Consider the following 72,089-nt stretch of genomic DNA (forward strand, 5'->3'; position numbering starts at 1 on the left):
TGAGCATATTAATGATATATTTGCCAGGGAAAACCCACATGACTTGCTAACCACCAGAATATGACAAATATGAGAGAAGGAAGTCCTAAAGTTCATCCTAAGTTTTTTTTGTAAAACAACTGCAAATATAGTAGTTCTTTGATTGAGAACAGGCAAGGATGAAATCTGGTGAAGGAACCAAGCTGTATGCTGTCTCTATTAACAAATAATGGCTATGAATTAATCTTGGCTGCTTTGAAGATTGGAAGAGGAATTGTGAGGGTGGAGAAGAGTCTTCATGTGGCAAAGGAAGAATATTACAGACTAAAGGAAGGCTAGAGGGAGATTTCTGAAAACAATGTATTCTAAATTCTAGGAGAATATTTCAGGGCACCATTTGGCATTCTTCATAGAATGAAAGAAGATTGCACTTTACAAATGATAAGAGGAGAAAGAGTAAGATGATATGTTGGAGAAACAACATGGTGAGATGAAAGAGAATAATGAGATAAATCACAAGATGACTAAGAAAACAAGAGAATAAAGATTCATAAGAAGTAGGTATGATGCTGCAATAATTTCATCTGTGATATAGATAAAAAATTTGAGATCTCATAGGCAGAACAATAGGATAAATAAATAAAAATAAGAAGAAAACCATGATAAATATGGTGGACAGAGAATAACAGTGCAAGATAAGACTAACCAATAACCAAAACTATAACAGGGGAAAAAATCAGTCATACATTTTATTTTTCACCTGAAGAAAGACCTCCATGTGAGATGGAAGCATCTCACAATATTGCAGGCATGATCAGTTAAAGAAAATTACCTAGTCACATCATAACAAAAATTTGAATTGCAACAAATATAAATACACACTGTAATTCATAAACACTCAGCAAGGAGAAAAAAACAAAAATAGAAATATGGTATTTTAAAGAGAAACCAATTTCAGGGTAGCCTCAATTTTTTGCTCTGCAATGCCAACTGTCAGATCATAATAAGTGAAAATCTATAGAACTTTGAAGGAACATTTTTGTGATTTGAGAATATTTTACCTAGTTTTCTTTGTTGTTGTTGTTTTAATGTAGGAAAACATTTTCAGCTATGCAAAGTCTCAGTGCATCCAACTACACTCAACACTCTCTCAGATATAATATTCTGATAAGGAGATAAAGGAAGAAGAAAAAAAAGAGGCAAAAGGTCAAGATGTAGATGTTATGACATAAAGTGGTAGAAGACAGCCCATTAAAAAAATAAGAGTAAATATTTTTCAACTCTAATTCTAAAACTAAATGTATTCATTATAGAGAGGAGAGAGAGAAGGGGGGAGGAGCAGAAATCATCAACTCCCATATGTGCCTTGACCAGGCAAGCCCAGGGTTTCGAACCGGCGACCTCAGCGTTTCCAGGTCAACGATTTATCCCACTGCACCACCATGGGTCAGGCCAAAACTAAATGTAAATTTAAAAATATTGTCAAATTAATGACATAATGACTACAGTGGCTATAAATTCCCAGATGATTGACAAAGGGGACAGGAATATAAGAAAGAACAAAACTCTCTATAGTAGAAGTCTAGGAGACTAAAAACATTCCATTTCATCTTAACTACAATATCAAAAAGCATGATTAAAGCTAGGGGACTTAATTCTCTGTTCCCCTCTCCCTTTCTAGAATATGACTAACACTGTCCTCCTTATTCATTATATTCTTCTATTTATATCGTAAATTAAATTAGATTTTTAGAAAATTCTTGACTCATATAGGGCTGTGCGCTTTTCTAAAAATGAAAGGGAAAAGATATGTGAATGGAACTAAAATACTGAGGCCAAACACAAGCATAAGACTTTTATAGTATTAAGAAAAGGAGTGTCGCCTGACCTGTGGTGGCGCAGTGGATAACGCATCGACCTGGAAATGCTGAGGTCGCTGGTTCAAAACCCTGGGCTTGCCTGGTCAAGGCACATATGGGAGTTGATGCTTCCAGCTCCTCCCGCCTTCTCTCTCTCTCTCTCTCTCTCTCCCTCTCTCTCTCCTCTTTAAAAATGAATAAAGAAAAAAGGGAAAAAAAAAAAAAAAAAAAAAAAAAAAAAGAAAAGGAGTGTTTTCACATCAATAACACTGAATTGAGGTCCCACAACTCCTATGCTCTTTCTAATGTTGTTTTGTGCCTAAAATATAAAAATTCACATTTTTGCTATTTTAATTTATTCCTTTTTTAGTTTTAGTTCAGCATTCCTTCCTATCAAGTTTCTCTCATCAGACATAGATAGGCTCCATTCCTCTTAACTTTTTTTTTTTTTTAAACAGGGACAGAGAGAGAGAGTCAGAGAGAGGGATAGATAGAGACAGACAGACAGGAACGGAGAGAGATGAGAAGCATCAATCATCAGTTTTTTGTTGTGACACCTTTGTTGTTCATCGATTGCTTTCTCATGTGTGCCTTGACCGCAGACCCTCAGCGGACCGAGTAATCCCTTGCTCAAGCCAGCGACTTTGGGTCCAAGCTGGTGAGCTTTTTGCTCAAGCCAGATGAGCCCATGCTCAAGCTGGTGACTTTGGGGTCTTGAACCTGGGTCCTTCGCATCCCAGTCCGACACTCTATCCACTGCGCCACCAGCTGGTCAGGCTCCTCTTAACTTTTAACCATCTGGAAATTGGGACAACCATCACCTAGGTCTTCATCTAAGCTATTGTAAACTTGAATCATTTGAGGACCAACATCACATTTTTTTTTTTTTACAGATACAGAGAGAGAGAGAGTCAGAGAGAGGGATAGATAGGGACAGAGAGACAGGAACAGAGAGAGAGATGAGAAACATCAATCATAATTTTTTTGTTGTGGCACTTTAGTTGTTCACTGAAGTGCCTTGACTGTGGGGCTACAGCAGACTGAGTAACCCCTTGCTCAAGCCAGCAACCTTGGGTCCAAGCTGGTGAGCTTTGCTCAAACCAGATGAGCCCACGCTCAAGCTAGCGACCTCAGGGTCTCGAACCTGGGTCCTCCACATCCCAGTTTGATGCTCTATCCACTGCACCACTACCTGGTCAGGCCCAACATCACAATTTTGATGTCAATGTGTATGTTATAAATGCAATGATTTTCTTCATCAACTTAATTTTTTACTCATATTAGTTTATATTAAAACAATTTTATAGCATGGATTTTGTGGACAGGGTATCTATATAGATAAAACAGTATTGACCTGTGTACCAAATAAAACTCTTGTGTGAGCCAACCACCAATGAGACAAGACTACCCTTCAGAAATACACTTACTTTTGTCATATATAGAATGGTTGGTAGGTTCATGATCAAATGTTTGTCTCATCTGTGATGTCAATTTCTATACTGGAGCCAAAGACCAAAGCTCTAGGGGATATAGAAAGCCCTAATATGAGCACACTGACTGATACAGTGAAGGCTGTATAATTTTCTTTTTTAACTTGGAGGCATTGTTTAGTCTTGCCTTATTTGCCAGGCTTGAAAAAGTTGGGATTATTTTAAGTAGTTTATTTGGCTCTTTGATTAGTATCTGACAGTAAAAGTATTCCAACCCAACTGTTGTTTTTTTTTTGTTTTTTTTTTGTGATAGGTGGGGAGGCAGGGAGAAAAAGAGACAGACTCTCACAAGCGCCCTCACCTGTATCCACTCAACAAGCCTCCTACATGGGGATGCTCTACCCATCTAGGGCCACTGCTTGTTGCTTGGCAACTGAGCTATTTCAGCACCTGAGGTGAGGCCATGGAGCCATTCTCAGTGCCCAGGGTAAACTTGCTTGAACCTTCGAGCCATGGCTGCAGGAGGAGGAGGAGAGGGAGAGAGAAAAAGAGAGAGAGAGAGAAGAGGAAAGGGAGATGGAGAAGCAGAGGGAGAGAAGGGGGAAGGGAGATGGTTGCTTCTTTTGTGTGCCCTGACTGGGAATTGAACCCAGGACTTTCACATGCCAGGCTGATGCTCTACCAGTAAGCCAAATGGCTAGGGCCTTCAACCCAACTCATATTTTTTAATTTCCATATCAACAGTTTTCATAGTTTATAAATATTCCGATTCAGGTACAAACATGTTTGGAGTACGTTATCAGAATTCATTTGCATTTACAGCTAAAAAATTCCAGATTGAGTAATTTGTCAAATTTCAACAGTAGTTTTGACCAGTACATACAGCACTTTATTTTGCATAAAAATAAAATATAATTTAATCTTTTATGCAGTTAGGGACTCGGAAAGAAGAGATTTTGTTTAGTTGTTTTAAATTATACTTCTTTTACTCCAAAATGTCTCATCTACATTTGGCTGCAGGTTTGTTTTGATGTAAATGTCTTTAATATAATTTCTTTAAAACGAATTTAACTCTTTCATAAGGAGAGTGATGATAATTTCCAATGCAAAGATCAAAATGACAGCGCTATTCATCTTCATTCTCCAGGGCACCATCTGATCACCATCTGGGGTCAAGAAGAAATTTTTTTCTGGCTAGAGGAAAAGTGTCATATAATTCACTCCAATTGGTGCCTAATGGCCACACTCTCCTCTCTCATACCCAGCAGGTGTGGGATATTCTGGATGATGCATCATCCTGCCTTCCTGGAGCGATTTTTCTCCATTACATCATTGCTCTCCCTTTTACCTACCTCCTTAGTGTCTTTTTTTTTTATCCTCCTTTTCTTCTTTGTGTTCTGCCCTTTTCCTCGTCCCCTTGCTTAACAAATTGTGCATGCATCGGGGCTTGGGAGCTCTCGGAAGCTATGTCTGTCCCCTCACCCTGCTTGGTGTGATGGCCACCCGCACTGTCCTGTTATTTCTTCTGCTCAGTCATTAATTAGGGCATTCACTGAAACTCTGGTGTGAATTGGAGAAGCCAGCTTCTGTTTTGACAGTGCTGCCAATAAAGGTGTAAAATGGAAAATAACAACTTCTATGCTACCTTAGGAGAGGCGTTAGCTTAAACAGGTGTTCAGGGGCTTGGCTGAGAGGTCATTTTCAGAAGAAACATTTTCTGATAAGATTGATGTTTCTAGGGAACATAAAAATAGCTAAATTTCTATTATACACCTTACAGAAATTTGATAAGGCAAATGAGCTCTGTTTCATCACATGCTATACATGGTACAGAGCTGTTTAGAATGTTCTATTTCATTTCAAATATTATTGATGGAGAACAGGGCTTAAAATAGTAATAGCACTACTACTAGTGGTAAAAATAGCAACACAGTACCTCTGTTTTTGCATAGCTTCTTCAACATTTAATCTGTTCCATCAATGTGCTGCTGACCCAGCAGCCTATAGATGATAAACATGAGCTGCTTTTGTTAGTTTCTGGCCAGGATTTTTATTTTATTTTTTCTCTCTCCTTGAAAACATGAGGTCTGAGCCTCATGGAAATGACAAGAGCCATGTTCGCTTATTTTCGGAGTTTCTGTGAGATAGAGGGGCCATCTTGAGAATGGGTGCTCACTTCCCTTATGCCAAGCAGGCAGCAGCAGACAAGCCACAGGTCTGCTTGTGTCACCTTGATCTCCAGTGGGGATAGTCCTCCGTCAGTGGATGAAGGCAGCTCCTGGTGAGGGAGTCCGTTTAGATGGGCAAAGATCTGTGATGGTCCCGGTTGTCCTTCCTGGGGGCAAGCTGAGTGTTCTTTGGCTGGTGAAATCTTTTGAACTCACAAACCATCAGTGCAAGAACACTTAGGAAACCTTTGCCAGAGTATTCACATAGCTACAACTGAAGCTCAGCTATATTCAGATTGAACCAGGACTGGAATTTACCAAGTGTCTGGACACCATGGTCTTGGGGTTGGAGTTCTAAAGTACAGAAAATGCAAGTCCACTATTCTAAGCCTTCACTTCTAAAGGAAGGGGACTTACTGAAATAACTTGTACTGTTTGATGTAATTTCCTGGGCTAATGACGACTATTATCCCCTGTGCCCCAACTCTTACACCTGGGTGGGTCAGGCACTCCAAACCAGCCTGACCTTCTGCTGATGTAGTTTAGTCTCGGTATCCTCGCAGCTGAACACGTAGGACTGTTCATGATTTTTGTAGCATCCTATGTTTTCCAGACAAATAATAAATATAATTCTTCAACTATTTTGAAAATCCCATGTATTCTTTTTATTCTTTCTGTTTATTTATTTATTTTACCTTGGGAAACAAGAAATCTATTTGCTTTTGCATGGTGGATGGCAGTCAGAAGTACCCCATTCATTCACTTTTTATTCATTTGATGCATGAAAAAAGGGCGTTAAATGTATTTCAGCGTGTCACCTCAAATTCTGTGCAGCCAACGGTGATGAATATGCTCAGCTCCTCAGCTGGGGTACTGTTTCATTTTTTTCGTGACAATATCATTTGACAAGCTGATTCTGCATTGGCAATATTGTATCATATTTTTGTCTGCATGTAAATTATGTTGACAGTCTCATAAACATAAATTGGCAGGCATACTGTCCCAAAGCAATGTTTGTTAAAATACACTAATGGAATAGAATAAATAAATTTTTCCAAAGCATTAATAATGCAGTGGTGTGTCACTGCACCGTGTGAGAAGGTCTACAGAATATGTTACTGTCTGTGCTAAATTAACACAGTATATATTGCTTAATATATATTTTATTCCATCTCATGCTTATGTTTATTGATGAGTCATCCCATTTCACAGAGCTTTGTGTACTAGCGGTCACCCAAAGGTCATATTTTGAAGAAATCGACATTGTCAGGGACTGATACCGATACTGGAACATGCACAGGGTGTAATGGGGTCCCTCATTGCCATCATATTGCTTTACTCCTGACTGAGCTTCCCTTTACTCACATGCCAACCTCAGGAGATACTCTTATCTGGCTTTTGCCGAGGTGAGCCAGCAGATGTTAGAGTGGCTAGACCTAGAGCAACTGTCTAGATCATCAAGAAGACTGGGACTAGGTTTTATGTATTTGTTTTTCACCCCAACAATGAGAAATCTTTTCTCCAGGTGTTTGTGAACAGACCACAGAGGACATTGGGATTATTCCATATTTTGAATTCTTCTACTTGCTAGCAATGTGCCTTTGACAAGAAATAAAAAATCTCTAAGTCTCAATTACTGTACAATTAAGGATAATCATAAATAAGGTCAGGTACTTCCAACGCTCAAAAACTGATATGTAAAGATACATGCACCCCCATGTTCATTGCAACATTGTTTACAGTGGCCAAGACACGGGAACAACCAAAGTGCCCCTTGATAGAGGATTGGATAAAGAAGATGTGGTACATATATACAATGGGATACTACTCAGCCATAAGAAGTGATTACATAATATCATTTACAGCAACATGGATGGACCTTGAGAACATTATACTGAGTGAAATAAGAAAATCAGGAAAAGCTAAAAACTATATGATTTTACATATAAGTGGAATATAAAACTGAGACTCCCGGACATAGATAAGAGAGCAGTGGTTAGCAGAAGGAAGTGAATGTAGGGGAGGGGTTGGGAAAAGGATGTGAAGAAGGACAAATATAAGGTGGCGGAGGATGATTTGACTTTGGGTGATGGGTATACAACATAATCGACTGTTCAAATGGTGTGGAGATGTTTACCTAAAATCTATGTCCTCTTGTTGATCAATGACACCCTATTAAATTTAATTTTCTAAATAATAATAATAAAAATAACAGGTATTATGAGGATTAGCTACACTGAGATGTTGAATGCAATGCAGTTGGCACCTTGTCTGGCTGATACCAGGCACTCAGGAAATGGTGCCTAACCATTAGGACGAAGAAAATGGAGGGAGGACGATTCAAGAAGAGAATATCCAAGGTAGAAACAGAAAGCAAATGCATTTGACCTTATTCCTTGATAAAACAGAGGATAGAAAAATCATATGCTATCTATCCAAAAATATAAGAACTTGGAGTGGGGAGAAAGGGACACAATTTGGAATTTCCACAAATAGATGGAGTTGGGTATTCATTGATTTTAAGTGTACTATGAGTTGTGTGCTTCTGTGCAAAGTAGGACATACACCTTTACTTCTACGTTTTCTCTTTCCTAATGCTAATTTCTTCACTTCTAATTTTTGGAGAGAAAACATAAACAGAAGCAGAAGCTGAAATTCCATTGCTGAAGATGAGATATAATTTTATTGAGAAAATAATTTTATAAAAAGCAGTAGGGCTGGTTCCCTAAAGGCAATAACTCTTGATAAGAGTTGGGCTAAAATCCTTGTGTGGCTCTTGCCTCAAATGCTTTCTGCTGAAGCTTTGCCTAGTCTCTCTCAGCATTTACAGTACTTTGAGACTTTACATGAAGCATCACATAAAATATTTGTCTAAAAGTCCACACATTTGGATTTGAGTGATAAGCAAAGGTTAGCCAGACATAGTTTCTGCTATCAGATGCATAAATCTGTGCCCAGTAAACATGCAGGTTATACATGAGAAGAAAATGTATATTAACACATGACTTTATTCAAAGGCTGTGCTTGATGTTCAACACTGATACTGATTAAACTTAAGGACACAATCTACCGTTTTCCTGCTAAACTGGAGAGATCTATTGAAGAGGTAACATGGAAGAATTGCCTATAAATTTTAAGCCAACTTTCAGGCAATCAATAATGATGCTTAGGTTAAGGTAGTGGCTATAAGTGATAAAGCAAACATATAGAGAGGCAATGTTTGTAAAAGTAAGAGGTAAGATTTTGTAAACTTAAACAGCAGGTATTATTGAGCAGTTACTACTTATAAAACATTACGCTAAATGTATGGGTAAAATAACTAAGTTTCATGTGCCTTTCCTGATCTCTAGGATTTTACTATCTATTATATTTGGAGATATAAGACTTACATATAAGTAGGTTCTTGATATAAACACAAAAATGGAGCCCAGCTCAGTAATACAGGTTAACTTAGGAGGATAGTGATGTGGTAGCATGCTTCCTGATTCTGCTTCTTTGTGACCAAGGTACTCATTGCTCAGTAGTATTACTCTTTGATTGCTCACACATGACTATTCCCCCAGAAACTTCCTTTGGCCTGAGACAGCTGCTCTACCCATGGTTACTCCCTCTCCCCAGGGATAATGCATGTCCAATGACTGGTCAATAGGGAAGTGCAAAGGCCTAGACTCCTCAATCAGGTTAAAGTCATATCTTAAGAGCCATTCTCACTACAGAGCCTTCTCTGTAGTGAGAGCCCACCTTGAGACTGGCTAGAGTCTGTGTTGCTATGCACCCTTCTTCAACACTTCTCTGTGTCCAGGTTTGCTTCCCTCACTTGGTTACATTTATTTTTCCTAAGAGCTCTCTGCAAGAAGCTACAGGAAGTCCAATCTTCATCTTGGAGGTAGTTTCCTTGGAAACCTAATCTACCTACCACAACTTGTGTGTTTTAAGGTTCAAAGAGTGGTGCAGATAATAAACACTATAGGATTATTGAAGAGAGAGAACTCTCTACATTTTCTATAATTGAGTATCTCTTTATTTCTCAAAGCTTGCAAAGTGCTTGTTGTATGGTCAGCCCAATAGATTTTTGCTAGACAAATGGCCTGTGTGCTCAGAAAAATGGTAGGATGTTGACAGGCAAGAGGAAGAATAACTATAATGTGATTGACTTCAGTAACAAAAAAAAATATTGTACCATTCTCAAAGATAAAGAATTGAACCAAGGGAGGAAATTGGAACTCATTAGTCTTTTCTGTGTCCAGTTTCAGGATGTTTAATAGACCAGAATAGATGGAATTGAATTAAGTGTGAGTTCAAAGGTCATTATATCTGTGTGATATCTGCCCCTTATAGTATCTTAAGAATTATAGAACAAGTCACTTCTGGGTTCTTCCCCTTGTACTCAGTGGTTTTATGTAAACTTTTCTCCTACAGGGTCCTTGGGAAGAAGTTTCAAAGACCATCAATCAAATTTATAGCTATAGCTATAGATGGAAATATAGATATATAGATACATATAGGTAAATATAGATATGAAAGCAAAGAAATAAACTTTCTCAAACCATGTACTGAGTGAGGGCTATGTTAGTAGAAACTTCCTAGGTTAAATTTTTAGTGAAAATGCAATACACTTTTGATACAATTCTATATCTAGGGATTTATTCTAATAATGTAATTAAAAAACAAATTACTTAATCTCAGAATTGATTATTACAGCAGCATTTATGATAGCAAACTATTTCTAACAATATCAATGCCATAAAGTAGGAAATAAGTTAAATATATTTAAAAAATTAAAAACCTTGGTGTGGACATGCGTGGATGTGGAAAGCAGTGTTGAGGGGAAATCATGTTCTGCTCTACCACCATGTGGGTCTCACCCTGAGCCACAACTACTGGGTCTCAAGATAGAGTGGCCTCAGGCGTCATATCCTCAAGACAGCACTCACCAGTAGAGAAGAGCCGGTTTCTTTCCCTGGTGTCCACTCTGCAGAAATATGCACTTGATGGGACTCGTATTGCGAATCTAACCATAAAAGACGAGGCTGTCGAGGGACTGAAAAGATGGCAGTGGAGTAGGCAGACACACAGATGCCCAGCTCTCACCACCAAACTGGAATACAAATCAATTTAGAAAAAATCAGCATGAAAAACCAACTCTGAACTACAAGAACAGCTATCAAAAACCAAGGAGCAAAGAAGAAGCCACAACAAACCTGGTAGGGAGCACCTGAATCTCCCCTGCTTACAGAAACGGGGGGGGGGATGAGGCTGAGAGCACAGAGGGGATCTCACACAAGGGAAAAGGGCAGAAACTACTGCTCACAGCCACTTGCCTGGCGAACAGAGAGCGAGGTGTGTTGAAAAGACCAGCTTATCTCCCAAGCGGAAAGGAAAGAGAGAGGAACAGACTGTGAGGGGCTAAGGAATGAAGGAGATTACCTAAAAAAGCTGACTCATTTGTGCTGGAGCTGGCCATAGCTGGGAGAGGGACTGAACCTTTCACAAAACAGAGCTGAATTGCTTCCAGATCAGAGATCTCCGGACATCTATCCAGCTCCAATCAGCGCAACAAGACACAGCTGAAAACAAGAAGTGGGGAGGAAGGGCAGTAACTCAGGTCTCCATGGAGATCTGAGATACACCTCCCCCTACTGAAGCTGAGAAAACACCCTGCCCCCAGAGAGATTAATTGGCTAAAGAGGCCTTCAGAGTGTCAGGTTATACCCACTGAATTCTTGAATACAGTTTCAAGGAAGCCCCCTGCTGAGATCAGTAAAAAGACTATCACCTGTTAAGAAAACAAACAAATCAAGACTTCAAAGCTGCCCAAATCCGAAAGTGGATTACAGATAACAGCTGATACCAACCCAAGAAGACCTAGAAATAACTGAAAACTGAAGGCAGACAACACCAAGCCTAGACTCAACCAACTCTACAAGTAAAAAACCCAAAAACAGACAATGAGAAGACAAAGAAGTGCAATCCAAATGAAACCACAAGAAACACCTTCAGGAGATAAACTGAGTGATATGGAAATAATCAAACTTCCAGATGCAGAGTTCAAAATAATGATTATAAGGATGCTTAGGGATCTTAGAACAACAATGGATGGTCATTATGAGCACCTAAATAAAGAAATAGCAAGTATAAAAAAGAATCAGTTGGAGATGACAAATACAATATCAGAAATAAAGACCACAATGGAAGGAATTAAAATCAGGATAGATAGAGCTGAGGATTGAATCAGCGAGTTGGAGGACAACTAGAATGAAGGCATGAAGGCAGAGAAGAAAAGAGAAAAGAGACTCAAAAAGTCAGGGGAAACCCTTAGAGAGCTCTGTGACAACATGAAGAGAAATAACATCTGCATCATAGGGGTTCCTAAAGAAGAAAAAGAACAAGGGATAGAGACTTTGTTCAATCATATCATAGCTGAAAACTTCCCTAAATTAATGCAAAAGAAACTCTCACAAGTCCAAGAAGCACAGAGGACTCCATTAAAGAGAAACCCAAAGAAACCTACACCAAGACACATCATAATTAAAATACCAAAGCTAAGTGATAAAGAGAAAATATTAAAAGCTGCAAGAGAAAAAAAAGTTATCACCTACAAAGGAGCCCCCATAAGGATGACTTCTGAATTCTCAACAGAAACACTTGACGCCAGAAGGGAATGGCAAGAAATATTCAAAGTAATGCAGAACAAGAACCTACAACCAAGACTACTTTATCCAGCAAGGCTATTGTTTAAAATCGAAGGAGAAATAAAAAGCTTCCCAGACAAAAATGAACTCAAGGAATTCATTACAACCAAACCAATGCTGCAGGAAATGTTAAGGGGCCTGTTGTAAACAGATCAAAGTGGGAAAAGAATATAGCAAAAAAGGAATACACCTTTAAAGAAGAAAATGGCAATAAACAACTACATATCAATAATAACCTTAAACGTAAATGAATTAAATGATCCAATCAAAAGACATAGGGTAGCTGCGTGGATAAGAAAACAGGACCCATACATATGCTGTCTACAAGAGATACACCTTAGAATAAATTGAAGGTAAAAGGATGGATAAAAATATTTCATGCAAATGGAAATGAAAAAAAAGCTGGGGTAGCAATACTTATATCAGACAAATTGGACTTTAAAACAAAGGATATAGTAAGAGATAAAGAAGGCCACTACATAATGATAAAGGGAGTAATCCAACAGGAAGATATAACTATTATAAATATCTATGCACCTAATATAGGAGCACCCAAATATATAAAGCAGACTTTGATGGATTAAAAGGGCGAGATCAACAGCAATACTATAATAGTAGGGGATTTCAATACCCCACTAACATCACTAGATAGATCCTCAAGAAAGAAATTAACAAAGAAACAGCAGACTTATTGGAAACACTGAAACACTAGATCAACTCAATTTAATAGATATCTTCAGAACCTTTCACCTTAAAGCAGCAGAATATACATTCTTTTCATGTGCTCATGGTACATTCTCTAAGATAGACCACATGTTAGGGCACAAAAGTGCTCTCAACAAATTTAAGAAGACTGAAATCATATCAAGCAATTTCTCCGATCACAATGGCATGAAAATAGAAATGAACCACAACAGAAAAGCTCAAAAATTCTCAAATACATGGAAACTAAATAGCAGGTTGTTAAATAATGAATGGATTAAGAATGAGATCAAAGAAGAAATAAAAAAATTCCTAGAAACGAATGACAATGAACATACAACAACTCAAAATTTATGGGACACAGCAAAAGCAGTACTGAGAGGGAAGTTCATAGCACTACAGGCACACTTTCAGAAGCTGGAAAAAAGCTCAAATAAACAACTTAACCCTGCATCTAAAAGAATTAGAAAAAGAACAGCAAGTAAAGCCCAAATGTGGTAGAAGGAAGAAAATAATAAAGGTCAAAGCAGAAATAAATGACATAGAGGCTAAAGAAACAATACAGAGGATCAATGAAACTAGGAGCTGGTTCTGTGAAAAGGTAAACAAGATTGATGAACCTTTAACTAGATTCACCAAGAAAAAGAGAGAGAAGACTCAAATAAATAAAATTAGAAATGAGAGAGGAGAAATAACAACTGACACAACAGAAATACAAAATATTGTAAGAAAATAGTATGAAGAACTGTATGCCAAAAAACTAGACAACCTAGATGAAATGGATAAATTCCTTGAAACATACAACCTTCCAAAAATCAATCTGGAAGAATTAAAAAACCTAAACAGACCAATTACACCAAATGAGATCGAAACAGTTATCAAAAAACTCTCAACAAAGAAAAGTCCGAGGCCCGATGGTTTCACAACGGAATTCTACCAAATATTCAAAGAAGAACTAACTCCTATCCTTCTCAAACTATTTCAAAAAATTCAAGAGGAAGGAAGACTTCCAAACTCCTTTTATGAGGCGAGCATAATTCTGATTCCAAAACCAGGCAAAGACAACACAAAGAAAGAAAATTATAGGCCAATATCTCTGATGAATATAGATGCTAAAATCCTCAACAAAATATTAGCAAACCGGATCCAACAATATATGGAAAAAATCATACACCATGATCAAGTGGGATTTATTCTGGAAGGCAAGGATGGTACAATATTCGCAAATCAATCAATGTGATTCATCACATAAACAAAAAGGAGGATAAAAACCATATGATAATTTCAATAGATGCAGAAAAAGCATTTGATAAAATCCAGCACCCATTCATGATCAAAACTCTCAGCAAAGTGGGAATACAGGGAACATACCTAAACATGATAAAGGCCATCTATGACAAACCCAGATCCAACATCATACTCAATGGGCAAAAATTAAAAGCAATACCCTTAAGAACAGGAACAAGGCAGGGGTGCACCCTTTCACCACTCTTTTTTAACATAGTCCTGGAAGTCCTAGCCACAGCAATCAGATAAGAAGAAGAAATAAAAGGCATTCAAGTTGGAAAAGAAGAAGTAAAACTATCATTATTTGCAGATGATATGATATTGTATATAGAAAACCCTAAAGTCTCAGTCAAAAAGCTACTGGAACTGATAAATGAATTCAGCAAAGTGGCAGGATATAAAATCAATACTCAGAAATCAGAGGCATTTTTATACACCAACAATGAACAGTCAGAAAGAGAAATTAAGGAAACAATCCCCTTCACAATTACAACGAAAAAAATAAAGTACCTAGGAGTAAACTTAACCAAGGAGACTAAAAACTTGTACTTGGAAAATTACAAAGCATTGATAAAAGAAATCAAGGAAGATACAAACAAGTGGAAGCATATACTGTGCTCATGGTTAGGAAGAATAAACATCATTAAAGTGCCCATTTTACTCAAAGCAATCTATAAATTCAATGCAATACCAATTAAAATACTAATGACATACTTCAAAGATATAGAACACATATTCCAAAAATTTATATGGAACCAAAAGAGAACACAAATAGCCTCAGCAATCTTAAAAAAGAAGAATAAAGTGGGAGGTATCACACTTCCTGATATCAAGTTATACTACAAGGCCATTGTACTCAAAACAGCCTGGTACTGGCATAAGAACAGGTATATAGATCAATGGAACAGAACAGAGAACCCAGAAATAAACCCACACCTTTATGGACAACTGATATTTGACAAAGGAGGTAAGGAAATACAATGGAGTAAAGACAGCCTCTTTAACAAATGGAGTTGGGAAAATTGGACAGTTACCTGCAAAAAAATGAAACTAGATCACCAGCTTACATCACTCACAAAAATAAACTCAAAATGGATAAAAGACTTAAATGTAGGCCGTGAAACCATAAGCATCTTAGAAGAAAACATAGGCAGTAAGCTTTCCGACATCTCAGAGCAATATATTTGCTGATTTATCTCCACAGGGAAGTGAAATAAAAGACAGGATAAACAAATGGGACTATATCAAACTAAAAAGCTTTTGCACAGCTAAAGACAACAAGAACAGAATAAAAAGACAAACTACACAATGGGAGAACATATTTGACAATACGTCTGATAAGGGGTTAATAACCAAAATTTATAAAGAATTTGTAAATCTCAACACCAAGAAGACAAACAATCCAATCCAAAAATGGGCAAAAGAGATGAATAGACACTTCTCCAAAGAGGACATACAGATGGCCAATAGGCATATGAAAAAATGCTCAACATCACTAATCATTAGAGAAATGCAAATTAAAACCACAATGAGTTATCACCTCACACCAGCCAGAATGGCGATCATCAACAAAACAACACAGAATAAGTGCTGGCAAGGATGTGGAGAAAAGGGAACCCTCCTGCACTGCTGGTGGGAATGCAGACTGGTGCAGCCACTGTGGAAAACAGTATGGAGATTCCTCAAAAAACTGAAGATCGAACTGCCTTTTGACCCAGCTATTCCACTTTTAGGAATATACCCCAAGGACACCATAGAATGGCTCCAAAAGGAGAAATGCACCCCCATGTTTGTGGCAGCACTGTTCACAATAGCAAAGATCTGGAAACAGCCCAAGTGTCCGTCAGAGGACAAGTGGATTAAAAAGCTTTGATACATATATACTATGGAATACTACTCAGCCATAAGAAATGATGACATCGGATCATATACAATAACATGGATAGACCTTGATAACATTATATGGAGTGAAATATGTAAATCAGAAAAAAACTAAGAACTATATTAATCCATACATAGAAGGGACATAAAAATGAGACTCAGAGACATGAACCAGACAAGGGTGGGAGGTGGGGGGAGGGCGGATGGGGCGAAGAAGGAGAGAGGCGTTGGGGGAGGGGTGGGGCACAAGAAAACCAGATAGAAGGTGACAGAAGACAATTTAACTTTGGGGGAGGGATACACAGCACAATCAAATGTCAAAATAATCTAGAGATGTTTTCTTTCAACATATGTACCCTGATTTATCAATGTCACTGCATTAAATTTAATAAATAAATTTAAAAAACCTTCTAAGTTGATGAACTCCATGAAAACCAAGTTTACATAGAATTTTCAATCAAATATCTGGAATTCTTAGTGGATTAAGCTATTCCACAGGAGCTCAGCAAGGTGAGAAGCATCAATGATTATTCACTCAAGTTAGACAGGTTCAAAAAATGAGGAAGCAATGTGTGCTATTAAAGATATGATCTTTATTTAAGATATTTTTATATTGCTTCTTCTTTTTTTAGTTTTTATTTACTTGTTTTTGGAGAGAGGCATGGGAGAGAGAGAGAGGGAGAGTGAAAAAGAAGGGGGAGAAGCAGGAAGCATCTACTCACAGTAGTTGTCTCCTGTATGTGCCTTGATGGGCAAAACCAGGGATTTGAACCCTAAACCTCAGCATTCCAGGTCAACGCTTTACCCACTGTGCCACTACAGGTCAGGCTGAGATATGATCTTTAATCATTGTTATTCAAATGTCAGAAAGAACTAAAGACAACATATATTTGAACTTGGAACTGGTAGCAGGATATGAAACAATAAACGTTTTTTTCCAATCTTGGAACTCTTTGTTTCTTCTTAGAAGTATTAAACATATACTTATTATAAAAACAAACAAATGGAAAAGCCCATGTGGCCATTATCTAATACAGCATTTTTCAGGGTGATGGTCACAGCCTCCTGCTGTGTCTTAAAGCCTCAAATTTCAAATGTTACTTTGATCTCCCAGAATATATTCCAAGTCTTTTTTCCCTCAAGATTTCATACCTAATGAATCAAGCATTAGGAAGTTAGGGTAGCCCAATAAATAACACTCCTCTTTCCCACCAATCATTTAAAAAAATTAAGCAGTGAAAAAAATAATAAGAAACTCATAACACATTTACTAAAACTTAAATCTTCTCTGGTAGCAATCCAGAATGCATGTCACTATCTTCAAGTAGTCAGGGAGATCCCAAGAAGAAAAGAAGAAAGAGGCCAAGACTGTCTTTCATATCAACCTTCCAGGTAATTAAAGGGAGGAGGAGAGATGGGGAAGAAAGGGATAGAAACATTCCTCTATCCAGAGATTTTCAACCAGCGTGCCACAAGAATTTTTTCAAACATGAAATCCTTGACATTTAGTCAGGGCACTAACCTATTTTCCCTTAGACTGTCAAATAAAAAAGTCACAATGACCAACACAACAACAGCCATCTGGTGTGAATGAATCAAAATTACACCTATTCTTTTTTTTTATCAGAAATATAACATTTTTTGGTGTGCTGCAGAATTTTAGTAATTGGTTTATGTGCACCACAAGATGGAAAAGGTTGAAAATGGCTGCGCTATTAGACTTTGCTCTTCCTGAAAGGATACATGGCAGTGGGGAAGGTGTGGCCCTTCTCACAGAATTCTGATGTGCCCAGCACCCAGGGCTTAATGTATTTTGTTACATTTAACCCCCACAACAACTCTGTGCTGTTTCATTTTGCACATGAGATAACTGAAATTCTGAGTAAGTTATTTGCAAGACATCACACATACCTGGCTTCCCTACCACCAAACTGGACTGTTTCCCCATTAAGTGTTCTTAAGCAGTTTACTCTATGGAGATATGATTAAAAACAAACAAACAAACAAAAAAGCTAAACAGAACCTGGAAAATAAAAAAAAGGCGGAATTAAAATTCTCGCAGAAGACAATAAATCATAGAACTTCCACCACATAAAATTAAATCAGTGTTGTATAATGAAAACCAGCATGGGAAGTAAAAGGTTACAGGAAGGAAAATGGAAAGAGTCAAGAAAATAGCTAGGAGAGCAGAGAGCATATAGCTAGTTGATGAATAACAGGGTTTCCTAGAGAGGAAACCAGAACAAATGAGGCTGAAACAAACAAACCAAACAAACAAGACTAAGAGCAAAGCATTTTTCTTAACTGTTAAAAAAATGGAGTTTTTAGATAAAAAATAGTCTTTCCATGTTCTGAAGCAAATAAGAGTTCCATTCGTAACCTGTATTGAGCACTTAATGTTTGGAGGCTATATTGCTTCGTCCTTTGATTAAAGGGGATAGCAAAATATAGTCCCTTTCCCTCATGGGGCTAGACATCTATTGGAAAAAGCACACAAAAACAGATAATTATTTAAAATACAGCAAATTCAATGACAAACACAACAATGATGCAAATTCTTTTTGTGGCATCAAAACAAGGCAAATGGTTGATTAGTCGTGTCTCTGGCTGGTCCTTTGCAGCAGATTTCTAAAGAAAATGGAAAGTATTAATTATATCTAAGCACTAAACACAAGGAGATGGAAAGGTATTTGTTAAAGGCTGCATGACAATATAAACAAATAATAATATAAAAAATAACATTTTTAAATTTAAATTTAATTTAATTTTTTGAGAAAGTGAGAGAGAGAGAGACAAGAAGGGAGAGAGAGGGTGAGAAGTATCAACTTGTAGTTGCTTTCGCTTTAGTTGTACATTGAGCTTCTCATACATACCTTGACCAGGGCTGTGCCAGTGTTCCCTTGCTCAAGTCAGTGACCTTGGGTTTTTCATGCCAGTGACCATTGGGCTCAAACTGGTGAGCGTTAGGATTCTGTGGACAATCTCCACCCAAGCCAGCAACTCCACACTGACAAACCCATGCTCAGAGTCAGCAACCTCGGGGTTTCCAACCAGTGACCTTAGCACTCAGGGTCAATGCTTTATCCACTGTGTCACTACCAGTCAGGCTATAAAAGTAACATTTTAATGAAAAAATATACAGTTTCTTGTTACTGGGTCAAAGAAGTCAAAAGTAGGGGCTGAAAAAGTTCAAGGACAGAAAAGTAAGCAAGTGAGAGTTAAGAGGACTTTGTGTGCCATGTTACAAGGTGGGAACTTTATCCAGAGATGAAAAGGACATAGTGCAATGTTTTATTTAGAGTAAAAACATTGTCACAACATGAACACTCTGGCTGCTGTCAGAGCATCCATTGGGGGTAAGGTGAGTAGGTAAGAAGCTGTTGCAAAAGTGCAGGTGAGAAATAACAAAGACCTGAAACAATGAGACAGGAGCCATTATAGGAGGAAACAGGGTGGGGGCAAGGGATATTTAAGAGGGAAAATAGGTAAGATCTGGTAATTTTTGAAGACACTGATGAAGAAGAGAAGGGAAGGGAGGGCTCAGTGATGTATTTTCAGCTTGAGTGACTAGATTGAAAGGACGCAACATGAGTGGAGACATAAAATGTCACACACACATCCCCAGTTCTACCTAGGATGAGATATGAAGTTGTTATTTCATTCTTGTTGTTAACAATTATGTAAATGTAGGTCCCACCAGGTTTTTTGAAATCTGAAATTAGTCACTAGGAAATTACAAAGTTTGTCTGCATCCCAAATTCCCATTAAAGGTTTTAAAAAATAATAAATAAAAATTGCCCCTGTGATGAAAGGCACACCCAAAGGAAAGAGGAAAGTAGCAAAAATCAAAAGAGAATGAACCCACCTAGAAAGGCATAAAGCAGAATAATTGAAATAAACATAGGTGTGGTTTTGGAAATAAAACTCAAAACACTTTTAGTAAAAAAGAAAGCTCTTAAATTAGGTCAACAACCTATGACTTTCTAAATATGACAGCAACAACCAGGTCATGCTCAACCTACCTTTCATTCAATTTCAGTTGAAGACTCTGAAGTATCCAACTCCAGATAAAAGCTCACAACAACACAGCTGATTGAAAAGGAGGCCCATATTTGAATTCCAACACTAAACCTGCTGGCAAGATATTTGAGGCGATCCCAGAAACACAAGCCTACACTGAGCATACCCTTCTCTCTGGAACAGAAATTGTTTGCCAAAGCCAACCTTCCATCTAACCTTTCCTAAGTGTAACTTATCAGGAACCTTTACTATGTATGTGTTTCCGATATCTTCATTCTGGACACACTTCAATGTTCTCTGTTTCAGTCAGTGGCACAATGATCTATCCAGTTTTTATAACCAATTATTGACACCTCCCCTTCCTTCATACTTACTATCCAATCTCTCACCATATCTCATCATTTAAACCTCTGAAATAATTCTTATATTTGACTGCTTCTTTCTGTCTCTATCACAGTTACCATAACCCAACCTCACCCATGACCTTCTGAAACAAAGCCCTAGTATCTGCTCTTTCTTTTTTAACATTTCCATGAATATATATTTGAGTGTCAGGATGATACTATCGATACATGTGCCTTTCACTCTTTTGGATGCAAGAGATAGAGAAGTGCACAAGACGAAATTCCTGTTGTGATGGAACCTGTCTTTTAGTCAGGGAAACTGGCAAACACCACATGCTTGTATGAGTTACATCAGGTAGTGATGTTCTGTGAGGAAACCAGGAAGGCTAAGGCTCTCAGGCCAGGCACTATCGTGGGTGTCATTATAGTCAAGATGCTCAAGGTAAGTCCTGAGAAAGTGAGGCTTGAATAGAATGACCCAATGATCCTATTGAGATGTGGGAACAGATCTTCTCAGGTAGAAGAACCAAGACTCTATGAGGGATTAGGCCTGCTGTGGGAAGGAACAGCAAGGTGACCTGTTTGCACAAAACTGGGTAAGAAAAGTAACACGAGGCAAGGACTGAATCACACCAGTCATGGTAAGGAACATGAAGTTTTATTTACTGTGCCTATGTGTTTTTGACTATGGAGTAAATGACCTGATTGACATTTTAAAAATGTATATTTTAAAAGATAACTCTGGATCGTTTGAGAAGAAAAAACTTTGGTGGGAGAGTGGGAGCAAGGAGACCATGCTGAGGTCTTCTAGGAGATGTGAGTGACCTGGGTCAGGAGGGTAGCTGGTGAGAAATGAATCAACTCAAGACATATTTTCAAAGGAGAGCCGGGGAAGTTGAGATGAATATGGAATGTGAAGGAAGGAGATTCATTACTGAATGAAATAGAATCAATACTGAATTGGTCGAGTCATTTATTAAGTGTAAGACTTAAGAAAAAAGTTTTATGCAGAAGTGAAAAGAATTGAATGGTATTTTTTGAAGGTTTGGTGTTTTTTGTGAATAGGAGGATACTAACTTTATAATTTATATGTATCAACTTTCATAGAGAAAGTCTTTTCAAATATCTTAATTCACTTCTGTACTTTACTAAGTAGAGTGTAATAAAGAATTTGGGTATTTCTTTTCTGCCTGATGCTCCCGTTGGCTATTTTTGTCATTATTTTGAATATCAGTTGTCACTCTTTAGGGCTGACATGAGGCATGAAAGATAAAAGTGACTCTGTACAAACAGAACAGACCACAGAGCTTGGCTTAGATATTTTCAAGTAGGAAAATCTGTATGATGTACATTGTGTTTGCTATGGATGAATTTTGTACAATTTTGAGCAACTTTGTTTTACTTTTATATTGTATTTTATAAAAATTCTAAATAAGGTAACAATTTTATTGTTTTTTACTCAGAAATAATACGTGGGTACATTTGTACTGTTTAGAATCCAAGCACTACTTAAATATTCAGAATTAGAGATAAATGTGACCTTTAATTCCATTTAAGGTAACCATGCCAGGAAGAATAGAAATGAACGTTTCAATTTACATTGCTCTTGTTTTATCTATACCTTTAATGATGTCTACGATATCATTACCTCAAGTTTCTTTTCATATCTACATATCACTTTCTACACACTTACACACCTATATAATTATAGGTCTTTTCAAAATAATGCACATTTTATGCATTATTATATAATTTGCATGCAATCTGGTTTGGATATCCTTTCATGTTGGAACATATAATTAGAGTTTAATACTAAATAAATAAAAATTAAAATAAACAAAATTGAGCAAAATCTGCCTCATATCTCATAGAATTGGTAAAATACCACTTATGTGATTATTTATCTATTGATTTATAGTTCTTTTGTTTCTTATAATTTACTAGTACAAATAGTGCTACAAAGAATACTCTTAACTATATAATATTTTTACGTGTGTAAGTATTGCTTTAGGTTAGTTTTCTAGAAGTAGTGTTGTTAGATCAAAAAGTATTCACATTTTAAATCATTACTGTTACTGAAAAATGGCCCTTCAAAAATATTTACCAATGCAATGTCTCATCAAGAGTACAGGAGACCATCAATAGTACATGAGAATATTCCTTCCTCCAAATGTGGTCACTGTATTTTACTTTATTACTATAAGTTGTTTGTTTTCATATTTTTTGAGGGGCATGATGGTAGGTGTGGGAGGAGGAAGAGATTTTGATTACCATATGCCTCATCACTGTCTCCAAATTCATTCTTTAATATAGACAGAGATTTTTTTCTTATACAAAGTTCTTTGAAAATACCTTTTCAAGATGTCCTTTTCTAACCAAATTAGTGTCTAGACTGCTTTTCCAATTCAAGAGCTATTTAAAAGATGAGCAGAAGAACTGAATAAACACTTCTTTAAAGAGGACATATTGATGGCTAATAGACATATAAAAAAATGCCCAATTCTACTAATTATTAGAGAAATGAGAATTAAGACCACAAAGTGATATCACTTCACCCCTGTCAGAATGGCTATCAACAATGAATTCACAAACAACAAGTGCTGGTGAGGATGTAGAGAAAAGAAACCCTTCAACACTCTTGATGGGAATGCAGACTGGTGCAGCCACAGTGGAAAACAGTATGGAGGCTCCTCAAAAAATTAAAAATGGAACTGCCTTCTGGCCCAGCAATTCCACTCCTGGGTATTTATCTGAAGAAGCACAAAACATGACTTCAAAAGAATACATGTATCCCTGTGTTTATTGTAACATTATTCACAATAGCATAGCTATGGAAGCAACCCAAGTTTTCATTGATATGCAAGTGAATAAAAAAGGCTGTGCTGCATATATTCAAAGGAGTATTGCTTGGCTATAAAAAAACAATGAAATTTTACAATTTGAGACAGCATGGTTAGACCTAGAGGGTATTATGCTAAGTGAAATAAGCTACTCAGAGAAAGACAAATACCACAAGGTTTTATTATATGTAGAATCTAAAGAACAAAATAAATGAACAAACAAAATTGGAACAGACTCATAGATACAGAGAGCAGACTATTGGTAGCTAGAAAGGAGGGGGTTTGAGGAACTTTGTGAAAAAGGTGAAGGGATTTAGAAGTACAAATTAGCCTGACCAGGTGGTGGCACAGTGGATTGAGTGTTGGACTGGGATGCAGAGGACCCAGGTTCAAAACCCTGAGGACTCCAGCTTGAGCTCGGGCTCATCTGGTTTGAGCAAAGATCACCAGCTTGAGCCCAAGGTTGCTGGCTCGAGCAAGGGGTCACTTGGTCTGCTGTAGCCCCTGGTCAAGGCTTATATGAGAAAGCAATCAATGAACTATTAAGGTGCTGCAATGAAGAACTGATGCTTCCCATCTCTCTCCATTCCTGTCTGTCTGTCCCTATCTGTCCCTCTGTCTCTCTCTCTCTCTCTGTCACAAAAAAAGGTACAAATTGGTAGCCACAAAATAATAGAGGAATGTAAAGTACAACATGGGGAATATAGTCAATACTATTATGGCAACCAGGTATGGTGCCAGGTGGGTACTGAAAATAACAGGGGGATGCTTTATACAGTATATGATTGTCTAACCACTATGCTATACCCCTAAAACTAATACAAAATAATATTGAATATCAACTGTAATTTTTTTAAAAAGTAATTGAACTAGAACTATAGGACAGGTGCTAAGAAAATTATAACAAATAGTAAGATGGATAAGACAAGACACTTCCTTTATATCTTTTGGCAATATGAAGGTACACATTGTGGGAGTATAAGCTAGTATAGGCATTCTAAAGGATTAGTCACATTGGAAATAGAACTACAATGGGACCCAGCAATGTCTCTCTTAAGTATATGTTTCAGGGAAATTCTCCAATGTTATGACAAGAAAATATACACTAGAGTATTCACTACAATATTGTTTCTGGTAACAGGGATTGGGAGGCAATCCAGATAACTGCTCCTAATAGTGGGTGCTCACTAAAATACACTATTGAGCAATTGGAGGCATAGAGACAGAAAGAAGCATACCAATATGATAGATCATAAAAACAGCACAAAGTGAAAATCAAAAGTCAGTCAATATAATAGTGTTATTGTGTGCATGTAAAATAATATTATATGTCTCACAAGGATACCTAAGATGAAAGAATATATTTTAAACACTTTAGAATAAGTGATCATTAGGTAAACAAAGAAATTGAAATACAGAATGATAATGAAAGAGATAAATAAGTTAGATGAATGAAAAATAAGAAATTTAAGATCTTTCATTGAAAATGATAGTATTGGGTTATTACTATGAACTGAATGTTTGTGTTCCCTGCCTCACCAATTGATATGTTGAAGCTCTAACCCTAATACCACGGTCTTTGGAGGTGGGGCCTTTGGGAAATAATTAAGTTTTGAGGGTGGAACCTCATGGATGGCATTAGTATTCTTATAAGAAGAGACAGGAGAGAGAGAGGATCTCTCTCTCTCTCTTCACCATGTGAGGCCATATCCAGGAAGATGACCCTTGTCAAGAACTCAACTAGTCAAACTAGTACCCTAATCTCAGACTTCCAGCTTTCAGAACCATGAGAAATACATTTGTGTAGCTTAAGCCAAATACATAAATAATAGTGTAAAACTTTTCAAGTTAATAAATCTATAGATAGTCTAATTTATGTTTCATGTCTATTTCTGTTGTATTTTAATTAAGAATATGGTTGTAAATTACTGAGTGTTTTTAGAGACATAATATATGAGTATATGTTTCATGTGCTTTTGCAAGAATGTTTGTCTTCTTTCTATATGCAGAGTTGATGTTTTATTTCACATGGTAGGACTTTTTATCAGCAAGGCTATTGTCTGATATAATCCTTGATGCACTTATTTACTATTATCTTTCTATTTGTTTTGTCCAATACAGGGAGATGGTGTTAAACTCTCCAGCAGCAGTTATTAATTTTTTAACGTTTTCTTGTATCTTTTATAAAATTTGTTTTATATATTTTAGAACACTGTAGCCATGTGAAAAATATTTTAAAATATGACAGCCTTTTGGGTGGATCAATGTGTATGTTCTACTTTACTTAGTTTGCAGCCTTCTTTTTAACCCATTTAATCTTATTTTAACTCTATCATATCATCTCCCTTCCCATCCCTTGTTTGGCATATCATTCTCTAAACCATTAATTTTGGATGCCAAATTGTGTACATATGATCTTTTTTAAAAAAACAAAAAACTGCCTGACCTGTGGTGGCACAGTGGATAAAGCGTCGACCTGGAAATGCTGAGGTTGCCGGTTCAAAACCCTGGGCTTGCCTGGTCAAGGCACATATGGGAGTTGATGCTTCCTGCTCCTTCCCCTTCTCTCTCTCTGTCTCTCTCTTCTCTCCCTCTCTCTCTCCTTTCTAAAATGAATAAATAAATAAATAAATAAAATTATTAAAAAAAAAAAAAAAACCCTGCTTGGCTTATGAATCAGAAGATTTGTATTATTTCTTTTTCAGTTACTTATTGTTTCTATTCTATTCCATGTTTTATCTAGCTGGAATTTCTGGGTCTCTTCTCCCTGGTCTCTTAATTCCACTGCCAGACCTTTCATCTGCTTTTCCTTGTATGCAGAACTGGACAGTCCGGGAGACTCCCTTGGCTCTCTCTTCCCTGGGAACACATTTTCTACATATCTGTGCACATTGGCTTCTCAGCTTGAGCATTGAGACTATGTTGTAAAAGTTGTACACAGTATACTCCAACACACATCCATTTGAGTTTTAGGAATTCTCAAAACGTAGCCAATGAATATTGCTTTGAATTGGAAAATTGTACACTTCATGAGCAGATTGCCATAAAAAGTTCCCAGCTGTTTAGTGGTTTCTTACGCTTGACTAAGAATACTCAGAGTTGCACAATCTAAGACAGTGGTGCCAAATAATCACTTATAATAAAAACATTGTTTGTTTGAAAGTGGGATGTCATTTATATTATTTCAATTGATTCATTTTGTCCTTTTAAAATTGACCTCACCTTTAGAGTAAAAGTTACCTTTCTTAATCTTCAGAACAAATGTTTTGTCTATGAGCATTTCTTACAATACAGTTTCTAGAGTCTATGAAAGACCATATGAAGTAATCAGAAAAATTGTAGAATACAAGGACAAGGAAAACACATTGTTATGTTATTTAACAATTATAAACTATTGAAGCTATTTCCTCCATTTTACTGGGGTTTGATGCTGTTTTAGTATTAAGGTGTGCAGACCTGGAGATTCAGGAATGCATACATTTTCACTATTAAAACAAACAAAAAACATGTTCTAAAAGTCTTTACAAAAATAAAATAATTAGCTCTGGCTGGTTGGTGTTAGAGTGTCAGCCCAGCATATGAAAGTCCCAAGTTCTGTTCCCGGTCAGAGCACACAGAAGTGACCATCTGCTTCTCTACCCTTCCCACTTCTCTCTTTCTCTCTTTCTCCTCCCCTCCTGCAGCCATGCTTCGAGTGGTTCGAGCATTTTGGCCCCAGGCAGTGAGGATGGCTTCATGGCCTTGCCTCAGGCACTAAAATGGCTTGGTTCCAAGCAACAGAGCAAAGGTGCCAGATAGGCAGAACACACCCCTCCCAATGAGCTTGCGGTGTGGATCCCAGTTGGGGTGCATGCTGGAGTCTGTCTTTCTGCCTCCCTGCCTCTCAATGAATGAATGAATGAATGAATAAATAAATAAATAAATAAAATAATTACTCTTATAACATGAGAAAGACATCTTTGCTTTACTAATTTCTTTAGGTATGGAAAGTGCTAGTGAAGTTTAGAGATAATACCTGTCGTGTACTTGTCAAACCTGGTTGTTTTCTTACCTATGTTGGTATGGTTCTTACTTTGCTGGTATGATTCTTGCTTTGCCGTCGAGTTGGTGATGAATTTGTTCAACCTGATCTGCCTTCAGTAACTCCATGGGAAGGAGGGGCTTGTCAGAGGTGGTGGACAGTGGTTTCCCAACTACTGGCTGGGCTTGCTGACATCACTCTGGGGATCAGAGGATTAGGAACCATCAGGGATATTTTCCTGCTCCTGCAGAACCGAGCTCCTTACCTTGGTTAAGATGAAAACTCCCTGTGCTTCTCTCTGCTGCATCAAACCAGAAGCACCAATTGGCTTAACTGTTCTAAAAAGTTCTCCAAATCATGTTTAAGTCCACCTTCATGTTTAAGTGTTCTTTCGCCTCAGTTTTAGGAAGTATGGCTATACTATCCTCCAGGTTTGCTTTGACATGGATTTAATCCTGCTTGTTATCTGTCTTTTAGGAAGTTCTGGAACTTTCTAGTTTGTCAAGAGCACTAGTGTAGAATACATTTCTCATTCTTTCATGTGATTTCTTGTGTGATGGGGTAAGGATAGATTTAAATGCTTAGAAATTATCTAAGCCCACCTGTTCCACATAAATATGTTTTATAATTTGAAATATATCTTCATGACATGGTTATAAAATAATTATCATTTCTACCCTCTCAAAAAAAAAAAAAGTTAAGCAAAATCTACCTGAGTCACTGCCGGCTATCAGGGATGAACCTGACTCTGTGGAGAGTTGATGAATATTTGATACTTAGGAGGAAGGTTTAAAAATGCTTTTTATTAATAACTAATAATGACTGCTCTGGCATTGTCATCTTGAGTACGTAGGGCGCCATGAGGAACTAAGCCGAGTGAAGGTGAATAGGCGAGAGTCCTTGGCGGTGACAGATTTTGTTTTAGTCTCTCTCTGTGCCTCCCAGCACCACAAACGACAGCCACTTGGGAGATAGCTGCCGAGGGCTTGCTGAGCCCCCTTCCCCCCAGTGCACTTTGAACAAAGGCAGTGTCAGGCAGAGCTAGCTGTGTCTGCTTCACCAGTTGTGTGTACGGTTCCTCATAATTGCATCAGCAGCAGCTCAGAAGCTTGGGGAATTTTCTTCCTCTCTAAAATGTCTCTTGGAGTCAAGAAAATAACCTCAAACTCAAGGCTCAGGCTGCCTTAAGCCACAGGCTGCCTTACTCCGGCACTATTTGTAAATCCTGTGTGTCCCTGAGCAGAGAACTTGCATGGGAAAGGCTTTATGTTGCCTTCTCAGCATGTGTATTTTTGTCAACTTCAATTAACCAGAATTTAAGGTGACATATTTGAGTTCAATTAACCAGAACTTAAGGTGACATATTTTTTTTATTTTAGTTACATTTTCATTTTTTTCTTCTTTTTCTTTTTTTTAATTAATTTTAATGGGGTGACATTGATAAATCAGGATACATATGTTCAGAGAAAACATCTCTAGGCTAATTTCATATTTGATTATGCTCCATTCCCATCACCCAAAGTCCAATTGTCTTCCATCACCTTCTAACTGGTTTTCTTTGTGCCCCTCTCCTCCCCCAAACCCTCCCTCTACTCCCCTCTCCCATAAACCCCAAACTCTTGTCCATGTCTCTGAGTCTCATTTTTATGTCCCACCTATGTATGAAATCATATAGTTCTTAGTTTTTTCTGATTTACTTATTTCGCTCAGTATAATTTTATCAAGGTCCATCCATGTTGTTGTAAATGATCTGATGTCATAATTTCTTATGGCTGAGTAGTATTCCATAGTATATATGTACCAAAGTTTTTTAATCCACTCGTCCACTGACGGACACTTGGGCTGTTTCCAGATCTTCACTATCGAGAACAATGCTGCCATAAACATGGGGGCACATTTCTTCTTTTGAAACAGTGCTATGGTGTTCTTGTGGGTATATTCCTAAAAGTGGAATAGCTGGGTCAAAAGATAGTTCGATTTTTAATTTTTTGAGAAATCTCTATACTGTTTTTCAAAGTGGCTGCACCAGTTTGCATTCCCACCAGCAGTGCAGGAGTGTTCCCTTTTCTCCACATCCTTGCCAGAACTTATTCTGTGTTGTTTTGTTGATGAGCGCCATTCTGACTGTTGTGAGGATTGTGAAGAGTTATCTCGTGGTTTTAATTTGCATTTCTCTAATGATTAGTGATGTTGAGCATTTTTTCATATGCCTATTGGCCATCTGTATGTCCTCTTTGGAGAAGTGTCTAATCATTTCTTGTGCCCATTTTTGGATTGGATTGTTTGTCTTCCTGGTGTTGAGTTGTACAAGTTCTTTATAAGTTTTGGTTATTAACCCCTTATCAGACGTACTGTCAAATATGTTCTCCCATTGTGTAGTTTGTCTTTTTATTCTGTTTTTATTGTCTTTAGCTGCGCAAAACCTTTTTAGTTTGATATAGTCCCATTTGTTTATCCTGTCTTTTATTTTACTTGCCCGTGAAGATAAATTGGCAAATATATTGCTGCGAGAGATGTCAGAGAGCTTACTGCCTATGGTTTCTTCTAAGATGCTTATGGTTTTATGGCTTACTTACATTTAAGTCTTTTATCCATTTTGAGTTTATTTTTGAGAATGGTGTAAGTTGGTGGTCTAGTTTCATTTTTTTGTACGTAGGTGTCCAATTTTCCCAACACCATTTGTTGAAGAGGCTGTCTTTACTTCATTGTATGCTCTTCCCTACTTTGTCAAATATCAGTTTTCCATAAAGGTGTGGGTTTATTTCTGGGTTCTCTATTCTGTTCCACTGTTCTAAATGCCTGTTCTTATACCAGTACCAGGCTGTTTTGAGTACAATGGCCTTGTAGTATAACTTGATATCCGGAAGTGTGATACCTCCCACTTTATCCTTCCTTTTCAAGATTGCTGAGGTTATTCGTGTTCTATTTTGGTTCCATATGCAATTTTGGAATATGTGATCTATATCTTTGATGTAAGTCATTGGTATTTTAATCAGCATTGCATTGAATTTATAAATTGCTTTGGGTAATATAGACATTTTAATGATGTTTATTCTTCCTAACCATGAGCACGGTATATGCTTCCACTTGTTTGTATCTTCCCTGATTTCTTTTATCAATATTTTATAATTTTCTGAGTACAAGTCTTTAATTTCCCTAGTTGAATTTATTCCTAGGTACTTTATTTTTTTTGTTGCAATGGTAAAGGGGATTGCTTCCTTAATTTCTCTTCCTGACAGTTCATTGTTATTGTATTAAAATGCCTCTGATTTCTGAATATTAATTTTATATCCTGCCACATTGCTGAATTCATTTATCAAGTCCAGTAGTTTTTTGACTGAGACTTTAGGGTTTTCTATATACAATATCATATCATCTGTAAATAATGATAGTTTTACTTCTTCTTTTCTGATTTGAATGCCTTTTATTTCTTTTTCTTGTCTGATTGCTGTGGCTTGGACTTACAGAACTATGTTGATAAGAGTGGTGAAAAGGGACATCCCTGCCTTGTTCCTGATCTTAAGGGAATTGCTTTTCATTTTTGCCCATTGAGTATGATGTTGAATGTAGGTTTGTCATAGATAGTCTAGATCATGTTGAGGTATGTTCCCTGTATTCCCACATTGCTGAGAGTTTTGATCATGAATGGGTGCTGGATTTTATCAAATGCTTTTTCTGCATCTATTGAAATTATCATGTGGTTTTTATCCTTCCTTTTGTTTATGTGATGAATCACATTGATTGATTTACGAATATTGTACCAGCCTTGCCTCCCTAGAATAAGTCCCACATGATCATGGTGTATAACTTTTTTCATATATTGCTGGATCCGGTTTGCTAATATTTTGTTGAGGATTTTATCATCTAAGTTCATCAGAGATATTGGCCTATAATTTTCTTTCTTTGTGTTCTCTTTGCCTGGATTTGGAATCAGAATTATGCTCGCCTCATAGAGGGAGCTTGGAAGTCTTCCTTCCTCTTGAATTTTTTGAAATAGCTTGAGAAGGATAGGAGTTAGTTATTCTTTCAATATTTGATAGAATTCATTTGTAAAGCCATCAGGCCCAGGAGTTTTATTTGTTGGGAGTTTTTTGATAACTGTTTCGATATCATTTGTTATAATTGATCTGCTTAGATTTTTCTGATTCTTCCAGATTAAGTTTTGGAAGATTATATGTTTCAAGGAATTTGTCCATTTCATCTAGGTTGTCTAGTTATTTGGCATACAGTTCTTCATAGTATTTTCTTATAATATTTTGTATTTCTGTATTTGAGTCCTCTCTCTTTTTTTCTTGGTGAGTCTAGTTAAAGGTTCATCGATCTTGTTTACCTTTTCAAAGAACAAGCCCCTGGTTTCATTGATCCTCTGTATTGTTTCTTTAGCCTCTATGTCATTTATTTCCATTCTGATCTTTACTATTTTCTTCCTTCTACTACCTCTGGGCTTTACTTGCTGGTCTTTTTCTAGTTCTTTTAGATGCAGAGTGAAGTTGTTTATTTGAGCTTTTTCTAGCTTCTTAAGGTATGCCTGTAATGCTATGAACTTCCCTCTCAGTACTGCTTTTGCTGTGTCCCATAAATTTAGAGCTGATGTATGCTCATATCGTTCATTTCTAGGAATTTTTTTTTTCTGAAGTTGGAAACGAGGAGGCAGACAGACTCCCGCATGCGCCCGACTGGGATTGATCTGGCATGCCCACCAAGGGATGATGCTCTGCCCATCTGGGGTGTTGATCTGTTGCAACCAGAGCCATTCTAGCGCCTGAGGTAGAGGCCACAAAGCCATCCCCAGTGCCTGGGACAACTTTGCTCTAAAGGAGCCTTGGCTGCGGGAGGGGAAGAGAGAGACAGAGAGGAAGGAGAAGAGGAGGGGAGGAGAAGCAGATGGGAGCTTCTCCTGTGTGCCCTGGCTGGGAATAGAACCAGGGACTCCTGCACGCCAGGCCAATGCTCTACCACTGAGCCAACCAGCCAGGGCATCTAAGAATTTTTATTTCTTCTTTGATCTTATTGTTAAACCATTCATTATTTAATAACATGCTATTTAGTTTTCAAGTGTTTGAGTAGTTTTGAGTTTTTCTGTTGTGCTTGATTTTCAATTGCGTGCCCTCGTGATCAGAGAAAGTGCTCGATATGATTTCAATCTTCTTAAATTTGTTGAGACCACTTTTTTGTCCTAACATGTGGTCTATCCTAGAGAATGTACTGTGAGCAGTTGAAAAGAATGTATATTCTGCTTCTTTAGGGTGAAAGGTTCTGAAGATATTTATTAAATTGTGTTGATCTAGTGTGTTCTTTAAGTCTTCTGTTTCTTTGTTAATTTTCTTTCTTGAGGATCTATCTAGTGATGTTAGTGGGGTATTGTAATTCCCTACTATTATTGCATTGCTGTTGATCTCACCCTTTAAATCCATCAAAGTCTGCTTTATATATTTTGGTGCTCCTCTATTAGGTGCGTAGATATTTATTACGGTTATATCTTCTCGTTGGTTTGCTTCCTTTATCATTATGTAGTAACCTTCTTTATCTCTTACTGTAACCATTGTTTAAAGGTCCATTTTGTCTGATATAAGTATTGCTACCCCAGCTTTTTTTTCTTTTCTATTTGTGTGCAATATTTTTTTCCATCCTTTTGTCTTCAGTCTATGTGCATCTTTTGTTTTAAGGTGTGTCTCTTGTAGACAGCATATGTATGGGTCCTGTTTTCTTATCCATGCAGCTACCCTATGTCTTTTGATCGGATTATTTAATCCATTTACATTTTAGGTTATTATTGATATGTAGTTGATTATTGTCGTTTTATTATTTAAAAGTATATTCCTCTTTTGCTATATTCTTTTTCTCCTTTGATCTGTTTACAACATTCCCCTTAGCATTTCTTGCAGCATTGGTTTGGTTGTAGTGAATTCCCTGAGGTTTTTTTTTTTGTCTGGAAAGCTTTTTATTTCTCCTTCAATTTTAAACAATAGCCTTGCTGGATAAAGTAGTCTTGGTTGTAGGCTCTTGTTCTGCATTACTTTGAATATTTCTTGCCATTCCCTTCTGGCCTCAAGTGTTTCTGTTGAGAAGTTGGAAGTTATCCTTATGGGGGCTCCTTTGTAGGCAATAGCTTTTTTTCTCTAGCAGCTTTTAATATTTTCTCTTTATCACTAAGATTTCGTATTTTAATTATGATGTGTCTTGGTGTTGATTTCTTTGGGTTTCTCTTTAATGGAGTTCTCTGTGCTTCTTGAACTTGTGAGTCATTTCCTTGCCTTAATTTAGGAAAGTTTTCAACTATGATATGATTGAACAAAGTTTTTATCCCTTGTTCTTTCTCTTCTTTTTCAGGAACCCCAATGATGCAGATGGTATTTCTCTTTATGTTGTCAGAGAGCTCTCTTAGAGCTTCCTCAGACTTTTTGAGTCTCTTTTCTTTTTTCTGCTCCACTTCAGTGCCTTCATTTATCTTGTCCTCTAACTCATTGATTCGATTCTCAGCTTCATCCATCCTGCTTTTAATTTCTTTCATTGTGTTTTTTATTTCTGATATTGTATTTGTAATTTCTTACTTATTCTTTTTTATTATTTCAATGTTCTTTTTTATATTTGCTATGTCTTTATTTAGGTGTCCATAATGACCATGTATTGTTCTAATATCTTTGAGCATCCTAACAATTATTATTTTGAACTCTGCATTTGGTAATTTTGTTATATCTGACTCATTCAGGTCCTCTTCTGGGGATTTCTCTTCATTCATTTGTGTTGCATTTCTCTCTATTCTCATTTTGTTTGTGTAAATGAAGATTTTGGCCACTGGAGTCCACTGGGTGTGGCCTCTGTTTTTCCTAGGTGTGGTCTGTCTGCAGGCTTGCCACCCCCTCTGCTGCTGCTGCCTAGGGCATTCAGGTATGGGCATTGCTGGTGCCTTCCCACTGGGGCTCTTGCTATGGTTTCTACCTCACCTTCACGGGAGTGGCTGTGATCACATGTTCAGGTGTATAAGCCTTGGTGACCTTGGCCTTCCCCCCACCCCCTCGGGTGACATTATGCTCGGCCCTGAGGGCAGGAGTGAGCACCTTTTCTCAACTGTGGGTCTCTGTCTGATTCCGGGCTTTTGCACAGCCCCTGTAGGAGTAGCCTGCTCATGGGATGGCTGCAAGCCTTGGCTCCATGGGCCGGGTGGGATTGTGTGTCCATGCTCAGTAGAGGGACTTCACCTGGGCTTTTCACTCCACCCCCGCGGGAGGAGCTGGCTCCTTCGTCAGGTCATAAGCCTCTGTTTCACAGGTGGGGCAAGGTTGTGCTCCTGCACCCTTGCTCAAGGACAGGTCACCGCTCCTTCCGGAGCTCCTGCCCTTCCCCAGCAGGCTGGATAGCAGGTGGCCCGCAGCTGGGCTTGACCACTTTTGCATGCCCCCTCTTCCCCAGCTGGGCAAGACTGAGCTCACACCTGGGCCCAGTGGTGGCCAGCCGACTTCCGCCCTTGCCTACAGAACTGCACTTCCATGTCCCATCGCTGCCCACTACTAGACAAGCTCTCAGCCATGTGGGTGGGGGCGCTGCAGCTCAGACCCTAACACACACTACTGCAGTCCCGAAAGCTCCCTCCTTCTAAGCGACTCCACTCTGAGTGCCGTGGGAAAGCTTATTTGGCTGGTGTCCTGTTTCCCTTTGCTGGTATTGCTGTTTCCAGGGGAAATATTCACTTCAGATTTGAGGAGTGACTCGTCCCAGGGGTTAGGGTGGCTGTCTCTCATAATGTTTCTCCCTGTGCCTCCTAGCTTATACTCTCTTCCTTCTACTTCAGTCCTCTCCTCTCTCCCCATCCCCCAGAGCCCCAGGTGAGTGGTTGTGAGAGAGGTTTCCTGCACGGTCCCTTTAAGAAGAATCCTGGGTCTGAGGAATTGGTCTCTTTCTCACAAACAGTGTCCTGACTTGTTTCCAGCTAAATACTGTCCATACGCCTCTTCTAGGCTCTGGGGCTGCAGGCTGGGGCTTTGTTCCTGGGACTCAGGACCCTGCCCTTTCTGCTAAACTAACTTTCCACCACGTGAGTCTCTCCCAGCTGCTGTTTGCTCCGGGGAGCTGGGCAGCCCTCTCCGCATTTCCGCTTTTCCTAACCAGTCTCGGTGTGGCTTCTTCAGTGTTCCTTGGTTGAAGAGTCCTCTTAGTTTAATCCAAAGTTGGTTTTAAGATGATGGTTGTTAAAATTAGTTTGTAATCCAGTTTGGTTCTGGGAGATGGAAGTTGGTACATCCACCTACTCCATCGCCATCTTGTCTCCACAACTCCATTTTCACTTTTTGATGGAGAGAAAGCCTCGGCAAAAACTTGTAATTTTTCATTCAATGGGATACAACACAACAATAAATACACACGCACCCCAAACATATCGAAACAACTGATAAATCACATCAGTTAAGTGTCTCTGAAATCTTCTCTAGCTTTTGTACCTTGAGTAGAGAGAGCACTGATGCTTGGAATGATGACATTAAGAATGTGCAAGATAGCAAACTGATCATAAAAGAAAGATTATTGAGTACTGCTCATTAGACGCTCCTTACCCACAGGGATAGGGATGAAGAGAGCTATAACTATGAGAGTCTTTGCCTTTCAGGACCTTTGGTCTTAGAAACACTGCCACAGGCTGTGAGTGATTTGACAGGAAGCCAGCCAGGAGATAAGTACTCTGACCTCTCTCTTCTCTGCCCTTCAGTTTCCTGCTGATATCTCATAATAGCTGGAGTGAGAGGGCAAGGGACACTGGTGGTGTAATTCACAGACTCCCCTTTTCAGGGTGGAGAGCAGTGGAGAGAAGGTCTGATGGATAAGCCGGGCATGTTTATGGGAAGGGAAGATAGCCTCCCCACTGATATTTAGATATCCTTCCTTCCAGCCACGTTGAATGCTGGGGTTGCTGGTGCTTGTCAGTTCTCTTAGTAATACTTCCTGCATGGAAGGTTCAGCCACCTTTACCCAGAACTCTGGGCTGGAAACGCAGCAAAGCTCTCAGTGCTAAACCATGTGATGATGCTTATTTCCTAGAGTAGAAATCAAGTTTCAGAGTCTTTAGTAAATTCAAGCCAGGTCACAGCTAATATGTGTACGGGAGCTGGAATTAAAATCAAGGTTGATTTTATTTCCATGAATCTGCCTTTTCAATGGTCTTAAAGTCTTTCTACTTTAGCTACAGAACTTGATTTTTATCTTCTTTTTTTTTTTTAGTAAATCCCTTAAAGTTTCTCAATGGAGTATCTCACATCACATTCTCTTGCCTTTCTGCCCTCATCACCTATGATATTTTTGCTCTTTCTCCAGCATTCTTGGTTCTTTTGACCACTTGAACCCAAGCACCTGGTAGATTTCCAACCTGAGTTTATTAAAGCACCTTTTTCCCCCTGTGGAAGCAAGTTGTATAACCAAACTTACATGCTCCATTCTACAGCAATGCATTCTATTTCCATCTGAACATGTGGTGCACCTTTGAACACCTTCCTGACTCCATCAGGCTGCCACCTTTCACCTTAGACTTTTTGTTTTGCATTATCCGAGGCCAAACTTTTACTGATTTCCTTAAGAAATCAACCTAATTTATGCTTCTCTTCTTCCCAAGAGGTGAGATTTCTTCCTATCACACTGAGAAAATAATGCTCATCAGGCATGAAATTTCTTGACTACTTTTATTCTACCTAAACTTCATCAATATTTTCATCTGTCCTGTTCTTTTCTATGGATTCCATTTAATGCAACTCAATAGACCTTTAATTGAGTACCTACTGTGAGCCAATCAATGTGCCTGAAATGGCAGTTACTGTCTCTAGTTGTCAAATCCAATTTGTGTGGAGTAGAGAAAGAGGGAAGATATACAGGAAAACAGAATCCACTGAGTGCTGTTACAGGCACTTGGGAAGGTGCTGTTGACCACAGAAGAAAAGCCTATGTCCTCACCTGGAACAGTGAAAGAGGCAACGTTTTCTCAGTCAATCACGACATTCCTATCAAATTGTGTCCATTTCTTCCCTGCTCCTCTTAAAAAAATTACTATTTCCAATCCACTTGCAAATTAGGGTCTCTGTTCAAAACGATGCTTGAAAAATAAAGCCCGTACTCTTTGGCCTTCCTGAAGGGATGTCAGTAAACCTGTTGTCTTTTGTCCCGCCTTATTCTTCCCCACTTCCTTCATCTTCTACTCTGGACCTTAGCCACGCTGCAGTGTTCATGGCTTCTGCACCTCCTTACGGTCCTCATGTGGTGCTCTTTGCATAGAGTCCCTTCTTTCCAATGACTCTGCCTGTCCCAATTCTCTTCTCCAGGACTGCCTGAAAGAGCTCTGAGGAAACTCCTCTGACTTCCCGCTCCTAGACAACAGCTTCTCTCTTCCAGATCCTCGCTATCATCATACTTTATTACATTTCTATTGTAATTCCCATGACTCTGGAAAGTGGTTGTTTGCATGATTTTGTCCTTAATTTGAGTGCAAAACTCATAACTCATGCATGTTTACACACTGATATACTGTGAGTGCTCAGTAAATGGGTTATCTGACCAACACAAGTATGTGTGCCCATACTCACACACATATATATACACATTGAAGTCTTGACTCCATTATTGGTTGAATAGTGATCAGAATTGTGAGTCCTTTAACTCTCAATTTGTAGTGGGTATTATAATGCCCTGCCAGCTTTACATAACTATTGTGAAAAATCTATGATAAATTGCTTTAAAAAGAAGTAATCCAAATAAATGAACATTCTTATAAGAGATGAAGTCTGTAGCAGAAAAGAAAACTCAGTGAACCCACAAATAAAACCCCATTAATTTTGTGAAACATTCTCCCCTTTACTTTGTTCAATAGAGGCATGGAAATGTTGCCTGAGTTATATTGTGCCAATTGCCACTAACAAAAACAAACAGAAAAGACACCATAGAAAAAGCTCAAATGCATTTGCTGATGGATAATGTTGCTTGAAATGAGAGCATGGCATTTGAGTTAGTGAAAATAGGAAGACCTTTAAAGAAAAGGGTAGCATAACTTAAAATTTTTCATTCGTTCATTCTCAAACATAAAGCAGGCCAACCATGTCTCATGCATTGGACAAGGCACTTGAAAAGCAAAAGTTTTCTGGTTAACCAATTAGTAAATTTAACTTATGTATGTCAAATTTGTTAGTTAGGTAACCACAAGAATACACGTGCATGTAGAATACATTTTACAAGCAACATACCCACTTACACCCACACAAAGTTATATGTGCACAAATGTCTAATATTATTACAAATAGAAGAGTAGTTAGAAGTAAGGGCTTGGGGGTCAGACCTACCTGAAATCTTGATAAATTCTTCTGACATGTGTTTCCATTCTGGGCATATGTTTCCTCATTTAAGAAATGGACATAGTACTTTTGATGAGTTATGGTAAGTATTAGAGAAATACTATAAATTTTTCACTTTGTATTTGAACCTTACTAGAGATTACTTGAAGAACTCTGGGTCAAAACTAACCTGAAAACTTCACACACCAGACTCAGGTATAGTGAGTTGGCACTGCCCAGTCCTTTTGCTTACAATGCCAGAATCACCACCAATTCATGGCCCATGTGACTTAAATTAAATGTGAGTTTTTCCATTTGTTTATTACTGTGCTTTCAATATAAATCTCATTTACAGAAATTTGTCAAAGACCAAATTTACACCCCATGTAACTCACCTGGGAAATCTGGATAACCAAATTTTAAGATTTACCTGGTTTTAGCTCTGCACAAAGAGAGAATCCCTGTCCCTTAAGGCTGCCATGAGGAAGATACATCTTTCTTGTTCTGGAACTCCAGCCACCTCGTGCAGAAGGAGGGTGTGAGCCCTGCGTGCATTTGAACCTCTCCTTAAGTGAGCTTCGTTAATCTTCTCCTAGCATCCTAGGCTTCTGTATGCTGAACTTAGCGTGCTGTGACTGGAGTTGATGGAAACTGAAGAGCAGAGGCAATTTACATCTTGTAAATCACAGAACACTGGAAACCCACCCTTGGCACATCTGGAGAGACCTGCATTATTTAGTGCCTCTCCCCTCCCTGCTGTCTCTAAAGTTCTCAACACGCAGAGCAGCTGTCTCTCAAACCAACACCTGATTATTTTATTCTCTAACTGTAGCAGGAGAGCCGCCTTTCTCTCACTGCTGAAGGTAAACTCCCCCGACAGGCCATGTGTCTGCATTATTTTTTTTACTGGTGCTGACAGCCCTAAGCTCCATGCCATCAGCAACTAGAGTGCCGTTTGCTGTTTAATGAGCCAGCGTCAATGTGTAATAAGGACATCAGTAAAGAAATTTAGTGTGTGCTAGGACTTCTGTACTAATTTTTTTCTAGAAGAAATGATAGTGTCCTTAATCAGGGCTCTCTCCCACCCTGTCATTTTTCTTTCTCTCTTTTAACTTATTATTATTTTTCTTTTACATGCAATATTATTTTGTATTGGTTTCTAGTGTACAGCATAATGGTTAGACCATCATATATTTTGCAAAGAGGTCCCCTGATATTTCCAGGACCCATCTGACACTGTACATAGTTATTACCAAATTATTGACGATATTCCGTATGTTGTACTTTATATTCCCATGTTCCTTCTGTAACTACCAACTTATAGTTCTTAATATCTTCACCTATTCTCCCAATCCCCCTAACCCCCTAATTTCTGGCAGCCATTAGTCTATTCTCTGTATCTATAAGCTGTTTCTCTTTTGTTATTCATTCATTTTGTTCTTTAAATTCTATGTATATGTGAATCATAAAGTATTTGTCTTTCTTTGACTGACTTAATTCACTTTGCATAACACCCTCTAGGTCCATCTATTCTGTCACAAACAGTAAGAGTTTACTATTTTTTATGGCTGCATAGTATTCCATTGTGTATATGTATCATGACTTTTTTATCTTTTTATCTATTGATGGGCACCTGGGCTGCTTTTATATTTTGGCTATTATAAATAATGTTGCAATGAACATGGGATAGGGGTACCTAAAGTTTTGCAAGTTAATGATTTGGATATCTTTGGGTATATACCCAATGTTGGAATCACTGGGTCATAAGGCACACTTTAATTTTTTGAGGAGCCTCATACTGTTTTCCCAGTGGCTGCACCAGTCTGCATTCCCAGCAGCAGTGCAGGAGTGTCCCCTTTTCTTCACAACCTCGCCAGCACTTGTTGTTTGTGGACTTATTGCTGAGCACCATTCTGACAGGGGTGAGGTGCTATTTTATTGTCTCCCACCCTGCCTTCGATAGTATTCCCTCAAAAGCAGATAAGCAGTTGCTGGGCAAGGACTTGGGTACACACACCTTATTTAAGCAGTGATCTCAGGAGTAAATGAGGGAGGGACAACGGTGACAGGGAAGAGTGAAATACCAGTGATGGGTATGTTAATGAGCAGGTTACCATTGAGGACTCAGTTTCTTAGGAGATCCTCTGAAGAATGCCATGGAAGGCAGTTCAGCATTGTCTCGCCAGGGGCAGAGGTGCTGAGGAGCCTACCCATGGATTCCTATCCCTTGATGACTAAGGATGCAAGCCTGGCCTGAGGTGGCTCAGTGGACAGAGCATCAACTAAGGATGCACTCTGGGAGGTGAGTTCCCTAGCATGTCAGGCAGCAGAATCCTGGTTGCAGAGAGGACCTTTTGATAGCTCTTGGGCATCAGTGAAACCTGCACTGGTTTGGGGCAGGTGGCAGGGTAATAGCCACATGACTGTCTCTCTGAGGATCTCCTGTGGATCAGGTACCAGGTCCCAACCAAGCAAGAAAAATCCAAAGAAGCTTTGTAGTTTGACAGCCTTGCAGTTTGATCTCACTTGGGTTGCATCTTATTGTCTGACCTTGGACACAGAACTTGTCACTCTTAAGCTTTACTTTCATCTTCTGTAAAATTATAATGATTATATTGCAGGGATATTATTAGCATTCAATGAGACAGTGAATGCAAAACACCAATTCTGTGCCGGGTGTAGTAGGTGCTCTAAAAATCATAGCTATCATCACCATCATCATCATCATCATTCTTGAACATTATGCCCTTCACACAAAATATCTCAGAAAAGGTTTTGCTGAACCAACTCATTTACATTCTAACCAATTTCTCTGTTTTAAAGACATGGTAAAAGTTGGCGATGGAGTAGTTGGAACTCAGCCATGACAAAGCTGCTAGGTAGTGATTCAGATCTCCAGGTGATTCTTGTGTACTCTCAGGACCACTGTGGGAAGGTCCTGCTGTATTATCTAGAAGTTAAAGAGCTATGAGGTTGCAGGATTGACTCAGTTTTCATCTTTGTTCACTTCCAAATCTGAAGAACTTACAATAATGCTTATTACATAGTGAACATTCAAAAACATTTGTTTGATACTTGGGCATATGACTTGCAAGTCTCTGAGCTCTGTACTCTCATGTATAATATGGAAATAGCAGCACATGTCTTACAGAATTTACTACTTTGCTATAATGGCCAAATAAACCACTGGATACCTGGAGCCCTTTAGAGAAACCTCAAAGGCCAGATAGATGGGAAGCTCTGTGACCTTCCCGTCTGGTTATTTGCAGTGGAAAACGGCCCAGGAGAGAAAGTATTAATAAGCGTGTCCTGAAGGTACAGATGGTGCTTATGAAGAAAATGTCTATTTTTTAATTTACAAAAATGATTAGCTGGGATCCCACTGAGTTCACTGCATGGGCCACTGCTAGTTTTAATTTGTGCCAATAGGATGGAGGGGTAAGTTTTAATGAGAATTCGTGTTTTCTAATCTTGGGCAAAGTTAGAAGACAGGGCAGAGGGTATAGGGAGGCTGAGAGATAATTGGGGGATTCAGAAGTTAGAGTTGTTTCTTGGGGATGGATGGATGATTTGCTTCTTTCCCAGCTATAGTAGTAGTTGCCACCTGATGGAGAATGAGGTGGAGATGTCTCATTCACCTGGGGAAACAAGTATATAGTAGGGAGATTCCAAGCACACGGTGTGGAGTCAGTCTGGGTTTGCCATGCATTATGTGAACTTTGACCTTCTGTAACCTCATTTGCAATTTACAGATAACAATTAATTCTCTTTCATAGAATTGTTGTAATATTAAGCATGATGACACAGATAAAGAGCTTAGAAAAATGTCTTGGGCATATAAAATTCTCAGTACATTTCTTTAAAGTTTATTAAATTATCTTAGTCATCAATGCCTATCCATTTGGAGAAGTAGTACAGGATCCCTTAGGCCTAGAAAGTCACTTCTTTAAATACAGCAGACCGCATTCCTTGAATGTCCCCAACTAATGGAAAAGCAAACTGTGGTACGTGTACTTTAACAAAAGCCTCCTGAGTGATTCTGGTATTGTCTTCCTCCCTTTATATCAACGGAGAATTTCTCTACATTTGTAGTGGAAATGTCTATGATGAATACATTGCTGGTGGCAATAGATTCAAATAGTCAAGAAGAATTACCCTACCAATGATTTCAACTAAGGCAAGAATTCTAGACCTTTTTTATACCAGTCTTTCTCTTCATGTCTGTGAGCAGCCCATGTACCCTTCCCTTGTGATTTTCAGAAACAAAAATCAGCAACCTAAAGACAGAGGCCATCGTTTTTCTAAAAGCTTTAGAAACAATCAGATTCTGTTTACTGTATTGAAACTCAAACACAGGACCATGGCTGGCTTTAACTGGTCAGCTCGTACCAGAATCTCAAGGTCATTTGGGAGAAGGTGGGCAGAATTCATGCAGGAATTTTCTGGAGCAAGTGTACATGTTGTGAGGAGTCAGGGGTCTTCATAAATTTTCTGAAACTTAATGAAAATATTATGTATATGTTCATTGCATTGGCAAGGAAGTCAATGAACTCATAGGATTCTGAGATCCAAAATGTTTAAGGAATGACATCTTGAAGAACAAAAGAAATAGTTTCCTATTCCTTTTTTTTTAACTGGGCATTGAGCATAAAGATTATATCCTGGTTGGGTAGAGGAGACAAATATATTAAACAAATAATAATAAAGTAAATCAAATCCATGGTACATGGGCAGAGAGCTGTTAGAAGGTCAGGGAAGGCTTCCAGGCATTTGAGCAGAATAAGGGTTTGTTCCCACAGTCACACTGCATATGAAGCCATGGTGGTTCTCTGCCCCTGACATAATCACAGGAGAGTTGTCAATGTCCAGAGAGTCTGGTCATCTGTTTGTCTCACCCTGGGTAGACGTCTCCTTGTCAATCTACTAGGCACCTTTCACCCTTCAGGGTTCTGAGTCTTTCTTTGAGGACACTTCAGTTTATTTGCTCTGGGGACAAGAGTGAAAAGAAAATATAAAACAATGCTCTGAAAGCACATCCAGGAAACATATTGTTGTGCAAGCTAATTAACTTTTGAAAAAGCACCACTCTAATCAAGATTTCCATATATCATACATGGCCTAATTATAGCGACAATAATACCCTGGATTTACAAAGAATCTTTCAATATGTATCTCTGCAATTATTTCATTATTTACCAAATATCCTTAGGAAAATAAAAGAGGTAGATGGAGAAGTGGGTTTTGCAGGGGGCCAGTGTAGTGTACATGATTTTCACAGTTGGAGCTAAAATCTTGATCCTTTTTTGTCTTCAGGGTCTAAAACACTGGTTGCTTGACTATTTAATGTTTATAAGAGAAAAAGAAAAAAATCCAAGATAATACTAGGGATTATGCAAGCCTTGATTATTTATTGTTGCTAAGATTTCAAGTATCCAGTCTGGCTCATGCTTATTTTCTGAATGAATGAGTGAATGAATGAATAAATTAATTAATGATTTAATTTATGGGTCTTATAGAACCAGCTTTTGGCAGGTAAAGTCGATATAAAAGTAGTAGTGGTCCAGGAGCCCTGTCCAGAAATGTTAGGCATGAACCAGTCAAAAAATGATTGATGTTCAAACAGGTTGGTTTGTAATAGTTTAGGAAGGACTTCTTGGAAGAGAAGGAACTCAAAGAAGATCTGTGAGAAATATGTAGGAAGTTGCTTTACATGTTTAAAGCAACCAAGGAAAATATAAGCAGTGAGTATGAGAAGATGAAGGAAAGTAGCCAAGAACAAAATTGGCCTTTAATGAGTGACATAGAGACTTAGAAAAGATGTCTTTTCTTGAATGACACAAACACACACACCTACTTGGTGTTTGAAATGTGGAGGCTCTGTAGCTTCCAGGAGAGTACAAGGAATCCTTAATTAATGAAGTGCCTTCTCCAATTTGTATTCAGCAGGTTATACAGTAACTTCTTATATGCTTTCCATTTCATCGATATTTGTGACTTAGGTTAGTTAAAATGGTGCATAGGAAGACAGGCTCTTCAATTCCTATTCTCAAAGTTTATGCTTGCAAAATCTCTTGACTTGATACCATTAGACCCATTTTTTTCCAGAGACACCATCACATGCTGAGCAGGTAGCTGTAGAGTCAGGCTGTCCAATGAATGCCATTAGTTGACTAAGCATATCTAATGTCTTAGGTCCTGAAGGTAAGTTTAAGAAGAGGTTGTGAATCTGAGAGATCAAGGACTGGATAAATAAGGCAGAAACGTTAGCCAGGGAGTTCAAATGGTTGATAGTTGGATTGAACACCAGCTAGGTTCAAGTTGGCTTGAACACCAGCCAAGTCAGCAACAGTGGAAAAGAGATTCCCATTAAAGATTCAAGACTTACCCAAGGACAGAAACAAGGACCAGTTAACTGGATAAAAATGCCTGAGTTCCTACATCCTTCACGATATATGTCAGTGGACATGGGCTTAAAGGTGCACACTAACAGCCAAGACACAGACTAAGCTTCAATGAGGTCACATTACTCCAGGTTGGATCAAGACAGTCCCTCTGGAGAGTCTAGCCCATACCTCAAAAATCTAAGTAACAGGGTGGAGACTCGAAACTATCCAGAAGACTAGTTATGAAATGACTGTCTTTACATGTGAGAACCTGTCCTCTGTGTCTTTCCACTGCAGCAGTTACCCCCTCCCTCATCTCCCCAAAATAATTCTACAAAAGCCTTTCCATTGTTTACACAGAGTACCTATATCTCAGTTATACCCCTAAATTCTTAATCTGTGAAGTGCATTTTTCAATTTAAACAAAAAATAATGTGACCTTTCAGCATGTCTATCTAGAATCAAAATAAAGAGACAAATGAAGACTCTGCTAAGATGAAAAATTACCAGGGACTTTCAATAGAGATACTCTGTTATAGAGAGAAGATGCCAGCAGAGAAAACTGCTTATACATAGAGTGACTCTGAGGATGATTGATGGGTCAGCCTCCAAGATATTCAGGACTCTGCAAACTGTTCAGAAAATAAATTGCAAATGAGTACAATTTTATGGATTTGGAGCTTACAAAGTAAGCTTTGATTGTGACTGTTCATTAATGCCAAGAAATAAAATTTTAAATTGTAAACAATTCATAATACCAAAGGATTTTCCTCCAATTAAGCTTATAGTAATACATTTTGCTCTGCTCAATAGATAACATCTCCTGTAAGTTATTCTGTGACATTTGACTTAAGGCCAGCGATGCAAGGTAATTGTGGGTAGAAAGACTGCCAAAAGGAGAAGCAATGGGATCAATAGGCTTCTTTTGTTGTTGGCAAACACTGTCAGGGGGTGATCAGCGTCAGAGCTTGGAACCAGAGAAAGCTAATAAGATGAGTGGCATATTTCCCACAACATGCTCTAAATGTTTATGTGCTGCTCAAAGCGAGATCTGTAAACATGATGAGAACAAAGAGAATACAACATTATTGATGATATACTCCTGATTTATGTTTACAGCATCTGTGGATAATAACTCCATTTGTCAGAGGGACCCTCATGAATACTAATTTGGGTAACGATCCAACCATGACCAGAGTGCTGTCACGTGTGTTGCAGAACTATGGTAGTGGAGAGTCCCTCGTCTCTGAAAAGGCACACTGGGATTGGGATATGTTAGGGGTAGTAATTTGCAGAAGTTTCAGATGCTCAGAAGGTCACATTTTTATAGAATTAGAGGCTGTACTGGATCTCTGAAGTCAAGTCTGGGTTTTCTGAGAATGATTTGGAGTTTAAGTCAAAATGTCTCTAAATTCAAAAGAAGAAGAAGAAGAAAAAAAGGCTTAACCTCAATTTTTGTTTTGGAGGAAAGATGATAACAGAGCAGTCTCTTCAAACTTATTTTTTTAAGTAAATAAGTGATCACATTTTTTTAATGTCTGCTATAGGTACCACTTGTTAAGCTGTTAGAGACAATATTTTGGTCTCAAGAAAGAATACACTGTCCGGATAGAGTACAGAGTTGGTGGGTTGTTGGGAGGGATGAGATGAACCATCTCTACACCACGAATCTGCCATAATGTATCTATTCTGTTTGAGAATCTTAGTAAAAATTCAAGCAGCCTTATTTACTGTATGTGATTCTGAAAATTCTATGTCTTAAGATTCTCAATCCACATGAAGAATAAATAGTCTTGCAGGGTATGCATAGCTTTCATTAAAAACTTGACATTCTTTTGTCTACATACAAGCATACTACCAATCCTACCTTTCAGAGGTGGCTGCCCCTGAACTTGCCGTTGCCCTGTTCCTTGGTACATGGCTATGTGGGTAAAGCAGGCTGGTCTTGTTGGAAGTGGGAGAGATGAGAAGGAAGACCGCAATGCAAGCCAGCAGGAGGCCTTCCGGTAGGGGTCAGCTAAAGAGGAAGCCAACGTTCCAGATTCACCTGCCTCCCAGGCACTTACATGGAGATCTACTCACTAAAGGGACAGGCTATCTTTGCTTCCTCTGAAGTTCACTCAATAGAATAATTTTTACTAATCACATAATTAGATAAAAGATGTTTATGAACACTGATATTATTTATCCATTTGACACTGATTTGTCTCAGGTTGGGCTTCCACCAGTATTTTTAAGACAAATCTTATAAAACATTTACCAGTCTTCCTGTTTATTCAGTTTCCTAACACCACTACCCTACTACATCTCTGTACCCCATGCTTACTTTTGGGGAACACTAGACAACCTTAAGTGTTCTATATCCTTACTAGTATCTTTCTATGAAGAATTTTAGCAATATAGATAGAACGTGGGGTCAATATCTGCAGGGCCTTTTATGTCTCTGGATCCAAGTTTCCAAATCCTAAGCCATGTGAGCCAAAGTGCATTCCTCTGATAGACATAGAAATCCAGGCTTCAGTGAAATTACTGTATTTCAGATCACCTTGGAGAACACCAGTAACACCTACCCCAGAACATACCCTATTTAGCCTGAGTTTAGTCCGTGCTGCTAGTTTTGAAAACTATTCCTCATGGTAGCTCCACAAGAAATAATTATGCTCAGAAAAAAATTTTAAAAATTGTTTTCAATGCTGGGTTGAGTGATCTTGAGCCAAACTGTGAGATATATCATTTCCCATCTGATTTGTTAAGGAAATGGCTGTGTGTAATAATGAATATGACCTCTCAAGTACCTTAGCTGGAGAGGAGAGCAAATTGCATGTTTTCGGAAGAAGGAAATCTTATTAGCTCTATTCTGTGAAAGCTTACTCATTTTTAGTAACTTCCTAATCCTATCTCTTCTTCTTCCTCCTAGTCCGTCTTAAGAACATCTGCTGTGCCCACAGCTGTTAAGCACCAGCTTTACTATTCCAGCCTCGGTTCCTGCTGCACCCAGTGGATAGTTGGCAGTGGTGACTTTCCCACACCTGCCACAACTGTTGCTACCACAACAGAGCAAATTCAACTCATTCAACTCACAACTGAAATCCAGGAGGAAGATATACGAAAGCCACAATGGCCTAGCTGCCCACAGTGGCTAATGTGTCAGAAAACAACTCTATTTCAATTTCAGAACAAACAACAGTCCTCTTCTCCTCTTCACCTGACCCTATATTACATTGTAATTGAGTCAAAATCCCAGAGACTTAGGGAGTACATTGAGAAGAGAAAAATGAGGGTCACACTGGCTTTCTGTTGAACTTTATAGACTTTATCTGTCCCTGACTGAGAAAAAAGATGATATATTATTGTCTTCCTGGGGCTTGTGTTAAGTCAGGTGTGGAAATAGCAATAGAAACATGACCCGTCTTGCCTCCAGCCGTTCCTGAGCTGGGAATGGGCCCCTGGAACCTAGTGCTGTATTCATCACCTCAGCCTTCTCTCTGAAAACATGTATTACAGTGGGAGAGTGGAGTGGTCCACAGGTTACTCATAACTTCCAATTTCAAAGATTGAAAGGACCTTAGGGGTCTGGTCCAGCCTCCCACCATGGGTAGGCATACCTTTTGCAGCATTTATATTAGAAAATGTTTAAGTCTCTGAGAAGTTCCAGTGACGGAACCAATTTTCTTTAAAATCAGCCATAGTCTGAGGAGATTTCAGAACATCGCTTTCCTTCTGACATCAGTCTGAGGCCACTGCAATGGTGAATGGGAGTTTGGGTTTGAAAAAGAGAAAAGATTCTATTGTTAAGGATCAGATGGCCTGGTGCTAACTGAGTAGGCATTTAAAAATAAAGTAGATGTTTTTCTGGTATTACCAACTTTTAGGAGTTTGGAGACAATTCCTGGGTACATGAAATAGGGACACATTTAAGGGGCCAAAAAACCCCCCACAAAATAAAAATGTTATAGTCTCAAAATGTGTCCTGAAAACAGAGGTGTCTAAGACTGCCCAGCTCTTCAGGGTGGTTAAGAGCAGTAAGGTGGGGTCTTTGAGGATTTTCCTGGCATTGCTTTGGTGCCCCTGCAGGGTGTTCTTAAGCTGTAGTGCTTGCCCATGGCACCACCGAATCCAGGTAGGGGAGAGACCCATGGGATCACAGACAAGGATTGCTCTTCATTAATGAGGCTCAGCTTCACGGAACCTAATGCCCGCATCTGTGGATGGCCTCCACCTGGGATCCAGAGATGAGTTTCACACTTCCTGATTTCTCTTTGGGGCAGGTCATTGCAGCCATACAATTCTCTTTATTCCCTGATTTCCTGCAGGAATGACTCATTTGAAGGCCTGAACTGCCTGGGCTGTAATGATTTCACCTCAGGTCAGGCCCACTGGGGCCTTAACCAGACCTGAGGGCTGAATTTGGTGTCTGAAGATAGAAATGGCTTTTCTAAGAAGTGCATGTCATGAGTTCTATTTCTCAGAATTAAAACAGAGTGTGATGATAGTGTTCCCTAGGGTGAGGACATGAACCAGTATAGTCCAACTTGATTCCCCTCAGCCTCCTTTAGTCTCCCCTTCCCATCCTTCTCATCTATCTCACTTGCTCTTTTATCTCTGACCCTAAAACACAAGTATGCACATGCACACTTGCTCCAGAAATCTCTCACTTAGCCTTGAATCCTCTTCCGAGTACTCTCTGTTTCTCTTTCAGTTTAGAAGCTCATATTTCTTAGAAACAAACAAAAATCTGCACTTCAGTGTTTTTGCTATTCTTCAGCGTATCCTTTCTGCTCCAGTGAGAACTGGTGGCATGCCTGTGGGGAGTTGGTCAATGGCACTAGACTTGGAAGGATAGCTAAAAATGGAAAAGAGTGATACAAGAGCGGCCAGTCTCAGCCCGCAAACGTGATAGAGATAAGTCTCTTCTGTTCACATAAAATAGTTAGCAGTATGATTTCCACTGATGTAGAAAGTTAAAAATTTACATCCTGGGGAAGGATAGAAAATTCAAAGGCATACTCTAGAGCTAATTAACTGGGACAATTAAATGAGAAAACCCTTAATTGTTTTTTTAGACCTCTATGGCATAGTCTGGTGCCTTCTCTGACCTGCAGCACACAGGGTCCCAAGGCAATTGTGACTTCGATGGCCTCTGGCTAATGAGGAGACCAGGACCATCTCAGCCCTCAATGCATTTCACCTTTGTTCCAACTTACAGATGCTTGATCATGGCCAAAGGTAGTTAGCTCTGACCTTGATGTGAACTTTTTAAAGCACTCACAGATTTCTTGATTTTCTCAGTAAGGTGTCAAACCATGAACTAAATAACAAATCAAGGTCCCAGGCCCTTAGGTGGACAAATCAGGGGCATGTCCTCACTGGGAACTCTGCTGCAATTTGTAAAAGGTTTGAATTAGCTCTGTCACATCAAAAGCAGTATGTATAGTCAGTTCTTATAGTAAAAACAGTGGAAAGGACACACTTCTGGTACATGAAAGAATGCTCAAAGCCCTGCTGATGACCCACTTATTAAGAGAAAATCATTGGCATACAGATAACAGAAAATTGTGTGTTTTTTTGGTAATTCTTTGGGGTTTATTATAACATTAACTAAAAGTTAAATGATAAAGAGATCATATTAAAATGATAACATATGGGACTTCTAGTCATGTGTTTTATTATATGTCCTTATTTTATATAAATGCATTCAACAGTATTAAAATACCCTCCTACTATGCCTTTGTACCTATGGAAGACAATGAAGAAATAGATATTAGCAAGTGACTTGTATGTATGTGTGCTTTAATGTATGTATTTAATGTTAAATGGATAGTCATTGTTCCACCAACCTTGTATTGGGAAGTAGTCAAATGTAGAGAACAGAATTAACTTTACCCAATTTAAGGAGAAATTGAGTTATTATAGATTATTAAATGACTTATACAATTGTTGACAAAGCTAGAAGGACATTCTTAGATTGACTCCTGAAGTCACAGAGCAGAAAGGAACCATCAAGGGCATTGACTATTCTGCCACGATCAGAAGCTTCCCCTGTTGAATGGGAACAGCACAGATACAGCTGCTGTTTCTGAACCCAGTGTCTTCTCTTGTGATCTGGACTGACCAGCGGAATGGTTCATATCGGTGTCTCCCCTTCTTAGTCCCCAATTCAAGCCTTCTGCTCATACTTCTAATTAATAAAACTAAGTCATCTCTGAAATAATAATTGCAAGGGATTTGGGAGAAAGAAATGTTTAGTTTTAGACTTGCAATATGGGAAAAGGGTAGGTACAGTGCTGTGTGAGCCAAACTGTAGTATCTAGTGTGCACACGAATTGTCTCCTTCACTGAGGGCCAACAAAAATGTAATGTGAGATACATATGTAATTTTAAATTGTCTGTTAGTCACATGGAAAAAATAATGAGAAGTTAAGTGAATTTAATTTTAGTACCATGTTATTTAATACAGTATATCCAAATATTATTATTTGAATAAGTAATCAAGGTGATTTTATAAATAGCATGTTTCATATCATTTTTTATAAAACTTAATGATAATAACTTTGTTGGGTAAGTAAAGGAATTAACTTATAAAATAGACAATAAATACCTCTATGTGCAAGATATTGTGTTGTTAAGAGGTATAAAGTAATGAATAAGACATGGTGCCTGACCTCTAGGAGAAAACAGTCTAAACAGAAAAACAGACAGATACATACATAGCAGAGTATTATAAAGGGACAAATAAAATTCTATGGTAGCCAAGAGGAACAGAGTATGAAACTTAGAATTTTGGCAGGTCTTGCTGAATAGCTATTGTAGGAGCTGCATTTTAAGTACTATGTTGGAATTTTCAGGTGAAATTGAGAAAGATGTTTTAGAAATAGTGAATAGTGTATGAAAAGGCCTGGGAGCATTATACAGCACATTGTATTCAAGGAGTTGTAAGACTCTTGATATTAATGAAGCTAGTGTACTGGGTTTGGAGGTGGGAAGATTGAGAACAGGCAATAGGGAGTTGAGAAAAGATAAACAAGAAGGTTTACTGATATGCCACTCCAAACACCTTTGCCCATGTTCTATCACAGTGCTTCCTAAAACCTGTTAATGTCTGTCTGTCTCCCCATTAACAGACAATGCAAACCAAAAATAAAATTTTGATTTCATGGTCAAATAAATTGAAGAACCTTCAGTTAAACAAAGTAAGTAAGCTTTCTTTGATGCAAAATTTCTCAGAGTGTTTAATATGCTAATTAATATTCATGTGTATTATGAATCTTAAGTGGAACAAATATAAAAGGCATTTCTAAAATGTATTTGTCTGCCAGATAGAAAAAAAATAAGCATACTAAATAACAATTATGAGTTCTGTGGATCCACTGAGCACCATTTAGTAAATGCTTCTCTCTAGGCCATAGACAATCATAGCTATCTATCTGTCTGTCTCTCTATCTATCTATTTGTCTGTCTATCTAAATTATTTCGACAATGCATAATATGTTTGTAGACATTACTTCCAAGACCACTGCAATTTTTCAAGTCTATATTTCTTATAGAGGCTACTCCTGTGGATAAGTTAAGCACTCTAAGAACCAAAAGAGAATTCCATACTTCAGTCAGTTGTGAAAAGATAGAATAAAGGGTTTTGTTACCATAGTTCTTCTCAGAGTAAGATTGATGACCTAAAAAAGAAGAGGTGACTAGTGGAGGAAGGGCCTGCATGAAGAAAAAGGAATTTAAAAAAATGTAGGGAACACAGGTTGGTTATTCTCAGAAAGGTGGAACCCTTCTCTTCACACAACATTGAAAGAAGCAAACCCACGCTCAATAATTCTGTGATCTTTGATTCATTGTTTTTTTTTAGACCAGTGGGATCTTGACTGGCCTCATTTAAAGGGTACATAGAGATAAGACTATTTAAGTTACTTTGAAGAATTCTGAGAAAGAAGTTAGACATAAAAGCCTGCTTTAAAATAGATGGCTACCAGACTAGATATTTCCTGCAATAAAAGTCGACAAGAAAATGAAATATAGACTAAAATAGTGCAATCCAGTTGATTTGTAACTAGTTGAAGGATTATACTCAAAAAGTGATCATTCATTTTTTTCATTTGTTCATCACTCATTGATTGGCAAGAAAAATGAATAGGTGAGTCATAAAAGATATACTCTAATGAACAAAAATCATATAGGAAGAAAGTTTACTTTGAGTGAATATCCCATATTCTAGGGGAAGTCAGTTCTTTCTTACCTCATGTTTACTATGCCTCCCCCCAAACTTCCCAGGGATTCTACTCCAGGGAAAGAAAAGAATGAATGCTGGACAGAAATATTCCAAGTTTACATTTGGTCACGGTATATGGAGTTATTGTGTGTGCTATTTGTGTGTGTGTGTGTGTGTGTGTGTGTGTGTGTGTGTGTGTGTGTGAGAGAGAGAGAGAGAAAGAGAGAGAGAGAGAAAGAAAGAGAGAGAGAGAGGGAGGGAGAGAGAGAGAGATTGATGGATCTTTAGGGACCATGCACTTTTGGAAATGTATGCTTGATATAATGCAATGGTTCTGGAACTACGTCCCAACTGGAAGTGTCACCAATCTAGTGAGAGCATATAAGGAAACACTACAGTTTTTAAAGCACTTAAAGTAACCAGAAAAAAAAAGTCGTTTATAGACTCACAAGAGCCAAAATTTCTGCTTAAATCTAGTGATTAAAAAAATCTACTGCTTTACATTCTCACTAACAATGAATGAGGGTTCCTTTTTCTTCACAGCCTCTCCAACACTTGTCATTACCTGTCTTGTTGATAATAGCTAATCTAACAGGTATGAAGTGGTATCTCATTGTAGTTTTGATTTGCATTTCTCTAATAGCTAATGAAGATGAGCATCTTTCATATATCTATTGGTCATTTATATTTCTTCCTGGGAGAAGTGTCTGTTCATGTCCTCTTCCCATTTTTTTATTGGATTGTTTGTTTGTTTGTTGTTGAGTTTTCTGAGTTCTTTGTATATTTTGGATATTAGGCCCTTATCTGAGCTGTTTCAAAATATCATCTCCCATTTAGTTAGCTATCAGTTTGTTTTGTTGTCAGTTTCTTTTGCTATGCAAAAACTTCTTAGTCTGATGTAGTCCCATTCATTTATCTTTGCCTTCACTTCTCTTGTCTTTGGAGTCAAATTCATAAAGTGCTGTTTATAACCAAGGTCCATGAGTTTAGTACCTATGTTTTCTTCTATGTACTTTATTGTTTCAGGTCTTATATTTAGGTCTTTGATCCATTTTGAATTAATTTTAGTACAAGGGGACAAACTGTAGTTGAATTTCATTCTTTTGCACGTGGCTCTCCAGTTTTCCCAGCAACATTTATTGAAGAGGCTTTCTTTTCTCCATTGTGTGTTGTTGGCTCCTTTATCAAAGATTATTTGACCATATATATGTGGTTTTATTTCCAGGCTCCCTATTCTGTTCCATTGATCAGGGTGTCTGTTTTTATGCTAATACCATGCTGTTTTGTTTATCGTGGCTAACCATTATGGAAGAAAGTATGGTGGTTCCTCAAAAAATTAAGAACAGAACTACCATATGACCCATCAATCCCTCTATTGGGTATATACCCCCAAAACTCTAAAACATTGGTACATAAAGACACATGCAACCCCATGTTCATTGCAGCATTGTTCACAGTGGCCAAGACATGGACACGAACAAAAAGCCCTCTAATAGATGAATGGATAAAGAAGATGTGGTACATATATACTATGGAATTCTACTCAGCCATAAGAAATGATGACATAGGATTATTTACAACAACATGGATGGACCTTAATAATATTATACTGAGTGAAATAAATAAATCAGAAAAAACTAAGAACTATATGATTTTATACATAGGTGGGACACAAAATTGAGACTCATGGACAAGAGTGTGGTGGTTACCAGGGGAAGGGGAAGGGAGAAAAGGGAGAAGGTGAGGGGAGGTTAGAGGCACAAAGAAAACCAAATAGAAGGTGACGGAAGACAATTTGACTTTGGGTGATGGGTATACAACATAATCAAATGTCAAAATGACCTGGAGATGTTTTCTCTGAATCTATGCATTCTAATTGATCAATGTTACCCCATTAAAATTAATTGTCTAAATAAAAAAATCTACATGTTTCTGCCCTTTTTCTTGAAACTTATATGTCCTTTGCGAACTTTTCAGAAAGTGGTTTTATGGCTACACTAAACACTGATCAAGAATTCAAAGATTCAGAGAACTCTCTTTTACTATTAATCCCAAAAATGAAATATTTTGATGTAGTACATATGTGTTTGAAAGATGGAAGCATATTAAAATATTTGTGATTGTTATGTGCTTAGTTTTATTATACTTTTTTTAAAAAATCAGTATTTTACACTGCAATAGACACTGTACTTAGATTTTGAGTGCACAGATAACAGCCATAGCATTGGCTCAAGGTACCCAAGGTGTAAGGGTGACAGCACACGTGCTGATACACAGCCACTTTTCACTGTACTGCATGTGGAGATCTGGACAAGGCACTGTGAGATGGCACAGGAACTGATGAATTTGTGAAACACTTCACACCAGCACAATTTGCATCAGTCATTGAGAAATATAGCAGCTTGGGGAAAGATTATTAAATGAGGAGCCATTGGAAAACTAAGGAAGATTTAATTCAAAAGAGTTTTTAAACAACAATGTTATTAACAACAAATTTTACTTTATTTCAGATAAAATTATACAATGTCTAAAATATCACTTTGATTTACTTTATATAGATGCCACCAATGTGACTATATTTCTTTAAATGATTGGCATATTGTAACATCAAAAATGACCATTCTTCATGTTAATCTCCAGAATGTTACACATCTGGGATAAATTAAGTACAGCATCAATAGATATGTCTAGAACTGGTATCTTTGTAAGCCATTCAACCAAGAGCACATGGTGGCCACAGGATCAGAGTGAGTAAGGCCTAAAATGGAATATTTTAATATAATGACAACAATGGGCCTATCACTGTGTAACATATTTGAGTTAATAAAAGTTCACATATATATTTATTTATATAAAATTTAATGCACATTAAAAAACCCAGGAAACACATATGCATGTAGATTAATTATAGTCAATTGCCAACCATTTTGGTTTAGTTCTTCATAATCAATTATTGGGCAAGACTCCCTACATATCACTGACTAAAATGTTGGCTACTAATTTTTCTCAACTCCATTTTCCAACTTTGTGAAGCATGTTCATAAAACTATTTAAGGCATTGAGTTAATTTAAGAATAAATTATATATAATTTATGTAAGGTTATTTAGCACAATGTTTAAATTTCATATTACTCATTTCCTTCCTTCCTTTCTCTCTCATTCCCTCCCTCCCTTCTTCCTTCCTTTTTTCCTTCCTTCCTTCCTTCCTTCCTTCCTTCCTTCCTTCCTTCCTTCCTTCTTTCCTCTCTTTTTTGCTTTCATCTATTTTTTCTTTCTCTACTTTCATATAAAAAAATCTAGTGGATGTATCCTTATAACATAATAACTTGATGTGTGATATTTCAAAGAAGCATCTGAAAACATAGAGGAGTATGCTCACCAAATGGAATGGTGAACATTTACAATTGGAAGAAAATTAGATTCTCTTCTCATATAATATAACAAAATAATTTCCAAAAGGCCTAAAGTGTTAAATTCAAAAGAATTAAGTATTTTTAAAATATTAGTACTGTAAAATTTTGCAAAGCCTGATAAGAAAGAGAATTTAAAGTTTCCTGAGCAGAGTTGACATTAAAATTTACACAATCTTTATGCAGATTTTTGACTACAGAAAATTTGGCATGCTCTCTTTCTTGAGACTCCAATCTTCAGAAGTTCTTTCTCAAATATTTGAAAGTTTACAAAGTTGTTTGCATCCAAACTCCACTTCTAAAATGGCAGTTTATCCAAAATTGCTCACAAAATTTTAGTGCCATTTAAAATAGTTAATCCAAGGCCTCGATTCAGAAGATTTGCTTCATTCATATGGCCAAAAATATCTTCCAAGGATTTTATGAATAAATCTTCCTCTGATAAGTGTTCTGAGAATGGGCTTTTACTTCATTCTCTATAAAAGTGAGAAATTTTCCTAAAATTCAGTGAAGTACTCTAAATATATTTTTTGTTCTAGAAAATGAATACAATTCTGTATAAAAGAGAGTAACTTAATATTAGATTTTGACTTTTATTTTTTTTTTTGAGAAAAGCCTTTGTGTATGGCCAGTAGTCACCACCACCGTTATGGCCATTCACATGCAGGTTTTCATTAGATTTGGACAGACAGTAAAGAAACAGTGGAGCCAAAAATTGGTGGGACATTCCTTTATTCAAGTCTCACACCAGCTGGCGAGCAAACACACAGGAAAAAAAACACTTCCCTTTCACTCAGGGCTTCCAAATCCACTGACACATTCTCTGGTTCCACAACCAGGAGAATCTTCTCCGGTTTCTCGTAGAATCAAAGGTCTCACCACTCTCAGTGGAGCTTGCAAAAGCCCTTCACTTCTGTTCCCCATCTCTTTCTTCAAACTTTTTGCACAAACTAGCTCTTCTTCAGCACCCTGCATTCTCCCTGCTCTCACTCTGCAAACGTGGCTTCTCTCTCTTCCAGCAAACATTAGCAAGACAATGGCCCTTCCCAAGCAGGAAGGTAATTTGATTTTCACTGATCACATACCTGGCACTTCCCAGTACCATTTTTTAACACTAAAAGTGAGCAAACTCAAAAAATACAAATTTTGCAAACTCATTTGCCCAACACTTTGCATAGGATGTAGTTTAAGATCCTGGCTCTGATAAAGTTAATCTACCTTCAAGGCCTTAGGTGCTAATTCTCTCAGAATTACAACAGCAGTTTTGCACACACTACGTATCCACATATACAGCATTGAGCCGAGGTGAGCGACATAGCTTCTTTCTTCACCAACACAGCAGCACTACTCTGATGTAAAGAATTAAAGTTGTGCCACATGTGCCCAAACAGTGCAATTTTTCTGCCAGTAAAAGTTTGGTTGACTAAGAATGTTTTTCATAATTCAAAGATTCCAACAACTTATTCAGTTTTCAAGAAGGTCCCATTGATAGATAAAAACTAAAAACTTGCAGCTTTGAGAACCGTCTATAGTTTTGTCCAGCTGTGTACTGATAATGGAGTTTGGCAGCTAATCTTTCATTCCTTGCTACACAGTTTGGAAGGACATCACTAATTCTGAACAGTGAACTGACTCAGCTCATTTCGTTCTGACTAAAGTGAAAATAAACTGCAAGTTTCAATAAACTTTATTATTCAAGCGTTTAGCTTGGCAATATGAAAATAAATCTTATAGAATGTTTCAAAACAAAATTTTTGTGTTGGGACAATCTGAGGTGGAGCCCAGAGAACTCTTTGCACTTTAAACTCTCCTTTTTAGTTCAAACTAATAGAATTACCTTAAACAGTCTAATGATTGCCTGTGGCTATGGCTGAGAGTCAATCCATGCCTCAGGTTCACATCTATAACTCCTTTTAAGATAGACTCTGCTCTAATTTGAGTGTTTTAGAGTGCTGTGGGATAATGTTTTAAAAATTCCCAGAAGCCCTTCTATTTAGATAAGAGTCTCTACTAAAAATCACTATAAGTCTTTCTGAGGTCTAAAAAGGGGTTTTATGTTCATATCCTTGATTTTGTCATTACCCAGGGGCCACTTATTACACTGAGAGTTGCCAACCTGAAAGTTGGGAAATGTGAGTTGTTTTGTTTTCCAACCTAGAAAGTTCTGCTTCTTTTTCATGTTTAAATTCCTCTTGCAAACTAAATAATTTCTCTCCTTATCTCATCCTTCTCTTCCAATGCCTTATATTTTCAACGTTCTGCCAGGAATACCTTAGTCAGATTTGCCGGTTCATCAGGTACAATCCTAACTCTTGTGTACTGACACTTGATGGGTTTGCCAAATATTTTGTTATGATGAAATATGGGCTGCCATTTTCCCTGCCACATGACTTCCTCCCCTCGTTTCCACCCTCTGCCAGAGTTTCCTTGCCAACAGACTCCTCTCACTTCTCGAGCCTCCATCTGCTGCCCAGTTCTATGGCCAATGATACATGTTTTGGGTTGTGTTACAGTCACACCACCTTCTAGGCAATACTTTCTTTATCGGTTATCTAACAATGCCTAATGAAATCCCCACAAGATCGGGGCTTAAAACAATGATTTCATGTTTCTTTTGATTCCATGGGTTGGATGTGCCTAATAACATGCATGTATTAATTTCCGCTGGGCTCGCTTGCATGGCTGATGGTCGCTGTTGAACCCGCCGGGAACTGTGACAAGCTGTGACGGCTGAATGTGTCTCTGCACGTGCTCCTTGATTGTTAGAAAGTTGAAACTAAACTTCCTCCTGTGCTGACGGCAGCACTTCAAGATGGCAACCCCTCATAGGCAAGCGCATCTCAAGCCTTTACTTTCGGCACATTTGCTCAAATTCTGTTGGCCGAAACAAGTCACATAGCTAAGTCAAGAGTCAGTGTGGGAGGGAATAGAAGATGACTAAGACAGCTTTCCATTTCTAGACTTTCCAGTTGGCAGGGATCGTGGCTCATTCGTAACCATGAATTAACATTATATCATGTTAACAATAAAGATAGAAATAAAAAGAAAGAGAAACAAAATGAATAAGTAGAGACATTAGAGAAGAAAATGATGGCTATAGTACAGAATACATGGAAAGGAGAATGAAGAAAACAGAGAAACATAATTATAGATTTCAAAGTATAATTTAAAAAACTTGTCTGAACTATAATGAGAAACAATCTACCTACTGAAAAGTCACTAACAGGAAATTGATTAAGAATTGTCAACACTAAAATATAATTTAGGTAAAAGTTAAAAAAAGAAAATTATCTTTTATAGGAGAAAGGTAAACGTAACTAGCTAAGATGAAAATATTATAGATAAGATGAGGGTAAAAGGAAAGATAATCTTAGTATCATAAATCAAAATATAAATTCACATATAGGTGGGAAGACCATATGGCCCTGTTATCCTGGGATAATCCTAGTTTATACCTCTGTTCCATAAACAGAAATAAATATAAACGGTGGCCTCATTCACTCTCAATGTGTGGTTCGGGCCAAAATATATGGTTATTATTGTTTTAAGAGAAAGTAATAAAATTTCCAACACTTTTTGATAGTAACATTTAGTGCCAGACAATAAGGAAGCAATACTTACCTTATATTCCAGAAAGAGCCAAAATATTTAAATACATCTATTTTTTTCTTTATATTTAAATAATACTAATAGATTTGGCTCAGGGATATTTTAAATAAGAAATGATTTATCTCTTAATATTCTAATTTAGAAGTAACTCTTTAAAAATCAGGGGCAACAATATTACATAAAGATGTAAGCTAACAGTAAGCACTATAATCTCAAATACTTACTTTTGTAAGTATTATAATAATGACATAAAATACAAATAAAACATGCTTGATATATAAATATAAACAGAACAACAAAAATATGAAATTAAATAGAAATAGTTCTGTCATATTAATAAGTAGAAACAGAAATACACTTAAGTCATTTATTTAAAATAAAATAATATGAGTTACAAAGCAAACTCAATTCTGATTTGTAAACAACATACTTAAAATAAGATGACTCAGAATAATGAAAATAAAATAAAAAGGTAAGTATGGTAAATCTATCTAAGTTTAGAGTAAACATCAAAAAAGCAGAGGCACATATGGTTCTTAAACTTTATTTTATACTGCATTTAATACTGTATTTGGGAACAATCATGAAAATGGTCAAATATCATAAGTGTTTATGTCCATTTTGTATTTTAGGTAGATTTTTAACACTTTGTTAAAAAAAAAACACCTTTTTTTCCCTTTTATCTAAAAGTAGTCAATCTACATTAATATTCTAAAACTCATCTAGAACAGAAACTACTGATGAACTTAATATGTCTTAATTTAAATTATTCTTGAAAAGAAATGGTCCCCATGCCTGCCATGTCTATTCTTTATGTTGTGTTCCTCTATCTGGATTCCCTCCTCTTTCTTCTCTAAATCATGTTCCTTCTTAAGAAACTATTCAAATCTCCCTTTTGCAGGAAGTTTTCCCATACTATTTGAGGATGCACTGATATGTTCATTCCCTGATCTCCTTTGCTTTATACTCTAGATTGTAAATCCTACAGTTTTATCTTTCAGAACAGGCATTATACATATATGAAGTAATCATTGTTCAGAGACATGGCCCCAGTGGTTATATGTCTCCTTCTCCTCCTCCTCTTTCCTCTTCTTCTTCTTCCTCTTCTTCATCTCTCTTTCTTTTCTTTCTTTCCTTCTTTCTTTCTTTCTTTCTTTCTTTCTTTCTTTCTTTCTCTCTCTCTCTCTCTCTCTCTCTCTTTCTTTCTTTTTGACAGAAACAGAGAGAGAGAGTCAGAGAGAGAGATGCATATGAACAGATAGGCAGAAAGGGAAAGAGATGAGAAGCATCAAGTCTTCGTTGCAGCACCTTAGTTGTTCATTGACTACTTTCTCATATGGGCCTTGACCAGTGGGCTACAGCAGAGCTAGCAACCTTAGGCTCAAGTCAGAGACCTTGAGCTTCAAGCCAGAAACCTTTGGGTTCAAGCCAGCGACCATAAGGTCATGTCTATGATTCCATGCTCAAGTTAACAACCCCATGCTCAAGCTGGTGAGCCCGTGTTCAAACTGGTGACCTCGAGGTTTTGAATTTGGGTCTTTTGTGTCCCAGACTGATGCTCTATCCACTGCCTGGTCAGGCATCTTCTTCTTCTTTTTAATTTTTCTATTGATTTAAGAGAGAGAGAGAGATGAAGAGAGAGAGAGAGAGAGAGAGAGAGAGGGAGAATGAGAGAGAAGCATTACAAGGCCTATATGTATCCTTCTTTCCAAGTGGTTGACTATGGTGTATGACAGGGGTCCCCAAACTTTTTACACATGGGGTCAGTTCACTGTCCCTCAGACTGTTGGAGGGCCGGACTATAAAAAAAACTATGAACAAATCCCTATGCACACTGTACATATCTTATTTTAAAGTAAAGTAAAAAAAAACAAAACAGAAACAAATACAATATTTAAAATAAAGAACAAGTAAATTTTTTTTATTTTTTTTTATTATAATTTTATTTTTTTAATGGGGCGACATCAATAAATCAGGTTACATATATTCAAAGATCAACAAGTCCAGGTTATCTTGTCTTTCAATTATGTTACATATCCATCACCCAAAGTCAGATTGTCCTCTGTCACCTTCTATCTAGTTTTCTTTGTGCCCCTCCCCCTCCCCCTTTCCCTCTCCCTTTCCCCCCTCCCCTCGTAACCACCACACTCTTATCAATGTCTCTTAGTTTCACTTTTATGTCCCACCTACGTATGGAATAATGCAGTTCCTGGTTTTTTCTGATTTACTTATTTCACTTCGTATAATGTTATCTAGATCCCACCATTTTGCTGTAAATGATCCGATGTCATCATTTCTTATGGCTGAGTAGTATTCCATAGTGTATATGTGCCACATCTTCTTTATCCAGTCGTCTATTGATGGGCTTTTTGGTTGTTTCCATGTCCTGGCCACTGTGAACAATGCTGCAATGAACATGGGGCTGCATGTGTCTTTACGTATCAATGTTTCTGAGTTTTTGGGGTATATACCCAGTAGAGGGATTGCTAGGTCATAAGGTAGTTCTATTTTCAGTTTTTTGAGGAACCACCATACTTTCTTCCATAATGGTTGTACTACTTTACATTCCCACCAACAGTGTATGAGGGTTCCTTTTTCTCCACAGCCTCTCCAACATTTGCTATTACCTGTCTTGCTAATAATAGCTAATCTAACAGGTGTGAGGTGGTATCTCATTGCAGTTTTGATTTGCATTTCTCTAATAACTAATGAAGATGAGCATCTTTTCATATATCTTTTGGCCATTTGTACTTCCTCCTGGGAGAAGTGTCTGTTCATGTCCTCTTCCCATTTTTTTATTGGATTGTTTGTTTGTTTGTTGTTGAGTTTTATGAGAAGAACAAGTAAATTTAAATCAACAAACTGACCAGTATTTCAATGGGAACTATGGGCCTGCTTTTGGCTAATGAGATGGTCAATGTGCTCCTCTCACTGACCACCAATGAAAGAGATGCTCCTTCTGGAAGTGCAGTGGGGGCTGGATAAATGGCCTCAGGGGGCCGCATTTGGCCCACAGGCCGTAGTTTGGGGACCTCTGGTGTATGAGGTCCCACCAGTAATGATTATTCTATTGGTGTAAACAGTGTGCTCTCTGGTTGGTTCAACTGAAACTCATATACTGCTAAGGAGTATTACTGCATTAAATAACAATTCTGTATTAAAGCTCCCATCACATTGATTAATTCCCTCCGTCAATGATGAGAAAGTTTGGGATTATTGAGCACCATTGATATTTGGTGGTCTGGAAAGTGTCATGATGGTGAAGAGAGAGAAAGTACTTCCAAGAAATTGGGAAATAGCACAAAACAGGAATTTAGAGATACTAATGATAGACTGTATCAATTTCAAAATTTTCCATTGTCAGACTTATCTGCTTTTATGTATAGTTCTATAATATTTTATCTTTCTTTAAATTGAAACTTTCCTTACAGAGAAGAAATGTATCCAAAGATTTTACTTATTACAGGACTTCATCTGGTTGGGTATGCTGAAGTTTCTGAGAATATGATTATTGAAATAAAATGTTTTTCATTATTTCTATTTCATTTTATGTGAAGGAAGTTCAGTTTTCCAAAACTAAAATGTTATAAATAGCAGTTTATACTTCATTTCAACATCGATAAAATTTTAAAAATAAACTGTCAGAGAGAAAAATATAAAATTGGAAAAAAATCTCAGCAGGATCTAATATTTAAACAGGAACATGCAGAATCACACCTGATCAAGTCTTTCCTTCTTGCTCTATTGCAAGAACATGTGACAGGGAAGATTGGGTGGTCTGTACATTTCTGGAGTATTTGCATTTTAAGGGATGGTACTGGAGAGAGCATTAGTGATAAATTATCAATTGGACTCTTCTATGTGGCAATATGCTGAGCCCTGGGTTCTAGCTAATATTGTCGAGACTATTACTGCTAAGATTTTAATTTTCTTAAAAAAAAATCCTCCACTGCTGCAGACCAGCACAGCTAGTAATTGTCCAAGACCTGATGAGAATGTTGCGGAATGAAGAAATAAACTCAGTGAGAAAAAGGATGGAATTGGGAGGTTTCTGTACAACCAATAGCTTGCAAAAGCAAGTCTCCACCCCCAAACTGCTTTATTTATCAATAGCAAAGCAAAGAGATCTCTGATACAAAGTCACATTTCTAAGGCAACCCAAGAATTCTCCCAAGTGTAGAAAACCCTCTACCCTGCATAAATCTTAACTTCACAAAACAAAGGGTAAACACAGCTAACACAGAGGTGTGGAGAAGGGCATGTAAATTGCCTTTACCCAACTTAAACAAATAGTCAGAGGTTGTGGGGAAGAATTTAGCCTTTAGCAACTTAATCAAGCAAGTGAGGTAGGGGCATGGGATGAGTAGAAACACTCAGCTTCAAAGCCAATATGGAGGTGTGGGGAAGAGCTTAGCCTTTAGCTTAAGCCTTAAACTGTGAGGGCTTTGCCAATTTGCAGTCTCTCACACTCTACTAAGCAAGAAACAAAAAAATAGGGAAAAGGAAGAATGAAGGAAATGAATGGTCAAAGCGATGCTGTCCCTTCTTCCTGGTATATTTTTCTTTATCTTTGCCCCTGTCCCTTTGCCTTCCATGGCTTTCCAGGCAGAGAGGTAACCTTTCTCTCCTGTACCACCAGAGTGCCGCCGGTCCCTGCCTCTCCACTAGTCCTGATACACCATATTGCATGTTCAAGTTCCTGTCACCTGCATATGAAACTATTCTTCTTGAGGTAAAGGCTGTGTCATATTTACCTCTAATCCTTAGTAGCAAGCACACAGCCCGGAACACAGGCACAGAGTGAGTGGTAGTTTCTTCAGTCAGCAAATCAAAGATTACAGAAAGGTTAAATGAATTATCCACAGAGTTATAAGCTCTCTCTCCTCCTCTCCCATGTTGCTTTGTCCTATGTGAAAGAGTTTCTGATTCTGGGGTTTCAGGCTTAGGGATGCAACTGTTAAAGACTGAGAAGGTGGCACACATCACATCGTGATTAGTGTGTGTATATTGAGCAAGAGCTAAGAAGGAGATCTAAGCAAGTCATGGGTGATGGACATGGAGTTATTGAAAGACCACTAGCATATTTCACAAATAGCCCACCTCTTTCTTTTGAGCTTCCCAAAGAGAGAACATTCTGGTCCTACAAGTTCTGGCCTTTCCCTGCTTCAGAGAGGACTGGGATTCACAAGAGGCATCTGGGATTTTACTGCATTTTTTTTTATTCTTTCCCTTTTCTTCTGTGTTAAGTGGCCTCTTAATAGCTGTTCCTTCTCCCTTCCTGCTACCCTTTTCTGTGCTGTGATTTCAGTTAGCTCAGCTCAGTTAGTAATAGTTGTCAGGATGAGACAGAATTGCTATTTAATAGACTTAAATATTTTTTCTCTTAACCTTCCTTTTCACATCAGTTATTTCCAGAGCTAATAAATTTTAAACTGTGAAGATTGCTTTGATCAATTATGCATTTAGGTTTTTCACAAACATGCTGATTTCATAACTTATGGAAACGATTAAGGACACATTGTGTAGGATTCCTCTTCTCATGTCCCAAGAAAGTTCTTTGTATCTTCAGAGATTGTCCTATTTACCAACTTTTTAAAAATCTTGCAGATATTTTCATAAATAAATAAAGATGCAAGTATTGTTTCAGAAAAACATTTTCACCCTGGCCGGGTAGCTCAGTTGCTTAGAGTGTTGTCCCAATATGCCAAGTTTGTGGCTTCCACCCATAGTCAAGGTACATACAATAATCAACCAATGAATGCATAAATAAGTCAAAACACAAATCGATCTCTTTCTCTCTCTTCCCCTTCCTCCTCTAAAATGAGTAAATTAAGAAATAAAGTAACTTAGAAAAAAGCATTTTCAACACAATCAGATTTATGCTGACAAATAATGGTTAGAACAGTGTCAAGTTCTCTCTTTTAAGATAACAGATAATTCTGAACCTCACCCCCAGACATCAGAGGTGGTACTCAGGGGTGCCTGTAGGTGGCAGCAAGAATGTTGCAAATTGTACCTACAGAATAACACCAATTGCATAATTAAACTGGGAGGACAGATTACAAATAGCTTCACTGTCATGGTTAAACTACTATATATTTAGCTTTAGCAATAGATCTATTTTATAGACAAAAAATAAAAAATGATCAAGCATGATGTACATCTGGGAACAAAAATTAGATAACCTCACAAAACAAAAACGCAAAAAGACAACCACCTATTACTTTTATATGACTAGATTTAGAAAACAGACAATAAGATGTTCTATAAATGATTCATTTGGCACCTAGGGTGGCTAGAGGGCACATGGCAAAGGCTTGATGTTTCAAATTGTTTTGCCTTATGTCATTGTCATTGCAGCTCCCTCCATGCCCCATAAAGGATTCTGAATGTTAAATATGCACGAACCCTGGGTTCTGACTTCCTGGTTCATTTTAAAATCTCAAGTGCAATACGAAGGAAGAAATACCCTGTAATATATTTCTTCAACTTGTTTCTAAGCATCAGTATTGTCCATATTTTCAGCAAGAAGGAAACAACCCTCTTCTTCTACCATGTGTCAGGAATGGCATGTCCTCTGAGTGATGCAGTCTCAAGCTTCTGTTTCTACTGATCAAGTTGAGCTCTCTGAAATGTTAGGTGTGGGGTAGGCTGCAAATGTTAAGTCATAACTGTTAACTTCAGAGATTGATCATGATACTATTTTTTGGAGATTCATTGATAGGTTGCAGGAAATTTGACTTGTGCAGTGGTAAGGCAGGAGGAATAAGAAAAATGTGCAAAAAATTCCAGAAAAAAGAAATATACTAATCATTGCCAGCCAAGAAATACAACATAATTATTGCAAGAGACAATCATCTGTTGTGTACCCAACACATATGCATCTTGGTGTGGATGATGTGGAATGATTTCAATTTATGTAATAGAGGGACACCCTTTTTCTTTAAAAATGAATTAACCTGGGTTTCAATAGTGTAAATTGTTTGTTCCCCAAAATTCATATGCTATGATATTTGGAGGTAAGGCCTTTTGGGAGGTGATTAGTTCATGAAGGTTCTGCCCTTTATAGAGATTCCAGAGAGATTCCTTGTCCCTTTAGCCATGTGAGCAAAAAACAACAATCTCTATGAAACATAAAGCAGGTTCTCACTAGACACTCTATCTGCCAGCAGAACCTTGATCTTGGACTTCCTAGTACCCACACTGTGAGAAATAAGTTTCTGTTTATTGATTTTCTAGTCAATGGTATTTATTTCTAGCAGCTAAAACAGAATAAGACACAAGAAATGTGTTAAATTTCAACCCCAAATTCTGTGGTCAGACTGTATATCTTACATACTAATTGCTGACATTACCCTCAAATATAATTTTGAAATCTTTTTGTTGTCTTGGATAGATTGAGAGTAGCTGCTTAGTCACAGTATCATTTATGATGCTTTTCTTACTTGAAATTTACTATCTTTGGGACACTTGTGACTACATAGAGGGAGAAAACAGAAAACTTGTGAATTCTGAAAATGAGAGAGGAAGGGATTAGTGTAACAAATGGTGGCAGACATTATGCATTTTATATACCCTCTCCCATTTTCTTGGAAGTAAAAAAGCTTCAAGCATAAATGAAATCATTCTTTGCTCTTCCTGTCTTTGTAGATTATTAAGTTCTTATCATTGGTCTTTTCTGTTTTGATGATATGTATTAAAAGGAAGAATTAGGAATTGTCAAATGATATGGGATGGCAGAAATCAAAGTTGGAGGGGAGATTTAGTCAGCTGGAGTAATTTATTTTCCTTCTGGGACTAGAATTGACATACCAGAGGACAGAGAACAGCATTCTAAGTAGATCAGAGGGCTATAACTCTCCTATGTTCCCCAAGAGAGAGTCACTGTGATGTACAGACACATGCATTGGAATTATAACTGAATGGTGAAAAGAGAGTAACTTCCTAAATCCTACTGTCAGGTTGTTTTGTGTTGCCTGGCTTTTGCATCTGATAAGAATGATTCCGCATTCCATCGCAGGGGAGTTTAGAGAATGTGGCCAAGGCTCCACACACTGCTGGAACCAGGGTCTGATTTCTGAGAATGTCACAGTTAAGCTGGGGTAGAAGAGACAGCCTGGGCCAAGTTCAAATGAAAGTTTGATAAGGAAAGTTTCTTATCACATGCTAAGTAGACTAAAAGCTCAGAAGGCCAAGAGAGTACCAAGATTGAGGAATGGACCCAAGAGCTCTGAGTTGGCAGAGACCGGATAGGAGAGAGAGCAGGTGGGGAACAAGTGAGGAGGCCTCTGCACAGTCGCAGTAGCTTTGGCCAAATGCAGTGTTGCTCATTCAGCTGGCGGGTGGTGGTAGAAGAGAGAGTCCAGCTGTCTTAAATGGTCATATCCCTCTCTCTGAGCGGCAAACACATTAAAGTCACATGTGGAGCTGGAAATGCCACCCCCCTTTGGGAACTGTGCAATTGCCTTTTCACCTTGTCACACCCTCCAATTCTGGACACAAGGTGATTTTCTATAAATTGTCATCTCTCAGAGACAACCAGAAAACAGATACTGCCAATAACTTTATTCTAAAGTCCTCCTGGATGGTAGAGGACTATTAAACACATGTCTGTTGGAGACCTTACTTATACGTTATGAAGGGTATAGGAATTTGCTTTGAAGGGGAGACACAATTAGAGATGAAGATTTATAGAGGACTGTAAGAGGCAGGGGGTCTCTTAGGTTTTATTTTTCTAAAGCCAAAGAATTTCTATAAAATCCCTGTTTAACTCACATTCTTAAACTAGAGATCAAGACTTTTGAAGAAGAGACGTACCTTAAAATCAATCCACGTGGATTGCTAGAATCAAAGAAAAGATAATGCTCTAAGGGCCCTACTACTTAAATGGTTGATCCAGCTGACATGCAGGGGCAAAGTTAGTCTGGGAAAAATGATCTGGAGTTCTTCCTCCCTAGATTAATGCTTTTTTTTTAGGGTAAGAGGATTGAATCTCTTCTATTTCGACCCTAGGACTTTATACTAGAGACTTAGGTCTTATTCTGAGGACAATGCAAAAAGGTATTTATGTATGTGCATTATAATTGATATATTGGGTTCACAGACATGGCATTCAAGGAAGTCATCATATGGGAACATAATTGTTTTCTTTTAATCAGATAAAACAAAATTCACTATGTATCTAAGGATGGGTTCATGCAGCTGGTGATGGAATCTCTTCTTTCCTGCTCTAAGACATATGGTGACACTGTGGGGAGGACTTTCTTTATCCCTCTAGGTTCTTCTAGATGACTTAGTAATCAAATCAACATGACACAGATTAATAAGAGAAAATAACCAAATTTAAGTACATGTGTACATATGGGAACTCCATGTCCACGAAGAAGTCAGAGATCTCAAACATGTGAGAGGTTCCAGGGTAGAAAGGGAAAGTGAGGTCTCATACATTCTGAGCTAAGTATGAGGTAAGGCAGTTTGAGGCTTCAGAGGGAAGGAAGGTACTTCCCAGGACATAAGGAGAATGCATGTTCAGTAACTATAAGTTTGGCCTGTCTTATAATTAGGTCATAAAAAGTCATTTCTGGTTTTAAGATTTATTTTATCTTTTTAAGTTGAATGCAGATTCTGTTTTCTGTGAATGCATTTTGGACGTTAGCACTTTATTGAAGTTCTAAAAACTCACTTTGTTATCTTGAAGTATGGTGTTTTCTGTTTGTTTTTGTTTATCATCCTCGAAACTCAGTTTTGTTTTGTTTTAAATTAAAAAACTTAGGTTTTCCCTTACAATGTGGGAAAGTCTTCCCTTATAGTTCACCTCAGGTATATAAGTTCTCTTCTAGGAATCCCACTAAATATATAATAAAACTTTGGGGTCTATTCTCTATGTCTCTTAACAATTTTTGTCATATAATTTGTTTAATATGCTATCTTATGGGGGAATTGTTAGCTCATTCTTCCAACTCTATAATTTTTCCCTTAATAGTGTTCAGGAACTATGATCAAAAACGTCAGCAGCAACAACAACAACAAAAAACCTTTCTACCATCCACAAAGAAACTTCTCCACTGTAGTGGAAGAGGTAGAAAATGGTTTTATTACTAAATAAGTATTAAACTGAAAGGTAATATGCAGACAGTCTTCTAAAAGTTTACAGAAACAGAAGGAAAAGAAATCTCACCCTTTCATGTAGCTTTGCAAATACAACTCACTACATGTAGGTCCTCAAGATAAACAGTAACTAGTCTTCATGTGAGAGGGCTGACAGCACCATTTGTTACATAAACCATCCAAAAAACAGTTGGGAGGTAGGGTGAACAGCTGTATTAGCTAATGAGCTTTATCCAAAGTGGAGAAAAAAACTTTTTATATTTTTTTGAGCAAGTTTTACAACTCAGTAGGGTTCGGCCCACCTAAGGTAGGGTCCTTACCTTTCCACAGAAACTGAGACAGGGACACAACCTCTGTAGCTCTCATGTTCCTGACAAAGATATTTCTGGGTTGTAAAGTGGCAAATGCCTTTCTTGGCTTTTAAAAAGATTTACATGCATTGCAAAGAAACAGAGACAGAATTTGGAATTACAAGTTTCCTAAAGTAAATGTTCTACAAAAAGGAAGGCTGGACTTCTAAGCTCTTGTTTTCAAGAAAGAATTGAGCTCTCATTTCTAATTTATCTTTGCCCTAAGAGTTGTAACTTTACTTTTAGTTTTAGTTTTAATCTCTATTTTTTTTTTAGCAGATTGCTCTTGTTTTATGAATGTAATCATGGTTTGAAGTTCTCTAAAAATATCAGATGTGTTTATTGTGTGTGCTCACACTTATTGACTTGTTTTTCAGTTCAGGCTTTAGTCTGCCTCTCTTCTATGCCTTTTAAACTATATACATTAAGAATCTCTGATTACCTCCTTGGGAATGAAAGCTCTGACTATAGGACTTTTGGTTATTTTAGTAGTGGGAGAATGAGCTAATTGTGGGGACTTTGCTGATACTTTGTAATCTGTACTTCCTGAGTTAGGAAACTGCCAAGGACCAAGACCCACCAGCCCAATTACACTCACTGTTTTGTTTGGTTCCAAAGCAAGCAAAGGTGACTGTGAAGCACAAGCTAGAAAGATGAAAAGGACACAGGGACTTTTTTATTTCAATATAGTTCTATTTCAATACAGTGCTAATAACAATCTTGCTCACAATGATTCTTAATGATTGCTTTGTTCTTTATGCCACTTGAATGTAATGCCTAGAACATTTAGTTTTCCAACCATTAGATGGTACTTTTATTCTTTTAGATTGTACTTATTTTTCTTTTACTGCCAGGACTTTATTTCTAGGAAAGTACTCTATGTCTAGCCTGAGAGCTTGAATAATGATTAGTTTACCTAATCTCTGCAGGCTCAGCTGTTTTTGTGCTAGGTCAAGAAGTAAATGTGTCGCCCAAACCTAGCTGCAAAGAACATAACAACTAAGGTGTCCTATGTGTGCTGAGGTCCCTAGGAAAGAATTTTTCGCTTTCATTGTAAAAGAAAGATCTACATGAGAAGAAGGTCTTTCCTCTCCTGTTCTTTTTATTTGTTTATTTATTTAATTGTGTTTACATAGATTCTAGTGTCACTTCGAATGCCTCCCCACTCCTCTCTATTCCCCTCAACATCTCCCTTGCCCCCTCCTGACAGTACCTTCCCCCCTTCCCTTCAGGTTTATCCCATCCTATCATCCCCTTTCCCTCTGTTCTCTTTTCCTCTGGTCCCTTTGATTCCCTCCTCTGTCTCAATTCTGTTCCTCAGTTGTCATTATTCCTTGGATTCCTCAAATGAGTGAGGTCATATGATATTTATCTTTCTCTGCCTGGCTTATTTCACTCCACATAATAGTTTCCAGGTCCCTCCATATTGTTGCAAAAGGTAACATTTCCTTCTTTTTCATAGCTCCATAGTATTCCATTGTATATATGTACCAAAGCT

Source organism: Saccopteryx bilineata, chromosome 6 (assembly GCF_036850765.1).
Source record: "Saccopteryx bilineata isolate mSacBil1 chromosome 6, mSacBil1_pri_phased_curated, whole genome shotgun sequence".
NCBI lineage: Eukaryota > Metazoa > Chordata > Mammalia > Chiroptera > Emballonuridae > Saccopteryx > Saccopteryx bilineata.